The sequence below is a fragment of the Coturnix japonica genome, chromosome 12 (genome assembly GCF_054131305.1).
Source record: "Coturnix japonica strain WE chromosome 12, WE-NBRP24, whole genome shotgun sequence".
Taxonomy (NCBI): domain Eukaryota; kingdom Metazoa; phylum Chordata; class Aves; order Galliformes; family Phasianidae; genus Coturnix; species Coturnix japonica.
In genome coordinates this window covers 2,704,040-2,776,128 of record NC_140674.1, presented here as the reverse complement: position 1 = coordinate 2,776,128, position 72,089 = coordinate 2,704,040, and the positions used below count along the sequence as shown (strand labels likewise).

Here is a 72,089-nt window from a genome sequence, read left to right as displayed (position 1 = left end):
TTTCTTCGTTTATAAATAATGAGCAATGATCAGGTTTGATAATTCCAAAATTTAATAGGGAATGAGGAGGGGGAAAAAAGAAAAGGGACATGCCAGTAAACTTAACTGCGCTTTAGTGTATGAATGGATTTGAGTTGTTTTCAAAAGTACACGTTTGTGTATCTTGCCAACACCTCTCTTGAGAATTCAATAGTGAATCGGTTCTGAAGAGATCCAACTTGCTTTCTTGTCTCTGTCCTAGAACCCACCTCAGCCTTGAACAGGTCCTGGTTTCTTCATATTCACGTTGCTTTCCTATAGAAAGAATAATTACGTATTATGATAAACTGATTTTTTCCATCTCCTAAAGTACAAAACCTTGGAGAGACAGACTTGTTCACTGTACATTCGTAAGGCATTTACTGCTGTGCACTCCCTGAGTTCTGCCTTGAATTAAATCTTGGAAATTGCAATTGTAGACTTCAGGCAAAAACTTCAGACTTTTGTTTCCAGGAAAGCAATGCTTTGGAAAAGAGCATTCAGGTGAGGAAAAAATACCTCCCTGGGTTAATAATAAAAAGGTATATATGCAGCTTCACTGAAATCTTCGTTTTAATCACTACCATTTGCACAGTGGATTTTTTCCATCATTGTTTTTGGAGGGACCTGACTATCAAGCCTTTCTTTCATCCCCCGGCTCCTCTACTGCACTTCCTGCTGTGGTTTGTATTGCCAGCGAGGTAGAAGATACATTGAATCAATAGGAGCTGAGGTTGCAATGAGGAAAAGATGTTCAGCTGAAATGATGTAGTAAGACAGTACTTTAATGTTGTTTATCTTGTGGCTTAAATGAAGATTTACTGTTGATAGAGAGTTCATCTCCAATATTTCTTGAAGAGGTATTGCTTGGAGAGCAAATTGAGGCTGACTTCTGCCTTGGCTTCATGCAATTCTCCCATCAAACCTGGAAGGAAGTAATCAGATTCCTGAAGGTCAGCTGATGATGTTTGTTGTGTTGTCGCCCAGCTGGCTTGGACTTATAATGGTCTCTTACTGTGTGAGGAGAATTGTGTTCCCTAGTTGAGGAGGAGGATGTGAGCAAACTAATACTTCCTAATACAGTTTATAATGAGAAATTTTAAATGTGCTTCAATTTCATTGGGAGGATGAAGATTGATGCATCCCTCTAATATGTTCATAAACAATAATCTGCATAGCTCTGTTACATACCATTAAGTGACACAAATCAAATCTGGGTTTATTTTAATATGTTAAAAAGAAACTTGATAATTAACTTAAATTGTACATTGTTTTATCATTTTGAAGTGCTTCTTTTTAAACAGCGTTCTTCTCACAATTAATTCTGGAATATATGAAGAACAATGTATTTTTTATTTAGAGATGCAAAGACTTTCATTGGCAGAACAACAAAACTGAGCAGAATATCTTAGTGGTATTACACTTGGGTAAGACAACTCGAATTGATCTAAAATTGATGTTAGTCAAACCTGAGTCTTCCCAGATTTTTATTTACACTATTCTTACTTAGTACCATCTGTTTAAGATGGAGCTGGTAATGAAAAAGCCAACACTGCAAGAATGTGACTGTGTTTTATTATTTAGCATTTAGATAAGCATAGCGATGTATTTCTAAGGCAGCCTGTTCTCAGAAATGGGTGTATTGAAGAACCAAAAGATCACTTTAGCTGTCAGTTTTCAAGTCTTTTAAGCAAAGTCTTGCTACCACATCTGCCTAATCGTACAAAGGCTTGATTTGGTTGAGACGCAGCACCAGTTCAGCAGAACTGTCTGTCCAAAGCAGAATTGAAGGTGATAAGATTAAGTCAATAAGCTACCCTGCTTCCAGGGCAATCAAGTCAGTAATTATAAGTTCAATAATTTCTGGTCTTTAACATAGCTCCTCTGTGTTAGAATTAATTTGGTATTCAGCTTGCCAGTTTGTGGATTATGTTTAGATTATCACTCAGATGTGTGCCAGCTGGATTTCATTGCACCTGAAGGCCTTTAATTTGAGGATTATTTGGAACCTTGATCATAATTCACTGACCTTCCGTTATCTCTGGTCTTCAGAAAGTGTTTCTTTAATAGTACAGTTGCAGTGAGGAGCATAGGAAGCAGTCATCCACAGTATTTCTGTGAGCTCTGCTAATGAGTTAGTGCCTACCTTTCAATTACATTTTACTAATCTAGAAACTTGCAGCTGTTAGGGCTCCTGTGTGCTTTTGTACCAATCTGATATTTCTGCTCTGTATCTAAATGAAGAAATGTGGAATGGTTTTGATGGTGAGTTAGAAGAGCTTTAGTGACACTGATGTTGCCTACCTGATTAAACCAGTCTGAGCCTTCAGTGTAACTGGCTTTGGAAATCAGGCAGGCTGGGAACTGACTGAGGATAGATATGCTCTGAAGCAGTGTATGAGCAGAAAACATAAATCTTTCAAGAAAATAAACTGAGCTGCTTAGTGGTTTTAGGTCCTTATCCTTGTTCTAATGTTTGGTTATAGCCCCCATTTTGTTGAATGGGTTTAAGATGAAAAGCTTGTTCAAATTCTTCAGATAGTTCCATAAGTAAATGCAATCTTCTAATAAGGTATACGCCAAACCATTATAAATCTATTAAATGACAAGTCTTAGAAATACTACTTAAAGTACTGTCACCTTGTAAACTTAATCTCACATATTACATCAAATTTATATAAAAATGAATATCAAAACAATTTAACCCATATAAGAGTATTCTGGAAGAAACAGGTACCAGAGAGACTGGGCTTAATTCAATTAGTTACACCTCTTCTAAACTCTACTTTTGTTTCTCCACCAGTATAAACAAAATTCAGATTACAAGCTGTTGACATTATCATCACAGTTTTCTGTTCAATGCAACATGATAGAAACTGTGAAATAAAAATCAGTCTTGTGTGGGATTATTGGCAAGAAATGCTTTCATAAGAGCTTCCATTATTGTCCTTCCTTGTGTGTTTTCGAGGCTGTTTTGAACCACAGTATATGAGACTGTCCCTTTAACTATTGTGGCCATATTGTTTACTGCTGCTTTTTGAGATATCATTCATGGAATTAATTTGCAACAGACAGATATTAGGTTTCAGTTCAGAATCAAGATGAAATGTCATTCATATCCAGAATTCTCCAGTGCTTTAGATTCTGCAGAGGATGGAAGCAAGAAGGGGAGAAATATGGAGACCATGGTCCAAGCAGCTAAGGAACAGGTTAGGAAACCTAAAGGTGTGATTGAATTAAATGTGAGCAGGGATGTTAGCAGTGCAACAAGGAAAGCTTCATTGGTTCATGGGTGCTAAAAAGAAAGTGTAGGGGGGAAAATGTGAATCCTCTCTAGAAGGAAGCAGGAGGCTTAATTACCTGGCATATGGAGAAGGTTGAGGTATTTAGCAACTCAGGTTTCACCAGTAAGTGTTCCAGTCACGTGCTCACATCACAGAAGCCAAAAGCTGGGACTAAGAGCATTTAGAACTGCCTGCTGTGGGAGAGGATCAGGGTTGATCCCATCTAAGGAACCTAAAAGCATGCATATCCATAGAACCTGATGAGATGCCTCCATAGAACCTGAAGGAACAGATGTATGAAATTGCTAAGCTATGATATATTGTATTTGAGAAATCATGGTAGTCTGGTAAAGTTCCTGTTAGCTGGATAATGGGAAATATAGCCCCACTCTTTAAAAAGAGGATATAAGGAAAATCTAGGGAACTGTAAGCCAGTCAGTCTCACTATTTGCCAGCCAACATCATGAAGCAGATTCTCGTGGAAACTTTACTAAGGCATTTGGAAAATGACAAGGTGAGTGGTGTCAACCAGCATGGCTTCATTAAGGGCAAATTGTGCCTGACAACTTTGGCCTTCTGTGATGAGGTTACAGTGCTGGTGGATAAGGGAAGAGCATCTGACATAGTCTATCTGCCTGCCCAGAGAAGTTGTGGATACCCCAACCCTGGCAATTCTCAAGGCTAGCCTGGATGGGGTCCTGACATTGTTTCTGTGTAGCACTTCAACCTCCTTAAAATCTTAGTGTTACTCATAGACGCTGGTGGAAAATACCTGACCAGTCCCTCCCCTGCCTCATCTTGTACCAGCAGTAGTGATTGACAGGTTCCAGTTCTGTTTATCACTTTGCTTGTAAGCAGCCCTGAAACTGGTAGATACTCATTTCTAGTTAAGTCAGAATGTTCTGATACTAAAGAACTAAAGAAGTTGGCTTTAATGAAACCATTTCCTCCTTTTTCCTTAAGGTATAAAGTTTGGGGAGAAGGTCCAAAGTGTTTTATTTGGAAAATAAAAGTCTTAAACTACTGAACTGTATTTTTCCTCCAGCTGTCTGTGTTCAGTCCAAATATATGAATAATTTATGTCAAGTTATGGATTTTTATAAAGGAATAGTAATAAGGAGAAATCTTTGCAAGCTCTGCTTCTCTTGTTTTCCTTTGAGCATAGGAGAGAAAATCTGCACAGAGAGTGAGATGCATTTGTTTTAGCTCTTCCAGCACATCCTGCCTCTTGACACTCCCAGGCTGCACACAGAAATGCCCTATGCAGCTTAACGTGGAGTTCTGTGATAATCTTGCAGGGTTTCCCCCTGCTACATAAATCTTAGTTGAAAGAGTTATGCCTTAAGAATGTCAGGAATGAGTTCCTTTGCAACTGGGTTGCTGTGTGCTGGATGCGAGACTGAGAATGAAACCCACCCAGCAGCAGACCTGGGCCTCTGCCTGCTCCCTGTGGTGAAGCTGAGCATCTCATGCAGCTCGGCGCTGAGACATGGTTTATTTGCTCAGAGAGAGGATCCTCTGGCAACTCTGAAATAACTCCTAGCTATGAAACTTGGTAGCATCCTTTCAGGCTGTTAGAAACTAATTCAAGGCACCTCCAGGCGTGTGACAGGGAGGATGAAGCCTTTCTAAACAAATATTCCCTTTTTGTATCTGCAGTACCTCTGTGTTAAAGGTAGTCAACAGGTAAATGCTTTTGACTGTATCTCCTCTGCTCCTCTTACCTGACCTAAAAACTGGCCTATCCAAGTCCTTTTTGGAAGTCAGTGATTGACTTGATTGTGGTGTAGTGGGGAAATATTACTGGTGGATGGACGGTTGGACTGGATGATTTCAGAGGTCTTTTCCAAACTTGGTGGTTCTGTGACTGTACAAGTGGGATTTCTGTCGCAGGAATCTCTCTTCAGCAAAAAGCTGCTTTAAAAAGAGTAATTGCTTTTCAGCAGGAGAAGAGGGGGTATGTGTGAGGTAAAGGGAGGTGATAACTGTGATCACTAACAAATAACATAACACAGGTTTGAAGGGTTTCAGTGCACATCCAAGTGAGCATTGTTGTCTGTGCAGTGAGGTGTCTCAGAGCTTTGTACCATATGACTTTCCATTGGGAGGAGTTCAGACTTCTGTCACCGTATGGAGAAAAATTTGTTGGCATATTTAACAGTTGGACCAGTTAAGTCCCATGGAGCACCTTTGAGATATAGGATCATGTGTCATTAATGTAAAACACTGAAGAATGTAATAGTGTCTGTCTGGTGTATCAGGCCAGAGAGTAGGAGAGTTGTCTGATTTATTGCTTAACTCCAATGCTATTTTCTGTATCTTCAATTTAAGGCTGATTACCTGCACTGTGAAAAATGTGTATTTTCTATAAGAAACGTTTGCTTTATAATGTTGAGAACTGATCCTTTCAGACAGACAGATCTTGGAAGCTTCCTGTATGGTTCTTATGCTTTCTTACCCGGCACCCTGTTGGTTTTTCCTTCCAGTCCTTTGGAAGCTTATTCTCTTGGGGAGAACTCCTACTGCTTTGAGGATGTCAAGTTCCAGGCATCTGAACTTCTCAAAAACAAATTTGTTTTCTCATTCAAAGCAGCCCTTTGGAGCTGGGGCCCACTGTTTTTAAAGGGATATTGCCAATTAAAATTGGCTACCAAGGGTAGATAGATCAACAGACCTCTACATTTTTAGGGAAGTATTTCTTAAGAAAATAAATATTCCCTTTGCAGTATTTAAAACCTAAACATTTTAGCATCAAAAAATCTTGTGGTAAGTTCAATAAAACAGCCAATTTCCGTCTCCTTCCCAAGTACCCTTCATTCTGAGGTGCCAGCAAGTGGCTATATGCAGAGGTTTGCTTAATCTAGCTTTTGCTTCATTTCTAATATTCAGTCCAAAAATTAAATGAGCCATTAAAGGAAACCACACTAATGAGATGTGCTACAAAGCAAAACATGCCTTGGGCAAAAAGCAGGATTCTAATTTGTTCAAATTAAATCTGTAACATCTGGCTGAGATGGATGATGTCACTAAGCACATTTAGAACATCAAAAATAGACTTTTGTAATTGGTGCCTCCTCTGTGCCTTTCTCCATTTGTTTTTGGCTGGTGGTTTTTTTGCATGTAGTAATACAGGAGAAGAGCTGAAGGGTTAAAGACTCCAACTTGGATGTGGACCATTGGGCCTGGTCAGCAGCTTCTTGTCTGCGTGGCCTGTGCCATGGATGAGCCATGGCAACTCCAGCTGCCCTTAGCAGTGGGTTGTGTGGCTGTTATGGATGCGCAGGAGCATCCTTCAGCACAGCAGTGTCAAGGTCAGGAGACCTCAAGTAGCTGCAAGTCAGATCAGATTTGTGCAGCTTTATAGTGGCTTTCCTTGTGAAGAATGCTAAGCTTTATTTTGTTGCAACACTTTCTCTTCTCTGCTTGAGGTTGCATTGGCTTATTCTGTGGCCCTGAGAAAGACCTCCATCAGTAGTCGGTGTGTGCAGGATTGGATTTGTACTTGATGTTAAGTAGCCTGACTCCACTTGCTTAAATCTTTGGGGGTTATTTCTTCTGTACATGAGTGGAACATGGCAATTATTCTGTCTCACAGAAATGCAGATTATTTGTCTTACTGAGCCTTAGATTTTTAAGGATCCTTTAAAAAAAGTGTAGCCAACTCTTTAGACTGTTTTAAAAATAGGTGCTTGTCAGATTTGGCAACTTCTGTTCTGCACATCTTTCATGCTTTGTCCTTTGAACTCATTACTGATCTGGCCTAGCTCTCTGCTTTGGATGTATTTTAAATCCTATCTGTGCTGTCAAGTTTTTGCTCATTTGCCAAATCTAACAAATGTCATTCCACCATTTCACTTTGCTTGGAGACTCTTTTATATTATTTTCAATGAAAAGTAGAGCTGCACATAGAATCTTCCCTTTGGTGGATAAGACTTGCTGATGGGCAGGCGGAGGGTAGCTGGGAAACAAAGCATAGCTTTTTTCTGGCTGTGCAGAACTGGGCCACAAACATGAATAGCCTGCACTGTGTGAAATACTCCTTTTACAGGTTATCTCTGATTCAAGAGCACTCTGCCAAGCAGTGTTCCACCTTTGCTGATGTGTGCCTGTGTTCCAAGTAATGTGATTGCTCAGTTTCCCTTCTTGAGTCCAGAAAAGAACAAGAATTTTGAGCATCTTTCTGGTCCTTACCATTCGAGGTAGAATGATATTAACTGATATTAATGGCTGTTTATGAGGGCGGATAGTGATAGGATAAAGGGGAATGGTTTCGAACTGAGACGGGGGAGGTTTAGGTTGGATCTTAGGAGGAAGTTTTTCACCCAGAGGTGGTGACGCACTGGAACAGGTTGCCCAAGGAGGCTGTGGATGCCCCATCCCTGCAGGCATTCAAGGCCAGGCTGGATGTGGCTCTGGGCAGCCTGGGCTGCTGGTTGGTGACCCTGCACACAGCAGGGGGTTGGGACTGGATGAGCACTGTGGGCCTTTGCAACCCAGGCCATTCTATGATACTGGAAACTTCTGGAATCAGCTGAATGAGAGGTTAGTTTTAGTTTGAGGCTGGGAAGTGTTAATGGTAAGATCTGTGTTCAAGGAGCAGTGGGAGGCCCTGACATATCTTTTTCATTAGAGTATCTAATCCATCTCTCTTAGGAGGTTCACAGAAGACATAATCAGATTGTCTAGTCTGGTCCCCTTGGTGTCACAGGTCACTGAATTTCATGCACTTTGCTTTGTACTGAGTCTTATCCTGACATTCTTAAGCATTGACAGCATCCAAGGGTCACAGAGCTGTGGCAGTGGAGACAAGACCATGGAAAACTTTCCTCTTGAGTAGTTCTGGCTTCTGCATTGCCTTAATTCATGTATATAATTTGACCTCAGTTTCATTGCAGTACTTAAGTGTGCAACTCCATCAATTTCAATAGTAGCTATTCTTCTAAATACGTTCTGACATCCAGGTTTTAGAGTATGCAGCTGGAGTTTTAGCTTACACAGTGTGACAACTGCATGGATGTTTTTTGCAAATGTAATACATGGTGGTGAAGTGAGCTGTAGAATGAGCCTGGAGATGCGAATCGTAATGTGAAGAGAAGAGTAAGCAATCTCTTGTTCTTATTCCAAACAGGCCTTTCTCCTCCCAAAGCATTTAGAAACATGTCCAGTACTTAAGTCTGTTCTTGTACAGTTAACATATTTGCAGGAAAAATAACCTGAAATCTATTTTCAACAGCAGGAAGGAGAAGGGAAACTGAAACCATTAGTGTTAAAAGAGCTGGATGCACTGGTGATGGATTTTTAATATGAGAAGGCAACATGGCAGTTCTTTGAGGTTTTCGCTTGCTTGAAAGAATAGTGCTGCAAAATAGGAAGAACTCGTACCTCTTAGAGGCATAGAAGGGATGATGTTCTGGACTATGTTCCTGTATTGCAGGTCTATGTAAATGTAATGGGGAAGCTGAGAAATTCAAGAACTTGTGTTATCATTTGGATGGCCTTTGGTTTTTGAGTACTCAGAGATGACTGAGGTGCTGTGTGCTATTGTAGGCAAGTGATATATATTCTTTATAGAAGTGCTGGATATCTTATTTTAGAATGTGATATGCCTGGAAAAGTCAGATTGTTGGGTCAAAATTTTCTGGCTCTCAGGGAGATCTGCAAAGGAATCAAAATCACTTTATAAGGCACTGTCTGTTTTTTCATTAGTTGATTTATTGTCACTAAGGAGAGGACGAGAGCTCATTCCAAGTGCATGTGAGAAGCCCCGGGTCAGTGCAGCACACACGCTTGCAGCTCGGGCTGTTTTTGAGCTGCATAAAGTTAAGAGCCATCAGAGGTACGTGTGCTGCAGAGCTCCTGTCTGACAGACCTGGAGCTTTGGTGATCCCTCTGCTGCAACCCACCAGAACTCAAGTTTCTCTTCAGGCAGAAGCGCTAAAGATAGCAAACACCACACTCTGACTCAGTGAATAGAGGACAGGACTTGTGAAACCCAACCATATGGCAGAAAGCCAGCTGAAGTGCATCGGCCCCAGCTCTCAGTCTGCAAATGAGGGAAAGCTTCTTGCCAGCTGGGTGTGGAAAAAAGTGAAATCACATACCCTGCAGGTAGCTCAGCTCAAGGGGATGCACAGGCTTAGTTACTGTATTGTACAATTACCAGCACAAAGTCTTAAGTTACGTCACATTGCCTAGATTAATTTTTATTGCTCTTAATCAGTCAGTCCCTCTGTTCAACTATTCACTAATTCTGCAGTGTTAATATTTTGTATGAGTCTTGGGTCCAGCTGATTCTTGCACCATTTATTTCAAGTAGTAAGAAACCTTAAGATGTCTCGAGGCAAAAAAAATTGGAGGAGAGTTAGTTTTGGCAGGTGTGATAGTTGCAAAATAGGAAGTGAGGGGGGACAAAAGCATTCTGCTGAGTCTAATATTCAGTTTAGTCATGTTTGGAAAAGGTGTTGTGAAGCTATAACGCTTGTGTGCAGTTAAATTTGCTGAAGTATATTTACTTGGTAAGGAATATGGGATATCTGAGATCAACCAAGATATTTTTTCCATCCAAAGACAGAGATCATTTATTTGCTCTTTTGGACTTTCTTAGCACTGGATCTCTGTCAGCCGTCTGTATGTTTATGCAGCATTTTTTGGGCACATCTGAAAGCTGGTGTATTTCCAGTTGTGAAAACAAAAGGTTCTAAGGACATCTAATCCCCAGTTGGGAACCAGATTTGATAGGCTTGGGAGCCAAATTTGATAGGCTGCGCTTACTCTTCTGCTGAATACTGTGACATTGACAACACAGTGGAAAAAATAATCCAGTATTACTCTGTAGTAAGACTAAAAGAACATGGGTCGCTCTGAAAGTAATGCCTCCTGTTAATTTCCATGGAAATAGACCTACTAAGAGCACAATAACACTTTTTGGTAGACAATATTCTTATCTACAAAACACTGTTTTTCAGAGTAGTTAACAACACTGTCTATTCATTTTTGCTGGTGATGAACAAGAGCCTGCATGCTGTGCTCCTAAACACCTGTGAGAGTGGAGGTGACTGTATATATCCCACAACTCCACATTATTTAGCAGGCTTGACATTCACACCCAAATTTGCTTCTGAAGATCCATTTACCAATGATGCATTTCTACAGACTAATGAAAATGTGCAGTATTGGCTGCTTGCTGTTGGCTGATAGGCAAGTAATGGGAATATGTCATGGTTTGCCTTTATCTACCCGGAAGAGACAATTTTATGATGTGAAGGTAATTTTACATCCAGAATAGATGGTGTCTGTATATGCTTCTCTTGTTCAGTTTTACCAGTGAAGTGCATGTGTTCAGAGCTTTGTTCCTGAAGTTACACGAGATGGCACAGGAAGGCATGTTATCAGCACACAGAGCTGCTCAGTGACGCACGTTGATTTCTGGCAGGATGTTGTGTCTCAGAGTTGCGGTGGACCTGTTGATTTCTTGAGCTGAAATGAATCAACTCTCTGCACTTTAACTATATTTAAATGTATTCAGATGTTATTCTGATTCCCACGGCTTAATTTAATGATTAGTTACAACATGGAGGTTTTTTTTCCACTTATCCAAATATGTCTGTGTTTCCTTTGGATGATTAGGTAATGGTTTTTCAAAATCTGGCTGCTAGATTATGTGCTCTTCCATACAGAATCTAAAATACTGCTCCTTTTTTGGTCTGTTTTCAATACGTAGCAAATGGGAGACCTCAAATGTGCACAGTCTGGGAGCACGCACCTTGTGTTGCTCACCCTTCGAACAGGTTGTTGGTGCCCATGTGCTGCCTGAATGTTGTGATGGTGAAAGACCTCAGGTTATTTGAGGTTAGAATTCTGGTCTTGCTTTAGCTGATAGATGGCAATGAAGGGCTGCTGGGGTGGGTGGGTTTTCAGAGTAGACAGGAAGCAGCAAAAGGAAAGTCCTTTGCTTCACGCTGTGACCTGGCCACTCACTTAACAACGGGAGTTAACGAGTCAGTGTTCTGGTTCTGTTTACTGCCTTCTGTGGGCTCAGTGCTGATAACTCAGATGATGGTCACCAGCTTCATTCCTGTGGTGCTCCTGTCTCACTATACCAGCACCAGCTGGGTGCAATCCACGAGGCGTAAATCTCTCCTTGACTATCTCCTCTGTGTTGTGGTGGGTCTCTGCTGCTCTCGTGTTTTAGCTGTGATTTCCGCCTTCTCGTACAGTCTAGTGCAACTGAGTCAGGATGCAAATCCTATGGAGATCACATGAAAAGCTTTTATCTTCCTCTAAGGAACTGATCACCATATAACTCAACCCGCTCCTTATCTTCAGTCTAATTTTGCAGGGTGCTTGCTGTACTGCATTAGATTACTGGGGGTAATACTTAATGACAGGTATGATGTAAAGCAGCACAGTTGAGTAGTACCTTGGATTTAAGACCCTGTTTTATTTTGGGTTTATAAAGGAGTGCGTCAGAAGTTATTTTGTGATAACCGTGAATCTTATCGGACACGAAAATATGCAGAATTATCCCAAAACATTACAGAACCACAAATGTTGGGTAAAGAATGGAGAGGCTACCTTAGGGGACAAGGAAGAAGTAAAATGGGCTACCCTGAGTTTGCTATCTGCAAAACAAATGTAAAGTAATAGGGATTCTGTTGCAGGAGAAAGATACTCTGAGTGCATAGTAGATGCTATATCAGACATCTGCCCCATTTTTTTTTTTTGGCATGCTTTGGTAAAGTCATAAGCAGTTGAATTTCCAAATGAGACCATCGGTTTTATTCATTTGCATGCACAGTTCTAGAGGCCACAGTTCTGGAAACTTTGTGCCTGACATTTTAGAAGCCATTTTCTTGCAATCATAGAATCCTCGAGGTTGAAAGACCTCCGGGATCATCCAGTCTGACTGTCCCACTACCACCGATATTGCCCGCTAAACCATGTCCCTTAACTCAATGTCTACACATTTCTTGAGCACCTTCAGGGATGGAGATTCCACCAGCTCCCTGCGCAGCCTGTTCCAATTCCTCACTGCTCTTTCTGAGAGGAATTTTTTCCTGCTGTCCAACTTGAACGTCCCCCAGTGCAATAATTTTGCATCTGTCTTATAGAAGGAAGCATAAGTTCTTGCAAAGCTCTCATGCACTGTCAGGTTCTGAATTCAGAAGACTGATTTTGAAATAGCTTTTTAAAATCCTTTTGCTTCCCTATTACTCAGGAGGGGAAACATCCAAGTTCACAGGAATAATGTAGGCCTTAATTTATTAAAGGTTGTAAAGCAATCTCTGATCTTCAGCAAATTGAGTATGAAGGTGTAAGTATCTTACAAGATATTTTGGGGTTTGTTTTATGTTCGTTTGAAGTCAGTAGCAAATTTCCCAGTGATTAGTGTGGCATGAGACTCCTGGGGCAGAAGTCGCAGATCCATGGGGTATATCTGAGGCTTTTTTTGGACTTCTGTTTGCACCAAGAGTTGAATAAGTGCAGACCTCTCATGAGTCAGAGGAGACAATTCTCTAGTCGATATCATTATGTATGTCTTGCCTCAAATCTTCTTCATCTTCAGCTGATAATTAGAGCTAAGGGGGAGCAGGGAATGGTGATGGCAGAAGCAGTGCAATTCCTCATCTCCAAAAAATTGAAGTCCTGTGCTGAAATTACAGACTTTTAAAGTAGGTGGGAAATGATCTGTTAGACTTGTTTCTTTTCCATTGAGAACAGCAACTGTTCAGTTCTACAGGTAAGACTGTGATGGCTGTGTTAAAACTGAATAATCCGTGCTGTGGAAAACTACGTGGTTCACTGAATAATAGTATCATAGAATCATTAAGGTAGGAAAAGACAACCAGGATCATCTAGTCCAACCTCAGCCCATCCCCACCATGTCCCTCATTGCCGCATTTCTTCAGTTCAGGAGCACCTCCAGGGATAGTGACACACCCCCCCCCCCCCCCCCCCCGTTTGTCTGTCAGTTTGTTTTCTATGTAGCATAAAAGCTTTTATGTTCTGGACTTAAGGTGTTCCCTATTTATTTCCTTTACTATAGTAGTTAACAGCTTTCTTACCTCTTTGCTGGACTTATCCTGTCTAATGGTCAGGAAGATGTGTGCCTCTGGAATGGGTTTAAGAGAAACTTTATGGATAAGTATTTTAAATAGAGAGAGAACTCTCCTGCTATCCTGTGCCTTGACACTATATCTAGTAGAGCCAGTTTCCTATCGATGCAGTCTTTGCCTTTACAGCCTACAAACTGAGCCTGAAAACCTGTTGTCATGAAGCATCTGCTTTACACTGGGGTGTTGGCTTTTCAGGGATCTTTCAAGCTGAGTTGTGAAGAGGTCAAGTGATGTGCCAAGTCCTACAAAATGCCATCTGAAATTAGGATCCAGTGTGTGTCTGGCTCTGTTTGCTCAAGCCAGTAGAGCACAGTGCTGCCCAGCCAGGGCAGGAGCACTCACAGCTGTGAGTTTGTGCAATTGGAAATGCTTGGGAATTCACTTCTGGTTCTGAATCCCCACAGTTTGTTCTGTGAGGGCTGGAAAGATGTTTCTTGTTCTCAATAAACAGTCCTCATAATGTGCTAATGAAATGATAAGCATAATAGGCAGACTGCTAATTGCCTATTGCATTTCTTATTATCTACGAATGGCTTTAATTACCAAGCAGTTGCTAGCGAAACCTGTGAAGATGAGGGAAGGAGAGGCTGCAGCGATCCCAGTGGGCTGCATGGGGCTGCCCCCCATTACAGGGTGCCCCAGAGCAGGGCTGTGGGCCTGGGTTGGTTTGGGAGCTGCTGGAAAGCTGCTTCAGGAGAAGGAAGATGCTGTCAGGGAGCAAGTCATGGGCATGAAACCTGCAGTGATTTGCAGCAGGAAACAGATGCGTTAGCCTTGCTGATACTTGCCATTAAGGGAGAAGGGTAAGCAGAGTTAAAATATTGCCCTCCTCTGTTTTAACATGCCACTATACCTGGAATATTGCCATAGCTTTTCTCTGGAAATTGGCCAGTGAACCTTGTGAAGGTTTTATGGAGGCTTATTACTGCCTAATTCACCTTTAGAATGCAAGTGTGATTTTTCATTTGCTTTCCAGAAGTTTGTCCTTGCTTGCTTCATTCAATGGGCCAAAGTTCAGGCCAAATATTATAGTGCCTTAAACAGTTAAGCTTTCCTGATGTGTCATTGAGTTTTATATTTAATCTTTAAATAGATAGTAATTTGGCTGTATAGAAAAAAGAAAAGAGCTGCTTTAGGAATGTGATCTGTAGATAGCGTGCACAAATGCTGAAAAATCTTCCTTTATTTCTTATTTCTAATTTAGAAATGTTGTCCTTTATCGACATGTAGTTGAATGTGCTGTCAAATGTGTCCAGACGGTGCCTTAAGTTCTATGCGGTAATAAAAATACCAATTAAATGTCAAGGGATTATATATATATATTATATATATATATATATATATTTATCTTTTAAGCCGCTTTTAGTATTTGCGCTCCTTTTCATTCTTTCATGTACATGAAATAGTATCAGTATTTTAATCCTTTTGGAGAAACTCTTTTAATGTGCTCTGAGATTTCGCAAGTTGTTCCATTACCCCCAAGGTAAACTGTTTTGCTGTGCTACAACTGAACTGCCATTAGCATTAGTAGGTCCTGGGTTGGCATCCTTGGAGTAACCAATAATGGTCCAAATTCATGGCTGAGTTGCTAGTAATGTCCTCTGAAAGACTAGATCTGTAACAAATATTATGGCTTTCAAAGAAACCAATGTGTTGTGCCTGCAGGGGTGGGTCGAAGGAAGCGACAGACAACTTGCTTTCCAACTTATCTACGGCCTCATTTGTTGTTCAGCTGAGGGGACGTCACATGGAATTTACCAATGGCTACATGAGTTTACATAGTGGTGCTTTCGTACAAATGAGTCACCATGCATTATTAAACTTGGCAGTGTCTAATTTGATTACTTCTTCATTTTCTCCGTTTCACAGACAGGATCAGACCAAAGCATTCAAGCTTCCTTTAATTTTGGGCGCTTGATTTTAAATTCCAGGCAGTGGTTGTGTAAGCCATGTAATTGCTCTTGGTTGTGAAGCAGGGTGGAAAAAATGGGGAAGAAATTATTCAGGTTTAAAACAAATAAGTTTATTCCAGCCCTAAACTCAAGTGATCTATGAGCTCCCAACAAAACAAGGGGTAATAGATCCCGTGGAACAGATGTTCGTTATGCTGTATGATCATCTTCAAGCATCTGAGACCAAATCACTGTTTAATAATGATGCTAAAAATTGTGAAAACCCAGGGCTGTAATAAACACTGTAAGTGGGGGTTAGTTTTGTGACTGCTACACGAATCCATCATACAGCCATAAGTTATTCTATTCCATTGAGCTCCTGTGCTGTTCTGGACTGTTTCAGGTGTTCAGATTTCAGAGAGCCTTAAGCTGCAGAAAAGCAAGACAGAGTTTCCAACCTCAACAACGTGAAATTAAAATATTCATTTTTAACCTACTAACAACCACTTCTCTTAAAGCTGCCCTATTGCTCATTAGCTGCTTGGCTGTGCTGCCCTATCTTCTAGTTGCATGACTTTGAGTAAGTGCCTCTATAGGTACAATGCTGCAGTGTCCTCAATACATCTCTCATTTGTTTCAGCGTAAATGTGGAAATAATTCTCTTCTTTACTTGCATGGTAAAAATAATCATAAAAAACCCCAATTCCTTTCAGACATTTCAAATTTCAGAGTCACCTGTGTTACGTTAACTCAAAAAGATGGTGCTATAGATATCTAAGTGGCAAAAACTGGCCTGTTTTGCACCTGATGCAGATGCCTTGTGTTCCTTGTGTCCTCAGGTATGCAGAGGTGGTCAGCAAGACAAAGAGCGGCGATTTTGGTTTAACTCTGACAGTAGCAATGTCAGCTGCATCAGCTCTGAGTGTTTTCCATGGTACTTCTATGTGATTTGTTCTACTTTATGGCTTGGGACAGTGCAGTTCCAGGGTGACATTCTTGTTATTCATCATTGTGCTGCTGAACTCATCAGTTTGTCACTTGATCAAAAAACTTCAGCATATTCCCATTTCTTACATCAATAATCAGTGCACCAACTCATCCCTCACCTCTCCACAGGAGCTGGAGCGTGCTGAACTTGTGACTCATTTATCACCACGCTGTGATGTGTTTCCTTTATGTCTGTGAAGAATTTCCTGCTTAAGAGATCAAACTGAAATTTTGATAATTATGAGAAGCTGCCAGACTTCTAGAATTTGGTAACCAACCAACATTTTCCAGCATACTTGCAAATAGTGGATAGTAATGACCTTGCTAAATGCAGCAGCGTGGACATGCTATGTTTAATTGTAGAGTTGTCTGTGCATCACTTAAGCGAGTGATGCCCAGGCAGTTTTTATTCTTTGATTAATTTAGGAGATATTAACCTTGATCCCTGTTTGATAGTAGCCAGATGGAATGGTATAGGTAGGGAGGAAGCTGCTGTGCATACTTTAAGTGTGTGGTCAGTTTTATATGAAGATTTTTGGGGAAAATGCTGCTTGTGCACAGACATTCCATTCCGCAGTTGTGTTAGTGAGTGAGTGGTTTTGTTTCTCAAGCTCTCTGCTCGGATTGATTGCAGTTTGCTGGTGTTTGGCCATATCTGGACCAATAGGGCCTTTCATGGCTGCCCTACCTGCTGACGGTCACTTAGCTCATTCACCACTTCGGGTATGGTGCATTACTTAGGTGTTTGTGCTCCAGCTGCTGCATTTCCTTGCTGGAGGAGAGAGCACTGAACATTGTTTCTGGCACAGGTCCTTTACCTTAGCAATGCTGCAGTAGCCAGAGGCTGAGTGCAAAGCTACTGCATGGCTGCCCACTGAATTACTGCCTTCATCCACAAGCTTACTTACAGGCTTCCCCACACGTCCCTCTGCCTGGCCGCCTCATGCCTGGCATTTAGGTGTGAACGTTTGAAACAATCTCCTGTAGTAGCTGCTTGGGGTGAAATGGAGCTATCTGTCAATTTGAAAAGGTCACTGCCTGTGTCAGAATGACAGTGATTCCAAATTATCCATTAATCTCCCAATTTAAAATTGTCATCCTTCTTATTACAGCCAGCCACACAGGCTAAAATTCTCTTACACCCATGACCAAGCAGCTTTTTTATTAGCTGGCAGATAAAATTGGCCGCGCACTCCGACATTAAATATTCATTGACTGCTCTCTGAAAAGAGATGGCTGCTAACAGGTTGAGAATATGTGAGAAAACAGCCAACAAAATTACAATTGATTTTCTTGTCTTATCTGCTAAGGTTTGGGCTATATGATTAGTGCAATACACTTAGCATATTCTTATATTGGGCTGAGTCAAATGGTAAAAAATGCAGGATCCTCCTTGCCCCATTGAGCTTCTGCATTGCCATTGTATTGTTGACCCGCATGACGTGTGAAATGAAGGACAAATTAGCATATAGAAACTGCAATTTTCTATAGAAAACAGGACCTAATAACTTCTGTATTGTTGAAGGAATGGCTCTGGATGAGGAAAGTCTTGGATAAGGAGTTGAGGCCTAGAAAGTGTTTGGTTTCCCTTACGCAGTACAGAGCTGTAGTGTGAGGGGCAGATTCAGAAAGTTCCTCAGTGTTTCTCTCAAACTATTTTTAAGCATTCTTTTAAAATAGGTATTAATAATTCTTTATATTATGTATACTAATGTAACAAAACAAGATACGTGCTGAATATTAATAGATGATCATAAGCTGCTGCATTCTAAAGAGGCTTCAGTACAGATTCTCTGTGTGTATGCTCTCAGGGTTTCCAGCAGTTTGAGAAGATATTGCATGTACTTTCTGACTCTTGTGAGAGTGCAGCCATTTATAAGTCTGTGCTAAGGCCACTCCTTGGGGGCAGCCCATGTGGACCTGGATTTAGGACCCTGGGGTGTCAAAAGTAGTAGGGACCTTTAAAGGCCATGTAGCCCAACTCCCCTGCAATGCACAGGGACACCACAGCTGGAGCAGGTTGCCCAGGGCCTGATCAGCCTGGCCTTGAAAGTCTCTGGGGATGGAGCATCCACATCTCCGAGCAGCCTGTGCCAGTGCCTCACCACCCTCACTGAAATACTTTTTCCATATAGCCAACCTAAATCTCTCCTCTATGAGATTGAAATCATTCCTTAGGAATGAGATTTTCTAATCCTCATGCTTGGTCCTTCAGTGCTGCATACGTAGTATAATGTGGTATCTGTTTGTAAGGAAAGAAATTCAAGGCCGGAAGATTCTGGGAGCTGAAACTACAGAAGTGTAGGTTGCAGTTGACGACAGATTTACTAGCTCTATGGAAGTTCTCATTTATAGAAAACATTTCCATAAAGAAATGATTCCAATCTTTCAGTTCTCTAAGATACTTGGAGAAAAAAAAAAAGGGTGCTCTTGGACAAGTCCTTTTCTGTATTTAGTCTGTGTCCTAACTGCCCCTGTTCTCAAGTAGTGTACTGCTGTACAGTGTGTATTTATCCAATACTATTCCTATTCAGCATCTCTAATGGCAATGTGAGTCCGTGCTCAGTGAAATGAAAATGCTTGTTATGTTGTAGCCAGGGAAGGGTACCAGTGCCCATCTTGAATCAAGTTACTCTGCCATTGAGAAATAATGCTTTTTTCCACCTAGGAGTATTTCTTCAGAGCAGTTACTGAAGGCATCACGCTGAGATTTCCAGAGTGCGTTGATCGTTTATTGCTTGAACGTTCCAGTTTGTTGCAGGTTTGCCTTTTGAGCGTGTCCAAAGCAGAACATTGATCACAGGTGGACTATGAATTTGATTGTTTTACTTCCCTGCAATGGCCAAATTGAGTCGTGTTTGTGGTAGTCAACAGGGAAAGTGTTTCCTGCCTACAAAGATCTATTGTACACCAAGGAAGCGATCGATAACTTCCCGTTCAGATAAATAAAATAAAGCATTAGCTTAATTTCTAGCCAGCCAGGGAAGCATAAGCTATATGGACTGATGGCAGCTCTAGCAGTTAAACTTCTTTTTTCAAGTGAGCAGATTGTGTGCAGGGCCCAGCTTTGCAGAGCTGTCCTCTACTAAAATAGTGTGCTTTGGGGGGGGGGGGGGGGGGGATATTGTGGAAAGCAGGAGATGAGAGGCAAGCAGGCTGCATGGGGCATTTTGCCTTTTTCCAGGTCATCTCAGAGAGGTCACGCTTTTGGGTGACCGTAGGTGTTTCTTACCCTTTGCCTTTTGCCATTTTAATAGCTTATTAGAAGGCACAGAGAACCATTCACCAGCACGACGTTCTGATGAAACACCTAATGACTTTCAGCTTTTGATTTATGGGCGCAGCTTAAGTTACACAGGGACTTATGTCAGAATAGGCCAGAGATAAGCTTACATTTATCTATGGAAGTTAAGAGATAATTATGTAAAAGTATTACATTTTAAAGGAAACAAAGACAGACCTGTGGGAAGTGCATTTTCACAGCATGTATTAGCAAAGCCCAATCAACCTCCTTGTGGGAAGACAATTAACAGAATTAAAAGTTGGAATTTTAATTATCATACAAATTAGAGGGAAATTAATCAGCTCGTATTTGGTGACTTGACTTGGCTTTGAGCATTGCCGCTTGAATTTTATGGCAAACTTTGATTAATTGAGACACTGCATGAAAGCATAAAATCCTGACTTAGGTAGCATTCTAATGCCTGCCTTGCTCTCTGTCTGCTATCACCAGCATGGGAAGTGGCAAAAAGGAGATGCTGCAAAGCAAAGTGTTTGTTCAGCCCAGCTGGAGCCTCCAAGTCCTGCCCCGTGATTCCTCTGCATAAGCTGGAAATTGCTTTTTCCTCACTTCACTCAAACACAGCAGTTTGGATTTTGTTTCCAGATGCTCACAAGAGGCCCCAAATCTCGAGTGCTCCTTTGTCAGAACACAGGAGAGAGATTCATATTGTCCTACCTAGAGTAAGGTACTTGCACTTTGTTGGTCTACATTTGTCTTCCCTCTTCTTCCCTCCTCCGTCTCAACCTGCAGGTTCTATTTCCTTTTCCCCAGTTTCTCCCCAGTCCCAACTGGGAAGAGGTGAGTGAGCGAACCACTGTGCGGTGCTGAGCTACCTGCTGGGTTAAACCACAACACGTGTCCTTGAGTTGGAAGGCACAGACAGATTGCTGCGATAAGCTAGACTGAGATTTTGTACGGTCTCATTTTAAGAGCGGGAACTTTAATTGTGATGCCTGAATTCAGTTCGGAGCTCGTGTAACAATGGTAGGAAGCCGGAGAGCTGTGCTAGAAATAAATGTGTGCTAATGAGGAGCCTAGTAGCAGCTTTCTGTGCTAGTTAATTTGCAATCTATGTGGAGATCTGTTGGCAAGCCTACAAAATGAGATTCTGTGAAAGTAATCACCACTTCAGAGTGTAGAGATAGAGCCAGAGGAGGCAGAAACGTGTTGTCTGTTGTATTTCCATTCTGAAGGTTGTTTAGGAAGCTGATGCTGTTACAGTTGTAACTGGTTTACTGTGTCTTCTGCACAGACTGTGGTTGTAAAGCTCACCCAGAGGATGTGAATGAGGTCCTTCAAGGTCTGAGTACGACCACGCTGAAGGCTGGTGGAGGTGACGCAGGTGGTGCTGCACTGAGAACCACAACTTATTCCAAACAAACGAGTACCGGGGGTGAGGCTGTCAGCTCCACCTGAGGAGCACTAGAGAAGTTGATGGAAGGGCCCCACCAGCATTTGAAACAAGAAGCCACAAGCACCCATGCTTGTTGAGCAGGAAAGGCAGCACCAAACTCTTGGCTGCCAGCACTGTGCGGTTGCACCTCAACACTGAAACTCATGGGGTATTGGAGCATCTCTAAGGCTGCAACTCAACATTTGGGCCCTGGCACCCCCTGGTCATTTGAACTTCCTTCTGGGGCATGCAGTGCCTTGCAGCTTCCTTCCCACTGTGCTCTGAAGATGCAAATCTGGGAATGAGATGCTTACGGCATTTGTAATTCCCAATGCTGCAGTAAGTAATTGGTCCTTTTGATTTATACACACTCATAATGTTGTGTGTGCAGGGTCATTTGACTTGGACTCTGAGAACTAGGGGGAATCTGACTCCTGTGACTTGATTTAACCCAGCTGGCCAGCTCGGCTCCAGAGCTGGGCCTCTGTGAAGAAACAGATGCTGCATTTGAACACGAGTGCTGTGTGGTAAATGGAAGTGCTTTTTTAATACATATTTTTAAGTACAATTTGACTTTGGAAGGATCTGGAGTTTGCTGGAGTCAAGACAGATGTGTACCTAAATGTCACAGTTTTTAAACACACTCAGAAAACAGAATAAGAAATGCTAACATAAATGAGAAGTGTTGCATTTTACCCAGGCTGGGACTTGATTCTAATTTTCAGGGTAACTATAATGAGAGTTTCCAAAACAAAGTATCTATATGATGACTATACATCCAGGCATGTGTTTCCCATTAAAGTAATCTGCCCCATTCTATGTGCTGCATAATGAAGTCTGTGTTTCCAGTGATGATGAAAGTGGTAATTTTCTTATCTTGGGACATGTGTCAAAGGGACAAGAATTCTGTTCTGGGTAACTACTTATTATCATTAATTCATTAAGAACAGACTTTTCTTCTCGGTATCATTTCACATTATTTCACAGATGCAACCCACTTTGGGGTTTTGCATTTTTAGAAGTGGATGTAGTGAAGTGCCTGGTCCTGTCCATTCTTGGAATATTAAATAGACCCTAATTTTACTCAGAATCTCAGGATTTCTGTTCCTTGGCTGTTAATCATCACACATAGCTATGCTCTAAGGTTGTGCTTTCATGCTTGTTGAGTAGCATTGTGTTAGTTTGCCAGGTTTTGAGATCTGAAACCCAGTTTCAAGTTGTTACTAAAATGGGTTTTGATCTCCAGGAGTGTTTAATGGGATGTTCACCCAGAGCAGGCAGCGGCGGGGATGTGTGAACTTATGATCAGAGGCAGTCAGAGCCCTGGCTGAGGGGGGTGGCAAAGGCTTTTACAGTGTTGGAGTTCTGGCAAGCTCTTGCTGTAACTGCCAAATTAACTTGTTTTCCATAGCTTTACTTAAAGCCCTGTGGAGCTCAGGCTGATGTAGGGCAACTTACAGCTGTCGTGAAAAGGAGGCCGTAACCTGATTTGTGACCAGTCTGGATATGGAGATTAGGTTTGAAATACTCTGCTTTCCCCATGTTTGATTCAGATGTGCATCAGTAGATGCCTTCCTCCATGATACTTTTAAAGAGAAATCACTGTACATCATGATGGAATGGTGGAATCTGTGGTTAGAAGCATGCAAGAAAGCTGGACCAAAGGATGAAATCTTTTCATCTCAGGTGTGAGGAGCTGCGAGTGAGGGGCTGTTTCTGCTGCAAGTGATTGAGATGTTCGTGGTAACAGACAACAGCCAGGGCTCTGCTCTCACTTCAGAGCACCATCATACAGTTGAGACCAATGCTCAGCTGACAATTTGTTGATCCTTGTATTTGTATTCTGATTCCTTGTGTTTATCCATGCACTGGGCTTTGCTGGAGGCAAACGAGTCCTTATCAGTACTCTCATTCTGGCTGCCTGATGGGGCACAAGGCTTTAGTTCAGAAGTTATGCTTTAGGAGATCTCTGGATGGTTTTAGCTCAATGAGAGCTTCTGTTGAAATCTGCTGTTTTGTCAGTATGTCATTTCATTGGGAGTTGGGCAGGCCCGTCAGTAACTGAAAAATGCATCTGTTAGGCTTGCAGTCATTTCATCTTTGTCAGATCCATATAACTGTGTCCAAGATTGTTTAATCTCAGGCAAGATCAAACTATTGCACTCACGCTGTCATCTGTTTGTATTCCTTGGATGGGATTCCCTGGCTTGTATTGAATAGTGGAGGTGCACTGCCATAGAGAACTGTGGCAGAAGAGCACGAGACTTGGCCCTAAAGACATAAAGACACAATTTTGTCTTGTCTAAGCTGGTGGGATGAAGATTTTTAATACTTTGAAAACATGTGTTCTGTTTGTACAACTTGGAGTAAATCAGATCCTGAGATCTATACCCTGTCTGTTTGGTCACGTTGCTCCCTCTACACCATTTGGGAACTTCTGCTGTCTTTTCCCCTGAATATTATGGTGTACTGTAGTGTCCAAAGCTTTCTTTTTGAAAGGAGTGTTTGGAAGTCAGATCTAAAGGCAAAACAGAATGGCAGGGTATGCTTTATTTAATGGTATTTGAAGCTATATCTGAAATCCGTATGCTGCGTCAGTTAGCAGCTTTATATAGGGCCCTGATTCTACTGTGATTGTGATAGATGACTGCAGTGGCTGCAAGCATGTTTCTCCATCACAGTTGGCCATGGCCATGAAAATCAGTGACTTGGAACCCTGACAAGATACAAGTCGACTCCACATTCTTTTCCAAGACTTCTTATGCAGGAGGATGCAACTGTGTTCCCTTCCAGATAATCTGCTGCCTCCTGACCTATAGATGGAAGTTGTTTGCATTGTGTATTTTTTCCCCTCCAAGAGAGCAAATAGTGCACGAGGACATATGTGGCTTGCCTTGACCTCAAAGAAGGATCTTGCTTCTCTGGTAGATATTGATAAGAGTCTTCATAACTTCACTGTAAATTGGAGTGACACTAATTTGTTTTCAGATATATGCTTCTGTCTTAAAGGTTTAGGTCAGTTTGTGCTGCTTCTGGCACGCAACGTGACTTTCTAAATCCAGTGCTGCTTCTTTATCATCGCACTCTGGAATGTGGTGTTTTCTGAAGTCCTCCAAAGTCAAACAACTTGTTAATGGGAGCACTATTGATTTAAGTTGTATCTCTTTTGCCCAGGGCTGTAAACATGAGGAGCAACTGGATATGATTTGCGATTTCTCTTCTGTTCTCTATCATTAAATTCACTCGTGGTTGCTGTGATGGGAATCTGACAACTCTCCTTACTCTTGTCTGCATTGCCTTAAGATATATATATTTCCTATTCTTCATTCTTCAGAGGTGTAAAGCTTTCAGTGAGTTGTCTGAGTGCTGAAGAGCAGTTACTTGCATTGCCTATGTACTAAAGTAAGCAGCAGACAGATGCACAGTTTCTGATGCAGTGAAATATTGTATTGTTTTAATGTTGAAAGGAAGCAGAGGGCTCCACCTTTTGCAACTTGTACTTGAGTTCCAGCAGGTTTTGTGGGTTTTTTTTTTTTAGTCAGCCTCAGAACAAGGTGGGAAGGCTTCAGTATCACTGTGCTGATTGTAAACTTGTGTCAGCATTCCATTAAAGCCTAGTGAGAATGAATACCAAGCCCAAGAACTCCTCATACAACCATAATCCTGTCCTATTCACATCTACACAAGGAGACTAGACTGCAGAGTAGTGTTTTGGTTATAAATACTGTTCAGAAATCCAGTAGTTTTTCTGCTGGTTGCACAGATGAATCTGATTACTTCTGCCCAACTGAAAAATAGGCGTGGATGGAGAAGAGGGTAAGTATCCTGAATCAGATAGAAAGAGGACCCGGGGGACATGTAAGTCACAGTTCAAGCTTCTCATCCCTGAGCCACAAAGCCTCTCTGAGTTCTCTCACTGGAACGAGAAAGAATAACTTATTCATTATGGAATTAGAGGATTTGAAATAAAGGTATGAATTATCTTTCTCCTCCAGTGAGAGGTCATACACAGTAATTTATAGCATTGAAAGAGAGGTGAAAAATACAGACATGTTAACTGTTGGTTAATTGTTGGTATGTTGGCTGCCTGTGACACCTGCCTTGGTCTGTTATGCATATCTCCTTTCTGAATGCCCCATCCTGTGGTGAAAGTTGAGAGTTCTGCTCCCTGTTCAATACAAGGCAAATATTTTTGGTGCAGGCTTCATGTACTTTTACAGAGATTTGTATAATCTCATGCTGAGTTTTCAGGTGGACATCCCATGGCGTCCGTATATATCTTGTTTTTAGTCAGTCACATTTTGTGCATCTTATCCTAACTTTTAAATAAACAACGTTTGTTTCTGTCCCTCTGTTAAATACCCCAATCATAAAACATTGAACCAAGTAAGGTGACAAGGGAAAAAGCGTTCTTAAATTCATAAACATAAGCATATCTCCATCTATGATTGTATTGATGCTTTGATCAGCGTGGATGAACCGCCTGTGCCAAGAGCTGGCGGGGTTTCTCCTTTAGTTTGGGAGTGTGCATCTCAGTATTTTTAGCATGATGATTACAAATAGTCTCTGTCAATAGCCAGAAGTTGTCTAACGATATGCTTTCCATCTCTGCATAGAAGCTAAAGTATTCCTTTCTCGACTGCCTGTCTTAAGGGTTATGTTTGTATGATAAACAGAACATTGTCGTAATTGTCAATTTTGCTCGCACTGCAATGCATGGAAAATGGCTGTATTTTCAATATGGCTGGGAATTGAAATATTTAACTGAGGAAGCCAAGCGTAGCCTTTTCATGATTATGTTATAAGAGCCAGAGAGAGAAGATTAGCAGCAGTGAGAGTGATGTTTATATTGGAAGTGTGAGGGGCTACATATACTGGATTGCTCCCCACTTCTGAGCAGCTGACTCAAGGACAAAAAGTGTGCATGTCCCATATGTACTGGTTACACACTTAAACTGTGCTGTATTCATTACTTGGCAGTGTTTTATGTTGGGCTTATTGACAAGAAATTAGTTGGAGAACACTGTTGTAAACTTAAGGCAAGCACTGAACTATTGGAAAAAGCAGCGTTGTTCATCAGTCTGGTTGGCGTGGCTCCTGCAGCATCAGGCTTTGTGCTGTAAATGGGATCCTTTGTACTTGTATGAAATCCAGTTTAGGAATTTTTGAGTTTTTAACAGGAAAGCATAATGCAGATGGTGTATCTTGTGCATTTCAATGTATTTAGGTAAGTACAAGAGATGAGAATCAATGTCTCCATCTCCTCTCTGGGTATAGCAGGGTATTCTGAACAGTTCTTTGCAATGCAAGGTCTGAGAGAACAGCCATATGAGATGATGACACCTGCCTCCTTTGATGCTTGTTTCAGTGCACTGCAAATGGGTCCTGGGGAAGTCCAGAGCACAACTGGCTCCAGCAGCAGCTGCCTTTGAAGCAGCCAAAGCCAGAAATACCTTCAGGTGCTCATTCAGGTTAACATGAAATAAATTAGTAAGATTTTGATCTATGAGTCCTCCTGGAGGATTTCAGGAGAATTCTCTGTGGAGGACACTGGTGTCAGAAGAGCCAAAGTCAACACCAGGTTCAGGCACCTTCCAAGCATGGGTTAATTACTTGTCTCAGTGTTCTTTCTACTCTAAGCTATGAAATTTATACCCTGAAGCAGTCTGAAGAAAGTGGGTTCCAACAGAGTATGACTTGCAGCTGATGTGCAGAAGAGAAGGGGAAAAGTATGATGAAGTGATCTGATGTTTTTTCACAGGAGCATCCAGGAATCAGTCTGACATCTGTTAAATAGTGGTTTCAGTTCTTTTCCTCCTTAATTTCACTGTTTGTCAGGCAATCTCCTAACTTGCATTTGTCCTTCAGGTGATGTATCCCTTCCTTTGGAGCTCATAGGTGGTTTGAGAGCTATGATTTTGGTTTGCTTTGGTATTTCTAGCACATTGCCTCTGTTCTTGGTTTGATCTACTCTCTCTCCACCTTGTCAGTGATTTCTCTGAGTCTGATGGCCAAGATTCTCCAAGATGCATCTCCTCAGTGCTTGTCTTGCCTCCTCCCTCAGTGTCTACATCTGATTAGCAGAAAAGGATGGATAACTGACTACTGAATACTAGTTAGCAAAGGCCAAGGTAGTTGCTTCCTGGCCTACCCTGTACTTGTCAAACAACTCTATTATTACAGGCTGTATTCAAGCCTATGATCAGCTGAGTTGTGCTGAGATGGAACCTTCTGCTTCACTGAACATGTTTTCTGCTGCAGTGCAGCCAGGCTTTGTCCACCTTGACAGTACAGATGAAATATCCACTGATTCTATATTCTGAAGCCATCATATTTTTAGTTCTGAATCTCATTTTAGGAACTGGTTAAAAACAAAATGTTGAAGATAATTGTGTCTTGATAGCCAATGCTCCTAGTGAGTAGGTCTAGAGAGTATGGCCTAGTCCTTTGTCTGACAACTAAGGTATCTGAAGTCTTATAGTGAATTACAGCCAATGTTGACCTATTTCTTCAGCATCTGTGAATATATATCAGTTAATGAGCACAGCGTTGCTAAGGGCTTGTTTTGTCCTTATCTACACCTTGGTCTAACTACAGAAGGCAATGATGGCACTTTTTTTGTGAAGGCATATGGCGTGTACGTAATAGCAGCACTGAAGACTTAATACAGAGGAGCAGATGATTCGGTAGGATAAGCAACTGGGTCATCTTCAGTCTTTCAGTTCTTGGCTGTAACAGAGAATGTTCTAGATAACAAATGTTCTGCTGTTTCTTCATACCATGCCATTGGAGGAGCGCAGTAATAGATGGACTGAGTTAGAAAATAAGCTACTAAATTATCTAATCCAAATTACTGGAATGGATGAGAATTTGGGTGAGGTTGTATGAAGCCTGTGTGTCTTTGTGGTTGTCCTACTGATTCACAGAAGAGATTTCTTTCTCTGACTCAAAAGTGCAATTTTCTTTTTGCAAGAGATCATTGTTAAAGCTTGGTGCTAATGAGATTTCTAAGAGCTGGAGGTGATCAGTGTGGAGGAAGTACTTAGTGCTGCTCTTGCTGACACAAGCTGCTTTTGTGCAGCAATTCTTGCAACTGGAATTTTTGGTCTGTGAGTCCATCTTCTCACCAATTTCTTGACTATTTTGCAGGCCAGCTGTTTCTTCCTTAGCCTAAAAGTATCTTCTAACAGAGCTGCTTTTTTCTTCAGGAAAAGCATATTCTTGACCTTCCCCCTGAGGCCTGCTGCTCTTGGATTCCAGAGCCAGCATCTCACAGCAATGCATGGTGGTTCCCTGTGCCTGCACTGACTGTTTCTTGCAACTTTCAGACTCATCAGACAGAGTAAATTGCATATTGAAGTTTGCTAATTTGCTGAAGCTGTATTTCAGTAAAGCAGCGTGGGGGATTGGGAATCCAAACTCTTGAAACATAGCATTGCTCTCTAAGGAGATCAGAGCCTTTGTGTAGAAATGCTCATGAAAGAGGAGAAGCTGCAATGTTATGGCTCTGTTTCTGTCCCCTAATATGAGAACTCAGGTCTCATGCATCGCTTTGGAGCTACTTTATAGTAGAATGTTTCTGCCATAGAACAACTTGTAAAATAGTCTCTGAGCGATGCATGCAGCTTCTACATGTAGGGTGGGCTCTAGGGCTGCAGCCTCTCATGGGAAGGAAAGTAAAATATAATCCCTGCCTTGAGGTTGAAGGGAACAGCAGTCTCTGCAGAGAAGAACTAGAGCATCAGTTCAAGGCTGAAATTCCTTGAAGGAGCCTTTTTTACCCTCTTCTGTTTCAGGGCTGTCGTATTTGGAAATGAAATAGCTGTTGAAAATAAACCAGGTTCTACAGCAGGCTCTTCCTTCATTAGACTTCTGTCACAAGTTATGCGAGTGAGCTGCCTACCTTTAAGCTATTGCCAAATCATTTTGATTTACTCAATAGAATGTGAAGCAAAAGTCTCTGTTCTCTTTCTCCTCTCATGAATAAGCTGCTTCCATCCCAAACTGACACCTGATGTTATAGAATATGCTTTCTGAATGCTTTTTCTTGATAGAAAATGAGTGCAGATTGAAGGAGAGGCTCTGGTCTCCTTCTTGCAAGCAGAGTATAGATGGAGGAATGAACAGTCTTTTCAGAGCCTATGGTAAATTCTGTGCAACATTTTATGGCACATTTAGCAAAGGAAGAACCTGGCTTGAAGACTGAGAAACATTACTGGATGCTTTGAACTCTTTGAACTCCGGCACAGTGGAGTTAGAGCAGTGGAAATGGCATTGGTAATTCAGTACATGAAAGTGCATTGCCTTTCCTGTGCAGACATTGTTCCTGCTCCCTGCGAGAGATTTCAGCGTCTCTGCACTGTCAGTGGATTCACTTATTCATGCTCTGGGAGGAGCGGAGGAGGAAGGGAGGGAGTTAAAGCAGTTCAATGTATACAGAAATCAATAGAAAGACTCCCATTAACTTCAATGGATTTTGAATTTGGAACTTAAACTCCTGCTATACAGACTCTTCTATAAAAGACCTTCTGTTTTTCCACTTAAATGAGAGTCCTTGATGACTGAACTGAACTTCTCCCTAAAGGTGCCCGTGCTGTGGATTTATTACAGTTGTGATGGAAGCAGCCAGTTTGGTGCTTTTGATACGTTAACAGGCTGCCAGTTGAATGAGGTTGTATGTTTGGGTAGAAGAGAAATCCAGAGATGTGCTATAGACAGTGCTTGGAATGGTAATTAGAATGGCTGTTCATTAGGATTAGCAATGCAAAAAAGGTTCCAGTTAATGAACAGTGAAAACATTTTGGCAGCTTCAGGGTTGATATAGCAAGGATGCTCCTGCTGCTGTAATTTAAGCAGCTAACGTGACTGTCCATTATCAGCTCAGATTTTGAAAGGTTTCTTATTCTATCAAAACACAAGTTCTATACTGAGAGCTGGAATGGAAGACGGGTGAGTAAGTTGTGTTATATGTACAATGTATATATTTAATGGGGATGGACTTGAAAGAAGCCACTAGCCAAGATTCTTCAGTTTCAAATGAAAAATTGTGCTCTTTTGTCTCAACTTAAAGGTTTTGAGAGAGACTTTGGCCATGATCAGATGCTGCTTCTGGAAATGGTCCTGTTCAGCTTATCTGCAAGCACAGCTCTGGCTGGTCAGCATCTTCCCAGAGGGCTCTGTGATGCTCATGAGTAATCCACCAGCTGTGCTGAAACAGGACTCTGACAGGTTTTGCTTTTAGTGGTAGAAGAGTTGTAGGTGTTAAAGCCATAGAAGGGAACAGGGAAGAGCATTTGATGGCTGCCGTTTGACTTCTCCGCTGTTGCCATGGAAGACACCTTTGCCTCTGGCATTCATGGAAGTAGTGTTAGCACTGGGCTGACCTCCATAGGAATGGAGCAGAGGATAACAGGGTGGGTGGGATGATGGCTGCTGACCTGCAAGGCCTTCTCCACGATAGTGAAAAGCAAGGTTTGAGTCTGGCTCTGAGTCAAGGACTCAGACTGTTTGTTTTCTTTGGGCTTCTTGCTAACTGTTGAAAGAACTTGGTTTTAATCTAATGTGAAAACAAAAATACTTCTGATTTTTCAATTGTTTTTAGTCAAAATTGTCTTCTTAGTTTGGCAATCGCTAGCACAGGAAAACGAAACAAGCACTCCAAAGTAATGTTTTGTTAAGGAAAATCAGGGTTTGTTCTGTGGAACTGCAATATCTTGAGTTTGGAGTGAAGACTTCTCGCCTCTTATTTCCCATTCTGACTTATTTTTCATGGGTTGCTTCCTTCTGTCTTTATGTGCTCTGTCTAACGGAGCTTTGAACCAGCAGTCCTGTGTGCCTTCCTCCTCTCTGCAGCAGATGGTGTGAGCAACCTGGCCCCATTTCCACCATCAGTGAGCAGCTTACAATGGTGCCAGATTGTTGGCTGCTGTAGATGCCTGGTGGTGGTAACTGTTTAGCTGTAGAGGGTGATGCTCCCTGACAATTAAGCAGCACAGTTGGTATTGAGCATATGCGAATATTTTCATCCAGAAAATGGTGGGGGGGTTTCATCAGTGTGGCTTTCTTGCTGTGAAATTGTCTGTGAAAATGGCAGCTTGACCTGATGCTTTGGCAAATCTTACACGTTATTCCCCTGGATGGTTAATTCCAGTCAAAGGACCAACTTTCCCCCTGATGTCAAAGGGGTTTACTTTATCCCTTATCAGTTGTCTTTCCATATTAATTACTATGGAGGTGATTGTTTTATAACCACATTTTGGATTAGATTTGACCCGAAGATGGAAACTTGTTCTTTTTAGTAGCACAGTCACTAGGTGTCAGGTTTGATTTGGTTGTGCAGTGTTACCAAAGAAGGAGTTGGTCCTGGGCTGGGTTCCTTCACACACTGATATTATAAGTAGCTCGGTCTCCCAGTTCAGCACTCAGTGTACCAGGTACTGTGCCTGCCAGTTGCATGTTGTTATTCTAACATCCAGCAGCTGATGCAATACAGTGAGCTTTAAATTGCTGCCACATCTCTGAGTTACGTGTTACCCAGTCGTGCCTCCTGACCTGGCCAAACTCCAGTTTAACTTTATTCAATTAATGGTCCTGCACAACCACTGGAGATCTGTGTGTCATGCTCATAATAGACATTTTCTCAGCCTTATTGAGATGTGCATAATGTGCAGTTCAGTTTTGATGTATGGATTTAGCTTACAATGTTGTATACAATATGGCTGTCAGCTTTATCAGGTCTCTGTTCAGTGATCAATGCAGAGGGCTCAGACTGTGTATCCAGCTAGTGGTGGAGGCCTGGAGCACCTCCAGCTCCTTCAGCAAGGGCTACCAAATTGTGCACCGTGACCTGGGTATAGGGGATGAGGACAAAGAACTAAAGAGAGTGTGGGAGTGGCAATCCTACAGTGTAGGAATAGGATTTTTGTGGGTATCTGGGGTTGTCTTTCTACTTGAGAACTGTTTCTGACCTGACCACCCTTGTTTTTCCCAGGGGTCTCTCATAAGTTGGTATGAAAAGGTTCTCCTTTCAGACTGGACTGCTACTGTAATGCTTTCAGAAATGAAGAATTTGTTGCTTTAATGGCTGTTGGCCTCCAGAAAACCTGATCCCAGAGATGCCCCTGAAGTGTCCCATAGGGGCAGCCTTTAACAAGCCATTTGGCTGAGCTCTGTCATGGAGCTTCCACTCGTGCTCTCACCCGACTCCCCTTCTGCTCTCATTCTGTTGGGAGCAGCACAAGGTTGTTCTCTTTGTCAGGTTTCTGTTCATGCTGGACACTGCAAGCTTACAGCTGCAGGGACAACACTGTGGCTCTTCTAAGCTCTGGCTGCGGTTTATACCATTCTTTTGAGTTCATGTTATGTTGCCAAAGGCAAATGCAGTAAGATAAAGGATGCTTGCCGAGGAAAAAATGGCATTTAGTAGATATGCTAATTAATGTCTAACAGCTATTCTCTTTAATGAAATTAAGCGCAGAAACATCTTAGCTATTTGAATGTGCTTAATCAAGTCACACCTCCATTTCTTTTGCAAATTATATTAGAGATAATAGTCAACGTGCCAAGCAGATTTTCTGCTATGGAATATGCTGAAATTTAATGAAAATATAACAACTGTTCTATTGAAACTAATTTAGTAGCTTATTTCAGACACTTCATTTAATGTGTTAGCAAAATAAATTGTATGCAATTGTAAACAGCAGCCTCACAGTGTGCCTTACTGATTTAACAATAGGATTTAGAAAACATAGGAAGTTAAAAGGATAAAAAGCTGACTTGAAACCTTTCAAATTGAAATGGTTCCTGCTAACCCTGTTGTTCAATGGGATTCCCTTTCCCATTGTAGCTTTTGATTCTTCTTGTAGCTTTTGATTCTTCCCTGTATTTTTCCTTTTCCTTTTTTTCCTTTGCTATGACAGTCTCTACAAACCGGCCATCAGTAAACTAAAAGCTGAGGTCTCCCATCATTGTTTTGATTCCTGGTTTTACAGGAAAATCTGTAAATCAGATCCTCCTTTTCTGGGCTGTAAGAGCTGTATGTGACTGTGGTCACCTACATGCAGGTTGCATGGAGGGACAACACACCTTTGTCGTGGTGTCAGGGCAGCCCAGAGATGCTGCTGTACATCCCTCGGTTACTTTTTCTCTCAGCTGGGTTATTAAACTGCTGTGGTACCCTGGGTGATTCCTTCAGTATCTATGTGACAGAAATGTATTACAGAAGGAGATATTGATCTCGTTTCTGGAGTTTTGTGCAGTCTTGAGAAGAGCAAAAATGGGTTCCCCAGCTTATTCATGTTAAAAAGTGAATGTGCTGGAACCCTTCACAGACATGCTCTGGACAGAGACAGTTTTTAGACTTGCTTCCTTTTGTCTTGTGTGTGTTTCTTCTAAAGCTGCACTCATTCTCAGATTACATGAACCAGCGTTAAAACTCCTACTGCTTTTCTGGAGAGATCTTATATCAGCAGAGCACTCTGCAGATCATTCAGAACATGATGCACATCGTAAGATCACATTATGGCTACTTACCTCATGTCAGAGTGCTACTAGTAGGGATAATGCTCCTGCAACAAGTGAGCTGAGCTAAAGGTTACTTGGTACACTGGGGACAGAGGGAAGAGTGAACCATGTAGACCTACTTTACATCACCTTCACATGACCCCCATGCTCAGGACAGAATAGCTTCTGACAGGCAGTTGTTTGACCCCACACGTAAGCTGGAAGTCCCAGTTTTATGTCCATAGAATCACAGAATGACCCAGGTTGGAAGGGACCTCAAGGATCATGTAGTTCCAACCCCCCTGCCTAGCAGGGCCACCAAACATACACCTTTACTAGATCAGATGTATGTGAAAAACATGAAAAACATGTCCAGTTTTTCATTAAGCTTCTCAGTGATCTGAGTCACTTCACCTCCTTATGGATTTTTTTCTCCTTTTGGCTATTTGTGGCATTTTACTTAAATCAGGATCCTTCCAACTCTTCCTTATAGAAGGCTGCTGTGAGGGCTGAGTGGATTGGAAAGGGCTGTGAAGATCAGGTTATATGAGTGCTAGGGGCTTTGAAAGCTCTCTTAAAAAACAACATATGGAAGAATTTTCATCTTGTTGGACTGAAACTTTCGTAAGGATTGCACAGGCTTACTTCTGTGGGGGCAGCTGCTTTGTGAGGGAGATGCAGAGATAGAGAAATGTAGTGGTTTCTTATGTGCTGTAGTGGTTTCTTATGTGCCGTAGGCACTTCTGTGCTCCTGGGGTTCCCTCTGTGAAGGGAATGCAGCTCTGCATTAAGAAGTGTTGTACTTGCCAGCTGTATTCTCACCTCTTCTGGCAATCCTGTCATGTTGTATTGGCTCAGGAGTCTGCTCCACCAATACCTCGGGGAAAGAATGGAGAAGAATGTGGAAGCCATTAACCTTTTAGGGCACGCAGGGATGGAGGAGCCCAGAGGGCATAGAAGCTGTTCTAAAAGCAGAGAGCTCAGTGTGCACGGAGCCCAGGTGCTGCTTCTACCAACCCCGCTCCAGCATGCTTGCTTAGATTTTTACTGCAGTGTTTGTGCAGTGATTCCTGCTAATTGCTTTTACGGTAGCTGCTGCAGTCTAGGAAAGGGAGTGCTGCTGAGACATCGGTGTGTATTGCACAGTCATAACTAGAGGTTTGTGTTATCGATGGGATTAGTACTTACATTTACACTCAGATGTATTGGATGTAGTTCTATAACCTCCTGTGGCTGGAAAAGAAAATCTCCTATTGAATCTTTACTAATTGGGGAAATAGTTCAATGCATCTGTACAACACCATAAAACACCCTTCAAAAATACCTACCCAAAGAATCCAATTGTAATTTCCCTGCTATGCGGAGTAATACCATACCTTAGTAGCAGCCCAATTGATTCCACAGGAACTGCTCATACAATAATGCTTGATGCATTAAAAGTGGCATTCATCTCTGAAATCATTTCAGCTTTGATGGCGATCTTCTCCTTATATATTTTAAAGGCAAAATAAATAATTGCTATCACAAGAGTTCAACAGAACAGCTCAGTTTACTGAGTCGTGTATTAATAGAAAGTAAATTCCAGTTTGTATTTAAGCCTCTCTGAAAATCTGACTATGGAGAAATGTGATGTGTGGAGTTGGAGTAACCACTGTCTGGTCAAAATCAGGTTGATCTCTGGAGCAGCTGCTGCTTTCAGTTGCCCATGCAGGGAGGGCAGGTGCTGAGCACCCAGTTCTTCAAGGCTGGTACCCCAGGCTAGGCCATGTGTGTTAGCTCTGTCTACCACGCATGCATGATAGAGATAATCTTTGCACTGAAAAGATTATTGTAATATAGCATCAACGGGAATAGACAAACAACAATTTAGAAGAGCCTTTGAGGTACTCAAGTTACTTAATGGTTCCAGATTGGTCCCTTAAAATCTGCTTGATCCAGGAACTGAGTTCCCCAGTGTGTGAGGATTGAGCCTACCTGAACCCCACACAATGCTTACACATTCAAAGCCATCCTTTAAGTTGGCAATATATGATATATCCATGGGTAGCACTGCCAGCTTTGGGAATAGCTCACAGGTTTTATATACATCTGTTATGTTTTTATAATGCATATGCAAAAATGAAAGCAGCCAGCTTTCTCCTGGTAACAGGAGAAATGGATCAGGAAATTCCAGATCTAAAGTGTGTTATAGAGAGAACATAAAACACATTCATCAGGCTTTGACCTTGTGGGTACATGGGAGACAGGTCTTGCGCTACTTGATTCTATTTGAAATGATATGAATCCGAACTGAATTATGATGTACTGATAAAGTACAGTGCAGCGTGTGGACTGGCAGAAACTATATCAAGTTTGCAATTGGAAGCAACAGTGTGTTGGGCAAAGCCACCCAGTGATGTGCTCAGCATGATATATTCCACTGCAGTTAGTCAGGAATTTAGCAAAGCGGCTTGTATGACTCCTCTGTGGGCTTCAGTGAAACCAGCACCGTTCCTGGAGGCTGAAAAATGAATCATTTTCCATGGTTCCTATTTTATGGTCCTACAGAGTCCTTCCTTAGTTGCAAAGGAGTGTTTTATATAGGAGTCCTTTACAGTTCATTAGGTGGTTGAGGTGGAATTAGCCAATTTGTAACGTTTAAAACCAGCACGGGGTTCAGAGGGAGCAGAAAGAGGCAGTTTTGATATGAACTCAGTAAGGAGCTTTAATGAAATTAGTAAAGACAACACGGTATTGAATCAGGCTGTGGAACTCGTTGCCACAGGGAGCTGTTGAAGCCGGGAGCTCTGGAGATCAGCTGTTGATATGTATTTCCGAATGTATTCACTGTTGTGCTGTTAATTTTCTTAGAGGGCTATAAAACCACATCCTATGATTTTAATGGTTATCATGCGAGCCGGTGGATATTTATGGAGAAAAAGAAAGACCCCTTATCTTAACAGTTGAAATTTCTTAAGTTCTCTTCAGAGGCTTCCGACAGGGCCCTCTGAGACCTTTAGATCCAGCCTAGTTTGGCAGTGCTGTATTGAACATACATGTCGCATTTCACGCTTGTCCTGTGAAAAGCTCTTGATTTTATAGGAAATCTTAAAAGTTTCTGCAATTTCAGCTTTATTGAATGTGTGCCAGCCTGCTGTAGCTTCACCAGTGCCATGACCCAGACTGACAGTAAAATATGATTTTCCCAGTGTCCCTAAGTATCAGTTCTGGTACCTGAGAAGAATGTGCAAAGCAGCAGTTAGTTCCAGCCTTTTACTATATTAAGATATATAAATTAGTGCATTTTTTCCTGCTAGTAGGATCAGTGGAGCTTGAGTGATGGAGTAATGAGAAGCTAAATATTGCCAAGTGTTTGGGTTTGTCAGCTACGCGTGCTACTGCCATATGGCTCTAACCTAAGACCATGTTGGATGGATCTTAGTAGTGAGGTTTTGTGGGTTTTCTTTCAAGACCTTGATTTCCATTTCTGGTCCAAAAGAATGCAGGAGGGCTTTGAAGAGCTTGCTGTGCTTTTATGAATGCAGCTGTACTCACCATGGAGTATGTCAGATAAAGATGTGCTCATGATATTCAACAAAGTCAAGTGCAAGGTCTGTACCTGGGTCATAAATATACAGGTATGTACTTCACAGAAAACATTGCTGGGATCTTCAGCATGGAAGCTCTGTCTTTGCTATTTATTTCCCTTACAACTACTTGTATGTTGTACTCTGAGGTGGCACTGAAACCACTAATTTTGGGACCAGTTACAGAGCAGAGAACCATCAGACCATTTAGTGTTTCAAAAATTCATCTTTCTATCAAGCTATGGCTGACCCTTGCCATATCTGTCCTGAAATACAGATAAGCACTGCTTTGTGTTGAATGTGTGTTCCAGTCTGCTGCGTGCAGCACTGCAGGCCAACATGAGAGCAGTCTCATCACTGTGGACTTGATAGTGGTTTGTCATATTCCACATTAGCATCTCTGTTTATTTCATGGAATCACAGCATGGCTGAGGTTAGAAGTGGCCTCTGGGTCAGTCTGGTCCCATCCTGTCCCTCCTCCAGTTGGCTTTAGGAGAAAGCTGAGGAGACCCCACAGCTTCTCTAGGTTATTCTCTCAAGATTTCTTCTGATTGTTCTCTGTGGGTTAATTATTGATTTCTTTAGGTCTGATTCAATATTTATGGAGTTGTTTGGCAGCTTCCACATACAGTTTGCCTTAAAGCAGGAGCTTTGGTTTCTCCCTTTCTCTGCCCTATGTACTGTGAACAGTTAGCCTAGAGTTGCCCTGGGTTGCAAACTGGAGCTCTCATCTTCCTTAAAGTCGTCTTCTAATCACTAGCAGAGCCTGGGGATATTTCAGCAACACAGCAAGAGGAGGTTCTCTATGGGGAGTAGTTTGCCCAGTTTGTATTGTTAAAACTTAATTAGTTAATGCAATTGACTCTGTTGCAATTATTTCTTAGTGATGTATAACAAGTAGCTGTTCTTACAGGCTTATAAAATGTTCCAGAGCTCCATTAATTTGCCCTTCATTAGCTATGTAATTTTGCTAATGATCCAGGATATTTAGAGGCGTTATGTCCTATGAGAATTATGAGTTTGACTGTGAGGCCTTACGGAAGAGTTGTGCGCATTGCTACATCCCGTATTAGTCCCAGAAATTCGTTCTGCCCTGCTGCATCTAATTGTATTTTTTCCTTCTGTACTGAAGTAGAGTCATCTATTGATAAATGAATAATTATTTCGTATGTGAAATTACACATTTAATAGAAGTTTGAAGTGTTGGTGTTAAATGATTAGATTTGTTAATTGTGTAATATTGCTGGGCATAATGATGCATTTAACCATTAACATCTTTCCAGTGCGCTGCCTTTTAAATTCTCATGTGGAGTATTGCATGTTCGCGTTGCCTTTTTATCAAGTGTTAGTAATTGTAGAAAATAAAGATTAGAGTCTAGAATTGGAAATATCCCAGCAGCAATAACAGGAGGAAGAATGCTGTGTGTCCCTGCAGACCTCAGTTGCTAGGTCAGGGTCTGAGATGTAAGTAGTACATAGGCCTCTCTGAAAGTAATGCTTCCTATTTATTTCCATGGAAATTGCAACAGACACAGAGGGCACAGTAACACTGTTTGACAAAGCAAACTTTCAGCTACAAAGCACTCTTTTTCAGCATAATTACCAGCATTGGCGACGTATTTTTGCCAGTGATGAGCAAGAGTCTGTGTGCTGTACTCCTAAACACCTGCACTTGTGCTACATCCACTACTTGGTCTCCATAACGTTCAGCAAGTGTAGATGGATGTCATTTGGTGCCATTTTTTTCTGAGAGTAGGGAATTTGGTTACACAGCTTTGCTCCATAGACACAGACTGCCCCTGTACTGCCACCTGTCACACAGCAACAGTACGTAACGGGCTATTGGTGGTAAGGTTCAACCTCTTCTGCCATCCCACCAAACATCTACCTGTGATGATGTGGGCCAGCCTCTGCTTGGAGAAAGGAGTTGCTTAAATGTGCCACACAACCACTCCTTAGCATTTTCATTTTCACAGTGTATTACAGCAGAAACTGCAAAGAGTGAGGCACACCAGGGCTGTAACTCCTGCTTCAGTCTATCTGCAGTCTCTTCCCTGCAGGTGAGCTGTAGGTGAGCAGGGAGGTGCTGAGAGTGGGCAGCAGGACTGAAGTACCACATTTATGTCTGCAGCATCAGCTCAGCCTCCAGATCTACCCATGTTTGCAGCTCACACCTGTAGAAAGCCGATTGGCCTCTGTGTTTTAGGTACAAAACGGTCTCCAGAAGGATTATCTCTACAGATACTGCGGTAAATCACCTTTCATAGATCAAGCAGATCAGGCAGCATCACATCACCGTTAGACCAGAGTTGAAACAATCCTTAGAAAAGCCTGAAAAGCCTCAGAAACTGCCTGAAACATTATCTTTGAAAGGAAAGCCATTTTGCTTCAAGATTATCATCACAATTTAGATGCTGTACATTGTAGTAGGATAAAGAGGGAATTTGACAGATGAGCTTTTGCCTCTGGAGCCCCCAGATGACTGGAACAAGCTTCCCTTTCAGCTTAAATCAGCAAACAGCATAATCTTCTTTAAGCCTGCGGTTTAAACGGCTGTTTGAAGGAGGATTGTGTAAAATCTATTTCCAGTAATATGGTTACTGGAGCTAAAGCGTACGTGTTGTTTTCATGAGATTTTAGGTGACCCTGTGGTGTGTATTTTCATCTTTTGGTATGACTAATATCAGCGAGAGAGCTGCTGATCTCACTGAGTCAATGGCAGCAGCCTTTCCTCTATCAACAAGAGTGAAACAGCCATGGACTGAAAAGGAAGGTGCTGGGGGGGACAGGAAATGTTGAAGGCTAATTGAGGAGTGGCCAACCCCCCATTGGGCTGCTTTGTTCCTCTGTTAGCCATAGGAACATTAGTATTGCCCCTCTCTTGTTGCCTCTTCTTTGTGGCAAATAAATGGCAGTGGTGCTTTTAAACTGCATTAAGTGAAACTTGAGGAGGCTTAGAGTCTTTCTAAAAGAGGAAGCGCTTCACTGAGAGTTGTTGTAAGTGGTATTCTGCACAGGTGGCAGGCAAGAGGTTGATTTTCTGTTTGAATTAAGGTTTTTTCTTGGTTCTTCTGCCTTGTGTAAAGAGTTATCAGCCATCTGGGCAACTGGCTGACTGGGGATAAATAGTCACTTTGCACATGGATGACTCCAGTGCGTGCTGTCTGGGTGCCTGCAGCAATAAGAAATCCATGTTATTGGAGTCTGCCTGCCTGATCGCTCAGAGAAGACTGTCATGTGAAGCCCCAGGGATGGAAAAAGGGAAATCTCAGTCCTGTTTTTAAGGAATGGAGAAAGGAAGATCTGGGAAATCGCTGGCCGGTGATCCTCATGTCTGTGCCTCGGCGGATCTTACTAAGATCCCTCTGGAAGTTATGTTAAGGCACATGTGAGACAAGGATGTGATCTGAGACAGCCAGAACAGCTTCACCAACGGTAGATGGTGCCTGACCAAGCTAGCAGCTTTCTACAATGGCAGTATGGTATATCAGTGGACTAAAGGAAAGGCAATAGATCATATACCTGAGCTTGAGCAAGGCCTTTGTTGAAGTCCCACATCACGTTCTTATCTCTAAGTTAGAAATATACTGACTTGAAGGAGGATCTATTCGGTGGATGAGGAGCTGATTCCTTGCAGCCAGGGGGCTGTGTGCTTTCTGACGTCACCAGAGAGTCACTGTCACCCCATGACCTCACAACCAGGGTCCAGCCTGTGTCGCCGTTCCTGCTGGTGGCTCTTGAGTCCTCAAAGCCCTTCTCTGGGATCACAATACTCTAAGAATTTGCCAGCAGCACAGAAGACACCAGGATGCTGTGAGTGGATTTTGAGGCTTAGCGATCTAGCTTGTAGAACTATGAATGTCAGAGGTCCTGTCAGTGGCCCTTGGGGTGTCTCCCACTGGCAACATCACACAAGAAGTGCTGAGGACTGGGGTCTGCTAATTGCTCTGCAAGAGGCAGCCTCCTGTAAGCCATCCAAGTGCCTCCATTCCAGGGGATCTGTGGACATGAGCCAGGAGGTGCAGGTCCGCAGTCCAAGAGAGACCTGGACAAGAGAGAACCCAGGAATGGCAGCCAAGCTGCTGTGGGGACCAGAGCATCTCCCCTATGAAAAGAGAGCTGGTAGTGCTCCTCCTGCCAGGGAGAAGACACGGGGGAATCTTGTCACTGTCATGGGGCAATCCTGCAATTGATGGTAGAACAGCCGCTTCTGTTTCCTTTTGAGAGAGAAAATATAAACCCGATCTTAGATCCCACTGTAAAGAAAGGACAGAGAGCATGGAAAAATGTATTGAAGAAGGCTGCTGTGTGGCTTGCTGAGCCAGAAGCTGTTCTGCTTTCAGGAGCATCTCTGGCTGGGACCAGGTTGCTTCCTGAGGCATCTGGTTGGCTTGGAGCTAGCTGCAGCATTGTACAGAATCACAGCATGATTACTCTGTCCTTAGCAACGTGTGTTGTGTCGCCCAGTCTGCAGTGAGAACTCAGTCCTTTGAGCAGTGTATTTGGGTGTAGTGTTTTTGAAAGAAAATACCTATTTGTTATAGTGCTGCCTTGATGAGGGATTAACCGCGCTTGAATATTTAATAAGACTGCCAGCAACAAACTTCCCTTCAAAGCTGCAGGCAATGCTCTAAAATATCTGAGCTAAATTACAGGTTTTTGCAAATAAAATGCTGTGTTCTCAGCCTCTATTAGAGCCACTGACAGTGGTTCTGCCATGAAATGCACACGGCAAACATATTTCTCCTTAGATTTTTGCATCTTTATTGCTTTTGTTAGCAGTGCAACTTGTGGACTGTTCGTCCTTGTGTTCAAGGCCAGGCTGGATGGGGCCCTGGGCAACTTGGTCTGGTACTAAATGTGGAGGTTGATGGCCCTGCCTGTGGCAGCTGGGTTGGAGAGTCATGATCCTTGTGGTCACTTCCAACCCAGTCCATTGTGTGTGTGAGAGAGAGAGAGATCAGTGCAAGGCTTTGAACAAGCTGCCCTTGCTGTGCCAAGGGAACACATAGCAAACAGTGTATGGTGGCAAACCTCCACGGGAAGAAGGTCATTCTAATTTAGAGTGTATACTTGTTTAGTCTCACTCTCACAAGTGCCAAGTATCATGAGGCTGAGGTGGCTATCCAGCATTTAGGCACCTCAGCTTGTTTCCCAACATGGACCCTGTAGACAAGGTAGAGAACGAGGTACACTGGCTGTAAGGTCATGGTGATACATATGTCCTGTGTGCTTCCAAGGCTGGCTGAGTGTGTACATGCTAGTTTTGAATATGCCAGTTGAATGCTTCACGATGATGCACAATGATAGCCGTCTATTTTTCTATCTGTTGTTTGATTTCTGTCTGTCATTAGGGTTTAGTTATGAGTGCCTTCTTGACTCTTCCCTTGTTCTGTGTCTTCCCACCATCATCTCTTAATTCTGCATTTCACTGTCCTTTCTTTTGTATGGGATTTCCTGAGAAGTTGACTGTAGGTTTAGTGGATCGTGGCCTTCTGTCAACACCTGCCACTCTTGCATTCCTTCTGCAGCTCTTGTTCTTCCACAACGACACCTTCCCATGTATTCACTATTTGTACCACTCTCAACATTTCTGCTTTTATACAGAGTGACCACTTGAGTTCTTGTGCTGATCTTGTTTGCTGATGACTTTGTTCCGTTGCAGCATGTTGGGAATATGGCAAGTTGCACAAGCGCTTGATTTATTTATCGCTCCCTATTTTAAATATTCTAGCGGATTGCTGGTACTGCACAGATAATATCTGTAGATGTTAACAGCTGATCATGTATGGTTATGGTAATCTGGAGAAAATGCAAATTAGCTACGGAAACTTGCTTCCTCTATAAATAAAGCCATTTAGCTTCAAAGCAGTATTGCCATGGAAATTCTTCACTGATGAAGTGGGTGTGAGGTTTTTTTTGCATTTAGATTTCCGGAGCCTTTTTATTTTATGTTGACAAGATGCCATAAGGAAAAAAAAAAAAGCCATAAACTGGGATATTGCATATTTAAGCAATGTTATTTTATTTCATCTTCTCAATTGCAAATCTTTCTATTTACAATATGCGGCCATGAATGAAAATTTATAGATGAGAAAAAAGGGTTAGGAAGTGTTATTGTTGACAAGGATGAGCTAAATCCAGCGCTTTGCTGAGAGCCCATGGCTTTGTTTCCAGTTGTCTTCAGTCCTATATGTTAAAATATTCTTCTAATCAGCATTTGTTAAATGAATTTGGAAATCTTAGTTTGAATAACTCTTGGACAATGGAAATAAAGAGTTCTTGAGAGAAAACATGGCTAACAGATCTGAGTGAGTGGTGTGCCATAGGGTCAATTGCCACCACTGGTATTTACTTCTTATTTGGGCTCTGTGCTGCACAGAGCTCTGTGCTGCATCAATGTTGCGCTGATGGAGCTTGGAGGATCCAGCTGGAAGCTAATAGAGGCATTGCTTTAGTTCTATCATGTCCTTAGATTTCTCCATGCGTTTTGCCTAGTAATCCATACACAAGCAAGTTAGTCATCAGTACAGTTATTTTGCTTTACCGAAATTGTAATTCTGCTATTATTTCTATGCTTGTTGTGATACCACTTCACTCAATAACACAGACTTTGCCTAGAGGAGGTGTGTTTTTACTGTATTTTTTAAATGGGATTATTTGTGGCAGACAATATCATTTCTTCTGATGAAGTTTATGTTAAAACTGTTAAATATGCTGTGTTAAATATGCTGGATTGGATTTAAAGTTGGCATAAAGTTACTCTTGAAAGACTTTATTTTTTAGGGTGAATTAGTTGAACTGAGTCCTTTGCAACCATTATGCTTTTGGATTTAATTGCAGTATCTCTAACTACATTTACCCTCTCCTAGAGTGACTCTCTGATTTTGCAGGCTCTAAGTCCTATCAGACTTTGCATTCTGAATCAAATTTAGAGATTACTGGATTAGGCTTTAAGTAGGAACTTCTGTGGTCACACAGTCTTCCAAAGGATCTAGAAGTATGTTGGTGCAGCAGTATGAATGAAACCATCCAGCCATTTATTTGAAGGTATGGAGGAAGAGCTTTGTTCAATATCTATTTTTCCAGCATGCATTACCTACAGTCGGGCTAATTAGCCTATGCTGTTGAAGACCGGTGTCCTTATGAATGAATGATCCAGAGGTTAAGATAAAAACTTCTCTTTATTGATCATTACTGTTGCATTCAATTAAACTGAGAATTAGTTCCATGAAATCATGCTCAGCCTAGTGGTGGTGATCAAGCACACTGTGCACACTGTTAATGTCACCCAAAGGATAACGTCAGCCTGGTACTTCACACCTTGCACCTCCCCACCCAGCAGCAGGAGCTGGCTGAGTGCCCCCTGCTACCCGATGCACAGATTTCTGTGCTCAGAGGAGTGGTCTTTGTGTAGGGGGTTGTATTTTCCTACAGTAAGGAGGCCTCGTTATCTGCTTTGACTGAATAAAGTGCATCGCTGTCACATTGTGAACCCCTCTCTTGCGAGCAGCAGGAGCTCTTGTTTTTGGCATTGCTAAAAGTAGAAAAGCAGTGTGGATCCCCATGGCTCCTTAGTAGAACTGAAGAGCCGATTTGCAGTCCAAAGTGCAGAGTCCCCCGAGGAGTTAATATCTGACAGATGAGAAGCGAAAGCTTTGTTGATAAGACAGCAGATTTTGAAAGTATTGAAGCATTCAAAAAGGACCATTCAGCTTAAAACACAAAGCAGAAAGTAAATGTGCTTTCAGCCCCTCTGTGGCCCTGGGAGTTGTGGTTGCTTTCAGCACACCCCTTTGGCTGAATTTGCCTCCCCTCTGCAAATGATGTTCCATGTTCTTTAGGCAAGTCTCCCTCAGAAATATGACAGCCTTCCTGTGTTACTGGAGAGATACAAGGTTGTTTCCCTCTCCCAATGCTTGATGTCTCTTTTCTCCCTTGCAGAAACCTAAGTATTCCCACACCTATCACTGCACAATTACTCCTCAGAACAGTTTGTTTCCTCATCAAATGGAAATCTGCAGGTTCATCTCCCTTTGAGGATTACACGAGTGATCACCAGTTCTGTGCCAGAAGTACAGCCAGCCTTGGTTTCTGTGCTCTGCTGAACTGAGCTGCAGTGAATTAGAAGACCACTGTCCTTTGTGGGGGGCTGCTGATGTGTCCCAAATGCTGATTGCCCATGCACAGGAAGATCATGCAAGCTGCTTCGTTCTCTTTTCCTCTTTCCTAAACAGATAAATTTCAGTGGTGAATTGTCCTCTTTAATGTTTTTCCATATATGAAAGTGTGCACAGCACTTGTGGACATTATCTTGACTAAATCAAGTGTAATTGCACTGACCTCACTGCATGCATGAAATGATCCCTGCTGTGACTGAAGGTCAAACAGTGTAAGGAAAAGGTTCTTTCAGTGTCTTTGGAAAAGAAAATGTGCAAACAAAGTATTTCTTCAGCCTCTGAAAGTAGTTATTTTCCCCTAGTAATATTTAGCCTCCATACAAATTGGATGCTTACAGGCATATTCCTGACTAATTTGCTGAGGTTTATTTTTTTCACAAGGAACTGATTGAATGAAGGCTACTTCAGGAGTAATGCCTCCTATTTATGATGTTGGCTCACTGTCAGGTATGGATGTTGGTGGGATGGCAGCAGAGGTTGAGCCTTCCCACCAGTATCCCCATTACATGAATGTAGCTATGTGACAGACGGCAGCAGAGGGGCAGCCACAAATGGTAGCTGATGTGGAAGTGCAGATGGAGCTAAGGGGTGGGATTGAATTGTCTTTTGGGATAGGAAAGGAGTGGTCCTTCTGAATTTCCCGGAACCCAGACAAACCATCGACTCTGACTGCTGCGTTGCATTGCTGAGCTGAAGACTCAGATTTTCCCTCAGGCCAGGGAAGACAACAATCTTTCTCTTGTAACATGATGATGCCAGTTATCAATTGAAGTTTGTACACTACGGAGCAAACTGCCAGTCCTCACAGGGCTGTCCTACCATGCTCACTGTATAGTGCATATTTGGTGCCTTCTGACTTTCATCCATTCAGGCTAATGAAAGATGGACTGTGTGGGTGATATTTTCCTAGCAGCACTGCCAACATAGCAGCTGTGAAACAGTGGGTCAGCTCTGATGGGGTGGATTTTTACAAGTATGGCTCTTGTTGTTTAGCATAGCTAAAGGTGGTGACTATGAGGAAAAATAGCAATTTGTAGCAGAGAATTTACCCTAATGAACAGTGCTATTGTGACCTCTGTATCTGTTGTGGTTTCCATGGAAAGAAATGTGAGGCATTACTTTTGGAGCTACCTACGTACTTATATGCTGGTGCAGAGTTCTGTATTGTCCAATGAATGCTGTCAGAAGCAGTTCACGTTTTATGATCCTTTGATTAATGCGTAAGAATTGCAAGAGTGAAGACTGATAGTTTTGCATATTTCTAATCACACAATCACAGGTGGTTTTGTTTTGTTTTTTTTTACTTTGTTTAATCTTCTAAGTTCAAAGCTTGACAAGCACACATTCTTAGAAAACAGAAGCTTTAAGGCTTTAGGAAATTACATAGGGACGGCTGCTTTCCTTTTTAAAACGCTACTAGTTTTTGGTTGTGGAAAATCTGATATATACATACATAAGCCTTCTGTCTTGGAGGCTAAAAGGTAGAAAAGAAATACAGTGAGAGCTATAAACTGGACTATTTAAAATAGAATAATAAAAAAAAAACTGAGCAAAGCTTTTCCTGCTTAAATAGAAGCAGTATTAATTTATCTGCTGAAAACTCACTGAACGTTGATTTTATAACGTAGGAGCTCTTCTGACAGCTAAAGCCGCCTATAAAATTTTTATGTCATCATTATGACTGAATCATTTTTTGAAGTGTACGTTACATATGGCTATTTTTTTAACCACTAAATTACTTTCAGTCAATTTTCTGACAACCAGTGAGTTCTCCTTTTTTTGCCCCCCACCAGATGAGTTGTGGATGCTGCTGAATACTCATTCTGGGGCAGGAACTAACTTGAAGAAAGTACTTTCTTCTGTAGCTTTTCTTGCTTCCTCTACCAGAAGGGTATATGAAAACTTTATAAGGATAGAAAGGATGCTTCCATCTGACACCTGTACAGGAACAGCAAAGTGCAGAAAGAGGAAGCCTGCTGTGGGAATCAAGCAGAAGAACCTGTAGGACATGGTGAAAGTGTTTGCAGTTGTTTGAGAAGCTGTTTTCTTTAAAACCTTAAAGCAACTTGAAAAACAAATGCAACTTAGGAGAGTCCAGAGAATCTTCTTTGTTTTTGGGCTAACTCATTAGCTTGTCAATTAATTTCATACATATTTATAGCAGGTGGCATTGCCCTGTGCTGGCAGCTTCTAGACTTGGATGGAATTAAGAGTGTGGGGTAAAAGCAGATTGAAGTGTTCAGCCAGACCAAGCTCAAACTGATGTCAGGTGTTGCATGCAAGAAGAGGAGAGAACTTCAGCATTCTCAGTGTGGTAGAACTTTATCCTGTATTTTATGGAGTTTTCAGTGAAGCCCTTAAATTTGTTGTCTCAAGTAGAAAACATTGGTATATCCTAAATGCAGCTTATACCAGTGTGGCAGCTGAGGATGAAATGTCCTGGAAGGCATAGCCCCCTCCTCTTTAACTGTTGGGCTATGGAATGATTTTGAAACTGTGTCTTAGATGCTGAATTCCCTGTTAGGTTGGGCACCTACATGTCTTGGGACAGCTTTGAAGGGCTGACTGGCTTGTGTGGCTGTAACCCTTGTGTAGATCAGAGAAGTTCTACAGGGGCTAAGAGTGAAAAGAAGCAGCAGGATGTGTAAGGCCACACTTTTATTGTCTTGGTTTTAAGTTCAGGTAATTTGGGCTCCTTATGTCTGTAGTTAGATAGGAAAGTATCAGCTTGTTGTTAAACCAGTAACTATAATTTGAATGGCTTATTGGGAGGATTTGGATGTCTGACTCACAGAGAGATGTGTGTTAAAACTCAATGGATGATTGAATCTGTTGCTTCAAATCTATCTTGTAGTGCACATTGTGCAAAACATGTTAAAGTGATTTATATCCTGAATAGTCTGAGACTTGTTATGGGCCCCTAAGAAAGTGAGATTCCCAGTTCAGATCTGTCCAGCTCCACATTCTGTGATGATTCCTCCTAACAACTTGCTGTTGCTGAGAGGAGCCTCTTGTTAGAATCAGCTGTAAGTGAATTAGTTGAATTGAATTGACTTCTTCCATAAATGCTGCTTTGCACTTAGTACTCTGGATTTACTTAGAATAAGAAGCAAGAATATTCAAGACTGGATAGTCTGACTTCTACTGTTGTAGACCAAATTCTACTTCACTTCTACTTCACTTTTACTATTCACTTAAATTCCAAATTAGAGCATTCACTTGCAAGGTCTGGACTTTGAATTGGTTGCTTTCATCCATTTTCAATACTTCTGGGTAGACAAATCCATAGGTATTTAGAGATGTTTCTTTTCTATTGTGAGAGCAGTCAGTGGTATTTTGTCACCAGATACCCACTGCAGCCTTCAGCTGAGGGAATTAATTTACCTGGTATCCAACTACTTTAGAGTACATTACAAATAGTCTTTAACGGTGTTGGTGACTTTTTTGGGGAAAAATTAATAATCTTGAGGAAAGATGAGATTATCTTCCTTCTACTCTAAGAAACAAGGTGTTGCTAAACCTTGATGGAGATAATGAGGAGTGGAAGAACACATCATTTAAGGCAGTTTCTGAGAAGCTAAAGGATATTCTACTCCTTTCCTCCTATTCAAGATAAGCTGCTTGGTGCTGGGAGCCAGGTGCAGAAGAATGACTAGAGGGAATTGTGCACATCAGTCCACTTAAGCCATCCTCCTTGCCTTCATGTAGATAACAGACCTGGGCAATGTGTATGGACACTGTGTGAAGTGTTTTGCAAGTAGCTGTGGAAGAGCATTGATGTACACTTGTGCTAAACAAACCATTCAAGCATTACAGAAATCAGCTGCTCCTTTCTGAAAATACTCATGCGAAAACTTGTTAAAAGTTCAGGAGAGTGTTATTTACCTGGTGTGCACGGCTGCTTCTTTTGTATTCATTCTATGCTGGATCTTCAAGGGTTAATCTTTTATAAGTGTGTGGTTTCTTTGCGACATGCTTGGCCAAATCTGATGTAGACTTCAATTTGAAGTGAGCAGCGTGTTGAAAAATGAAATGTTTTTGAAAGTTAAATTGCAGTCATTTATATGAAAATGCCTCAGGTAGTTCATTTCTGTCCCCCCCAAAAATATACTCATTTCATAGCACATCAATAATTCATGTGCATATGAGTTGCAGGCATAAAGCACAAAAATGTACGTATTTCATAAAGAGTAGGTTTTTGTGAAACAAACAAGAATGGCTACTATCAGAATGATCGTAATGCCTGATTAGCTCCCATACTATTTAATTCTTTGATGGATGTTCATGATTGTTCATCAGCACAAGAAAAGAAAAAAGATCCTCCACAGTGGTTTGTGTGAAGTCTCCAGGAATGCGTCTCTCACAATATCAGTGTTCTAAGCAGAGCGAGTCACTGTGAGGCAGAAAACTTAAGACTGTCAGTTTGTTGCATTCATGGCAAGTGATTGCAACTCTGTCTTGCTAATGCAGGAAGAAGATACTGATTGTGCAGGATAACCCCAATAAACACTGTCTCTGCACCAGATCTCCAAGGAGTGTTTGTTATTTGGTGGAGCGATTAAGGCTTTCTTCTCTGGATTCAATGAGGGTTATATCCCCAGTCATCTCTGTGTCCACTTTTCAAAACAAGAACTTGACCACCCAGGACTCTTTGGCACACAGCTATGATAAAGGTGCCCCAGTCCTGGTGCTGCCTCATGCTAGTTCATGACACTTCTTTATTGAGCAAGCATCATTGTGCCATTAAAGGATAAATGATTCTTAATCAGGAGATCAGCCATAGATGCCTGTTGTACTTACTAGTTGCTATGCACTACTTACATATGGATAAATTTTGGTGGTGTGAAATAGATAAGCAGTCCCCATAAAGGTAATGTCTTAAAGAGCAGAGTCTTTCTCCTGCTTAGAAAGTACAGCATCTTTTCATCTGAGCACAGGTGTTACCCTGTACCTGGGAGCAGAGCATGGTGTGGGCTGTGTCTCCAAAGCCTGAACACTCAGGAGGATGCTGCTTGGGAAGCCACTAAAGTCTGTCATGATCTGGTGTCTCCATGGGTTTCTGATCGGTGTCAATGCAATCCGGCAGGATGTATTTGACCTGTTTAGTCAAAGAGCAAGCCTAAGTGAGGGCTGCTACCTGCACGTGCCCTTTCTTCAGCTTATTATTTGGCAGATGCATTGACCTGAAGAAGCTTGAATTAGTTCTGACTTGGTAGAGAGAGTCTGTCCAAAGTCTGTTCCAGAATTCATTTATTCTGTGGCTTCGAGGAAGCCTGGGTGTATTGACTTGCAGGGCATGCCATACAACATAATCTGTCTGAGCGCTGCCAGGAGGGAAAGATTAAGAGTTTTAGGGCTGTGGACAGAGAGGTATTAATTCTAAATTTGTACTTGAGGCTCTGAAGGATTCTTGCCTTTAAAGAAAATGGCCATGGGAATTTGGGGCTAACATGGCTGTTTTTTATATGTGTTATTTCATGGATTTGATTTTTAATGTCTTATAGTGCTGTGGGTTAAGTCACTTTTAAATATAGGCGCTTTTAAAATAGAATAGTGATGATGGTAAATAATTGTAAGTACTGGGAGACACGTTTTGGAGGAGAGGACTGCAGTTACATCTTAAAAGAGCAAAAAACCAATTCTCTGTAATTCTATGCTGCGTTTTTACTCCTGTGGTCTTTTAGTGAGGTGAGTTAGGTTTTGAGTATGCCTTTGAGGACTGTTGCCCAGTAAGAAAGTATAATCAAATCACTTAAGGGATTGATATGGCTTTTTTCTGTGGATTATCTGGCTGTGGCTGTAATAACAGTGTTTCTTTCCTTTGGCACATCAGTGCTGTACACTGCCACGAAATGCCTGCACACTTAAACTTTATTGCAAATTTAAATTACTTACATTATTTTGTTGGACAGTAATTCCCTGAAGCATTATAAACCAAATCATTAATTACTGTTTCTAATGTGCACGATCCATTGGAAAACATTAAACAATGCTCACGGTTCCCTTTATTGTTATTGCTCTTCCAGTCCCCCAAGGCAGCAGATCAGATGGGAACTCCTGGGCAATCTCATACTGACATTCTGTGCTTCTGACATAGATGGCTGTGGGCTGCAGATGTTCACAGGAACATATGGTATCTGCATATTGTCTTCTGGAGTTATGAAATATACTGTTTTAGAGGGGAAAGAAGCCGGATCATAAATATTAATCGGCGCAGCTGTAGTTTGAATGACTGTGGAAGTGTTGTAATGGAATTCCATACTTTTCTTGTTTTCATTCACCGATGTATTTCTTTCCCCCATTCTACTTTGCAAGTTCAGATCTGTTTTTCAAATAGCTCTTTGGTAAGCTTACGTATTGTCTGAAAATGAGACATTTTTTCCTGACACAAACATTGGAATTAAGATTCACTGTACAAACAAAATGTGGTTTTTATCAAAAGATTTAAACCAGTGTCTTGCCTCGCAAAGACCTGCTGTCCTGGTTTTCTCCAGAATGTTGGAAATCACATGACTGTAGAGCTGAAAATTCTGCATCTCTTCTCTCTGAGGTTCAGTAACACTGGGGCATTGCTGAGAACCCTAAAATGATGTCACTGTTAAGAGTAGGTTGGAAGCTGTTTAATGAATCTCTGTGGTTGTCTCTGTTTTTCTCCTGATAATTAATGTCTCAAGTAAGCATATTTCCAAGATCTCAGGAAGGTTTGTTTGAATGAAGGTATCTGTTACTAGACCTCTTAGAAAGGCTTTGTAAAGCCAGCTTCTTTGTAGCTTTCTGCTTAAGGTCTTTGATGTCAAATATGAGCATCGGCAGACGCGGTTATGTGCTTCATGCACCACTTCATAGTAACTTCTATTTGGCTTGGTGATAGCGAGCTTCTGGTTAATATCCAGTTTCCACAAGCCCCTTTTTTGTGTTCATGAGCACAAGAAAACTGACACCGAGTGTCCATAGTGGTCATTGTACCTTCAGTAGAGATCAGTAGTCTGCATAGCTCATTTCTCCCATTGCTTTTGCTGGTGGAGATCTCCCTGGCTGCTGTTGGGTACCTTTTTTTTTTCCTTTCTCTTTAATTAAAGAAAAACAACAAACACATTTCTTTCTTGGGAGCACTTAACAAGGCTGGAGGGGGGAGCGTTATTTCCCTCAGAGCAGTTGCTCAAATGCTCAAAATATTCTTGTTTTGATTTTTGCTTTCAATTTGTGCCATTAATTTATGTCTCTGCATGCCAGTTTGTAGAGAATTGTCTGTGTGTTCTGTGCTGACAAAATAAACATTGGCTGTCGTGTTTTAATTATGATATAGGATTTGATTGCTGTCTTGTACTGCACTTACGAGGGCCTAAAGCTTTCTTGTATGTTTTTGGAAGCTGCCCTGAAGTATGTGAGGGTTTTTTGTTGCTTAAGGACAGCTTCTAAAAAGAAAAAAAAAGTAAGTTCTGATTTTTTTCTTGTGGCGTTTTTGTTAAAGAAGGGGTTGAGGATAAGGAAGCAGTGCCATCACTGTGGGCACGCTTGCTGTGAGGTGATTAGGAGAGATTTTAATGCTGTGTCCTTGAAGAACCTCCTTTCTTAACCTTTTCTTAACTCTGTTCTTAACTGCTTCCTCAGTCAGTGGGGCTCCCTTTGAATGAAATCGGTGGGTCTAGGCCTCAAAAAGGAGCTCAGCACCAAGTGGTAAGTAAGCCTCACACTGCCGGTCTGCTTGTTCTTTGTGATACACCCCTCTTTTGTTACTTATCTTCTTCGATTTTGGCCTCATCCTTTCTTTATAAATGCTGATAATTGGTGTAATCAGGACAATGTACTGGCCTTTGTCTTTACTGATGATTAGAAGAGATGAAGGGGATTGTGATTTGGTATGGATAATGCACAGTATTTTAAGTCTTTTAAATTTCTGCATTGTCTTACGTGATGATTTCTTCTTATTTATATGGAGAGTTGTAAAGGGTGAGGAATTAGATTCTCTACTGTAGTTGTGCTGGGAGACACTGTCAGAACATTGATAACATGCCTTTGTCACAGGGGGACCTTAGGGCACCAAAAAATTCTCGTATTTGGGCATCAAAATGTTCACTTACATAAAAAGTTAGCTGTCCCTTGGAGTTTTCTGATTTTCCATTTGGAGAATGGAAAACCCATGCAAACTCCTTCTCAGTACTTAATTTTAGCGATAAGAGTAAATTTCAAAGGTATATATTTTTCTGTTAATGAATTTATAAGAGCGGTAGAGTCTTGAAATGCTAAATATTTGAAGGATAAGAGGGTATGACAACTTCATTATTTGAATTCTAACTCTTAAATTTTAAAGGGCTCCCTCTGTGATCACTAAGGCTATGAGACTATTAGTTTGAGGATGATGCCGTTTGTTCAAGTGAGATAGCCTATGAATAAAAACTTTGCCTGTTGACTCCTCTTTTGTCTGGGGAATTTTATAGCAGTCTCTAAGCTGCTTAGTGGAAAGGAATTTATCAAAGCCTCTCAGGTGTAGTTTTAATTTCAAAGGTCTTGCACTGCCAGGAGTGCAGGTTTCTGTAAAGAAAACTCTGCAAACCTTGTCCCCACAGCAGTTCCAGGGAAGACTAATTATACCAACTCATCTGTTGGCCTCTGCTTTAAGACTTAGCAGACTGAGAAACAAAAACATAACTCTGATCCAAGCTGGAGCTGCCAGTTTACAACTGGTGTTCCCAAAAGTGTATTCTGAAGCAAATTAATTTTATTCATAACCAGTCATTTTTGGAGTTAGATGAGGGAGGAGAAAATGGAAAAAATACTGCTTTTTTTTTGTTTCTTTAATCCTCCAGGCTGATCCATGGTTAAAGATTCCTTGGAGGCCAATGCTGAAAATTGATGTCATAGGTACTAAAAAATGTTCTGATAAGTGGTGATGGAGCCCGTGGGGAACGTACACAAGGAAGATCAACAGCTGGATATACTTCTCTAAAGCCTTATATGTTCCTCACAGTGTAATGTCTTGATTAACTTGTAACTTTTGTTACTGCAAAAGCACATTGGGATGCCTTAGGAATGGAGAAACAGAACCTAGTATCTTAACAAAGTTAGCTACTAGACTCTATTTTTCCTGACACTCTTGGATCCCATTCTTAGACATTTTTGTTTTATTGAGAATACTGAATAGAAGTATTGTCAGAAACTTGGTGTTTACTGTATTTGGCTTTTCAGCAAAAATCGGGCTGCAATGCCATAAACGGAGTAATTTGATTTTTCTCAGTAGGTAACTCAAAAATAATTCGTATTTCCATTGGAAAAGGATACAGTTGTAGTGGGAGGACAAAGGCAGGGATCGCAGAGCAAACCAAGCAGTGAATTTCAGGCTGGTAGAGGATGTCTCAGCAATGTGTGGAAATCCTTTGTACCATTCTGGTCTCACAAAACTTACAGCATGGAGTTACATTTGAAGAAAGGATTTGAGCTTATATTCAACTCGTTGCAAATTTTGTTGAGGGTGGGAAAGGGAAGGAGGTACCAAGATTGTATAATATCTGGTTATTCCTTGAATTTTAGCTTGTCACAGAATGGAGTAAGCTGAAGGACTGGAGAGGTAAATGGGTCCATCGCATTTGCAAATGAAATCCAACACAGAGTAACTCTATAGGGGAACTCAGGCCATCTCCCTGTGAGGGGCAGTAACTGTAAAGGCAACTTGCTCATTGTGTCTTATTGTAGTGGTCATTAAGAATGATAATAGTAGTTCAGATGGATAGGACCAATGTAACTTCTACACTCGCATTGTATTCAGCCCTTCCTATAGTTTGAGATTAGACAGGCACACAAACACTTGTAAAGGGGGAAAAATGGGATTTTTGTCTGTGACCAAATAGTTGGCTTAAGAGAAAAACTGATAGTGTTGAAATAGCAAGGTAAGATCCTATTGTGAGAGGAGTGATGCATGTTGTATGTATCACTCAACATCTCTCCTACTGATAGAATTGTGTCTGAAAAAGACTGAACACAAGCCAGTACTATTACTGGAGAGCCAAAGGACGTAAGAAAAATGCATTTTTCTTTTAGTCTATGACAGGTCGGAGTAATTGACCTAATAAAGTCATCCAAAAGTTATTTATATGCAGCTATTCTGGGATCAATTTCATTTATTTATGTACTGTAGAGACAAAGATAAGAGAGAAACCATATGCATTCTGATGGGTACCATATGATTCTGGTTTACATCCTCTGAATTCCTCCCATTCTCCTCGTGGTTTGTAGGAGCAAAAAAATAAGAACAGATGTCTCTTTTTTCCATAGTTTTAAATTTTGAGCTTTTGGTCCACTAATGTTCCATCTGGTTGCTACCACAAACTATGGGAGCAATGCAATTCCGTGGTGTTGTCTAGCACACTCTAAAAAGAGGGAACAGTTAGGAGAAGATAGTTGAGAAACATATATCACAAAGAGGGTGTACCTCCCCTCCAAATCCCAAGCTGAAGTCTGGATTCACCTGCATGCAAGCAGGGGAGGGCTTGACTGGCGTGCACAATGTTAATAAACAGTGTGTGCAGTGCTTTCCACAGGACATTGCTTGCTCTCTTATCTTTCTTATTATGTCTGGTGGAGGAGGAAGGATTGAAGTAAAAGAAACCAGGGAGAGTGTCATTATCTGATCTTCTCATACCAAAAGGATGGCATTGAGATATCCAGACTACTTTTTGGTATGGTTTTTGTTTTACGAGGTACTCAACCAATGCAGAATTAATCACAGATCTAAAAGATCTGATCAGAGGGAGTAATCCCAATTTCATCAAACTGTCTTCATCCTCTTTGGACCAAACTCCATACAGACATTCAGTGGAGGTAATATTAGAAAAATAATTATTATTTTAGGTGGCTACGAATTAAGTTCTCTTAAAACTGAACAACAGGTAACCAAAGGAGTTTTCTGGTTGCTTATAGGCTCTAAGAGCCAGCACGCACAGGCCTGTTTCATCGTGCTTAGGACTGTGCAAGGAGCTTGGGCTCTTGTAGCCAAGTGAATGTTGGCTGAGCACTTCTAGGCTTGTTGCCTGTTTTTGCTTTTCCTTTTGGGCTTGCTGAGAAAAGAGTTATTCCGTGATGAGCGGAAGTGCAGCAGTTTCACTGCATTCAGGATCTCATCCAGAGCCCAGGGAAATAATGAATAGCGGTGGACAAGCTCCTCTGGGACATTAACCTCCCTAGGAGTGGATTTCAGTGTTCAGCCTTTTCTCTGGCTGTCTTCCCAGTGACGTGAAAGGGAGTTTTGTCTGAATTAGGACTGGTGAGTGCCGGGGGATTTCTCTCTGCTCCAGCTCAAGAATGTTTTGTGGGCCCATTGGAATCACTCACTGTTGGCAGCCTAACATACATTCTGCATTCTTCCAAAACACTCATCCAGATCACGGAAGGGCTGCAGGGATATAAATCCAGAAGAACATTGGCAGCGCCACTGACATTTAACTACTCACCCTGTGGAGTTCCTTAGCTAATTTTTTCCTATCACTGACTTAATGCAAGAACAACAATGACAACAAAAGCAGATAACCATTCCTGTGTTGAGACAGATCCACAGACAGCAATGAATTAATGCCTAAAGCACAGAGCATCTGAATGAAGTGACCTGGTCAGGTATGGCCAGTAACAGTGTCAGCAGGTCAGTGTGGTGCAGCAGCTGTTCCTGCTGGCAGGTAAATCCCTGTGGAAGAGTTACCAAGAAACAGCAGTGTCCTGTGAGATCTGTGACTTCAGTGGGTTTTGATTTTCCTCCTTTTCACTGCAATGCTTTATGGTATCCAAAGTGGCAAATCAGCAGCACTGCTTTTAGCAAAGAGGAGCTGAATTTGTAAGGTGGGGACATTCACTGCAGGAAAGATTCTAGTTAAGTGGATGGCTGAGAAGCATTTGTTCTACTTGTGGGATGGTGGCAGCTGTTACTGTCCCATATCTTGATATTATATGGACACAGCTACTTTATTGGTCAAATGGCACACCCTCAAATATTTATGGAGATAGATATATGACCCACAGACAGCTTTGGAACATGGAAAATCCCTAGGATGCTTTCATTTGCCATGCTCTTCATTATGGAAGTCTTGGTCAAAGTGGTGAGCTGGTCAAGTGTGTTCATTACAATCTGAATTTTCAGTGGAAGTCAGAGGGGATTTAGGGTTGTGGCAATCTGAATCCCATAAGAACATAAATGAAAGTGTTTGAAATGCTGGCTTATCCTGAATTATTTGCTAGGTCTGATTTTAAAGATGAATGTTCCCTCCGGTCAATACCGCTTCCTGCCTGCCCGTCTTGTATGTTTTGGGTGTTACATCCCTGAACCATTTTGTTCAAAGCTGCTTCTTCAGCCTCCTTTTCTGAATTCAGTGAGTTGTGCCTGATTCTGTGGTAGCTGGCGTGAAAACCTCTGATCCTTTTGAATATATTAATGTATTACAAAGTACGATAAATGATAGAAATCTCACCTAAAGGAGCAGTTGAAGGATGAACCCATAAAGCCAGCCTCTTCATCTTCTACGCTGATTTTATTACAGCTGTAATAGGAGCAATTTCAGTTAAAAGGCTCTTGTCAGACAACAGTTACTGTAGATTACAGCCGCATAAGAAGTAGTCTTGGTCAAACACAAATCAGGAATTGCTCTCAAAAAATGATCATTTGCTTCAAGTTCCCTTCCACCAAAAGCGATCAGATTTTAGTCCAGTGAGCAATATTGAGAGTTAATTGTAACAGGTGGTATGAGTGTATTGGGTGATGTTTTTAAAAAGGGGAAAAGCTGTTCTACAGGGTTTGTACAAATGAATTTTATCGGCCACATTTTGGCATCAGGCATCTATTAAGAAGATATTGCCCTGCTTCCCTCCCATTCTCTCCAAAAAACGACCATTTTGTATTAAAAGTAGTTGTCCTGTGATTGCCTGTCGTTCAGTGGTCCAGCTGGAATGGTTCACTTGCATGAAGCATGGTGGGGATAATATAGAGCTCAGCGTGTGATGTAAGCTCAACCAGTGAATATTATTATACAAAATGGGAGCTATCTGGGAACATTCTCAACTGCATCCTGCTGTCTTCAGAGTGAAGGTTGGGCAACATAGCTTGCAGCTTGAACACTGACATTTCTCAGTAGAGTTATGGAACTCGTAAGCTTTTTGGCAAGACTGTTATGTGCCTCTCTGTCTTTATTGTTGCTCAGGACTCACATGAGTATTTCAGTGTGACCCTGTCATTCTCTTTCTCATTTAACCATTCTGCCCAATGGTAATGTTTCAGCTTTCTGCCTACAGCTTGTCCCATGCAACACAGGGTGACCAGCGCTCTGTTATGGAGCTACATGTCAAAAGTAAGAGTACAGTAAGAGTCTCCCTATTCATCCTTGGTCTCCTTTGCTCCAGTATTTCCTCACTCACAAATCCCTTGTTGGTCTTTGTATTTTTTCTGGCTGTATTTCCTGCTCTCTCACCGTCATTCGCAGTTACTCATTGAGCTCTGAGTACACATGGAGGAGGACAGAGCTGTGGAGTGTGTCACTGACAGAACGGTGTTTACTCATCCTAATAGATGCATGTGTGTGATTGATCAGAGGCTGGCCACCCAGCTGTAGACATTTTCATTCCACGGGGGTCCCTCACTTGAATTTTAAGCTCATAGCGTCACTGAGGTTGGAAAAGAGCTCTAAAGTCATCAAGTCAAACCACCAACCCATCTCTACCGTGCCCACTAAACTACGTCCCTCAGACTTCTCTCCATCTGTGCCCAGGCATGGTGAAGCTGGACACTTACAAGCTGTTTCTGAAGGTGGGATTTTCTTGCTGTCAAAATTTGGACATTTAGTTTGTTTTGACCTGGTACTCGTATAACTATAGCTGTTTATTTGTAGCAGATTGTTCAGGTTAAGAAAACACAATGATTTCAGGTCACGGAAGATCTACTCTTCACAGTGATGATGCTTATTTGAGTAGCTTAGGCTAAGGATTATGGAGGAGCTAAAAAGTTTGGCATCTTCTGAGAAATGCACTGAAATGAACCTCCATACTGAATTCCCTATGAAATTCTCTGCAATACAAAGCTGGGTTGAATGGTCATCTTCAGTATAACCCAAAACATAGAGATTTGTTCTAATGTTGAGAAGAAGCTGGAGGTGGGAAGGGGTTTAAGCACCATTGATAATGTGCTGTCAGTCTGAAGGCATGCCTTGAGAATGGGCATAATGCAGACCCTGGTCTTGTAGTCACATGGATGGTGACCACAGGCTTTAGGAAATTGTGTCTGAACACCATGTTCACCAGAATCCTTTTGCAGTGCTGGAACTCAAGTTATCCATCAGCAATGTAGTTGTATTTACCCGAACAGTCAAAAAGTGCTCTATAATAACTTTGAAAATGCATAAATATAATTTTCTGACATTTGGACTTAAGTAAGTGCTCCCTTGCATGACAAGGTTCATTCTGGAGTGAATTTTTACTGCTGAGTTATAAACCCCTGGAGTAGCGGTTTCTAATAAAAATGCTGACAGGCCCTTAATGGCAGCGGCACGAGGAGTGCAGCTGTAATAAAGAGAAAAAGGGGAATCATCCAGCTTGCTTTTTTACTTTCTTTTATTTTATTTTTTATATAGGAGGCCTTTGAGAGAGGAGCCAATGCTGACGATATTCATGGAGCGCCGCTCTGAGCCATAAAACTGTTGACAAATATACAGACTTCATCCAGAGCACCGAAACCCCAAATATTTTCATTTGGCAATTCAAGAGCTGCCAGTGACAAAGGGACCTGGTGAACATTAAGTCTTTAAATTATTTATCTTGAACACCACATCTCACAAGGAAAAAAAAGAAGGAGAGAGAAAAAAGAAGCATAAGCAATATTAGAAAGCATCTGACTGGAAAAACTGATTATTTTGTTATTCAGCGCCTGCATTGCTTGACATTTTTCACGTTGGTTATCTGCAGTGCTGCATGCTGTCGGGAGAAGCTATTTTTCCTGTGCTGAAAAGTCGTTTATATAGAGCAAGATACTGATCGTATGGAAATGAGGAGCAGCGGCATTCATCAGGCTGGGGCAGGTACACAGAGACACTTTGATCCCATGCAGAGTGCCCGGTTCCAGCCTGGGCAGGACCCAGTGGGCAGCACAGGGGCCTCGCTGGTTGCTGGCTGGAGTGCAAATGAGGGGGACTTTGGAGCTGGTGTTTCCAAGGGAATTTGTGTATAAGTCGTCCTTGAAAGTCCTCTCCGGCACTCAGAATAGATTCTGTGACATGTTTGTAAAGCCTGACAGTGAGTAGGGCTGTTAGACCTTGTATTGAAAGCTGAGAGAAGGCAGAAGGGCCGCTCAGCAGCTGAAGTGTTGTACTGCTTGGGAGAGCGCCTCTCACTCCTTCAAAATGAGATGTAGCTGTTTAGGGTTGCTATAAGATATCCCCGACTTCGTCTTAAATGAGGCCATAGTATCCTATAGGGTGCTCATTTTTAATGCTTCAAAATCAGCCTGAACTTAACTCTGAAAACCATTTGTTATTATTATCCATTTTACATTTGACATTTGTCCTGGGTACCCGGACAGCTGAAGTTATGCAATCCAACCTGTTTATTCTCAGCCTAGCTGGATGCGGGTATTTGAGCAACACCAGGCCGGGATGCCTCACCTATATTTAACAGGAGAATTTGTTGTCTTCTCTGATTACTCCCGATTTTAACAGACTTTCATCTTTTCTTAGGTATTTTCTGAACACAACAGCACTGTCCAGGCAATGCCCTATGTGATGCTGCAAACATCTAATAAACTCCTCGCATCTGATGCATACTCGTTTTAGAGACCCTGATCCTTATGTTATCTCTCATCTTTCTTCTGTCTCGCTGTGTACTGTGAGCTCCATGCATGCAGAGGTTGGGTGAGCACTGGTTCCCAGCCAGGCTGGTCACTGAAAGTCATTATTAATGTTCAGAGTAGATGGTTTCCTGCAATGAAAATAAAAAGCAGGTTTCTTAATGTGAAAAATCAACCTTATTTTAATTACAGCAGCCCTGGTTGCCACTGTGGTTTAAATATAATTAGTTTTAATATGCTCTCTGGGTATAGAAGGTCTGTTTCCTTCTCTGTCCTATTCCATTGCCTCTAATTTACCGCAAAACTTGTGGGACTTTGGATTCTAAAAGGAGTGAGCTGAGCTGGGAGCTGAACTCAGTTACTAGGAGTAATTTTCCACAGGAAGGAGTAAAAGAAAATAAGGCTTCAAAACCCAAGGTAAATATTTTACTTAAGTTCAGGATGCTATTTCCAAATACTCTTTTAGGTTTTCGTTTTCCCAGCCTCTCTAGACCTATTATGCACTTACATGAGCTATAGTAGTTTGTGTGGCTTTTTTTCCCTCTGTTATTTATTTTAATATTATTATTATTATTTAATGTAGCATACACTTATTTTGACGCTATCAGCTCAGCTAATAACTCAGTGACTCTACCCAAGTGCCCAGTATCCACACTGTGCCTATCAGGGTAACATAATCCTTTCAACTACCACTTTGACTTCTCCAGGGATTGCCTATATATATATATATGTATATATATATATTTAAATGTCCCAGAGCTCTATTTCTCTCTGGTGTGATTCTCAGGTGTTCTAATGTGGCAGCTCAGAGGCACAGAAAGCTTGTTTGATCTGCTGTGACCCAGTAACAAAGATTTAAAGCTAATGTAAGAAGAACTGAGCAGAAATGGTGGTGTTCCAAGAATGAAAAGGGCAAAAGTAGAGAAAAACAAAAAACTGATAAGAAATGACCTTACTATATTGAAGCCCACACCTGAGGTCCTTGCTGTGTGTTCTGTATCTCTCTCAGCAGCCAACTGCACTGCAGGTAGGCTGGATACAGAGGGTATTCTGGGCAGTATCACATGCTTGTAGCATGCCTTGTAGACAGTTCAGTCTACAGCAAAGCAGAAGTAGCAGAAACTAGGAAGAACAAGGTTAAAGATATTGTCTGCCGTGCCTCGTTATGTGAGCCTTGCATTGGAGCCTGTAACTGCATGAGTGCATGGTCAATCCCTGGAGTGGCAAAGCTGATACAATTTAAAATAAGCACTCTAAACGTGGCTTCATTCCTGAAATCTTGTGCTTCTGTTGCTCTATTACAACAATTACAGAGCTGTTAGGAAAAAAGCATCAAGTTTCCAGGAGAAGGCAACATCAAACACGTAACTGGTGCGCCCTGCTCCCGAGTGATCAGTCCTAGTCCTTTAAAGGACTTAGATCTAATGTAGCACGGAACTTCTTGCAGACCACCCTCAGAGGTAATGAGATGCAGAGCATTTCAAGTCGAGAACACACAAACGACCTCCAAAAAGTGAGAGAAACTAATTAAAACCAGAAATAGGCGCTCACCACGTGTTTGCAACTAAGACCACAAGTGGGGACAAATATTTCAAGGTCTTGTTCTGGTTGGGGATACAGAATGTGACTGTGAGAGCAGCAGTTGTGGAGCAGAGCAGGGAATTGCCCCTTGGTGGCCTGGAGAAGTTGCATGGACAATGGACCTACATACAGCTCACAGTGCAACTCTTTGCTCATGGCGGTGGTAGAATAATATATGCTGTGAAAATGGATTTGGCATGGATTTTGCATGAGTGTGGCCCTGAGCTAGTCAGCTCAGTTGTCTCAGTTCAGTTCTCAGTTCCCAAACTGGTAATTAAGGGGCAGGAAAGGACCACATCCATTACCATACTGTGCTGAAGACTGCTGTTGCCCAGTGTGTGGATTCAGCAGCAACTGGGAATCCAAGCAGCTTTTCCAGCAGAACACTGCCTTGTGAAAGATGGCAATCAGGGGAAGGTGGCAGCTCTGGCTTTGGGTTTTTTTCAGAGGCAGTTTATACCGGGGCTGAAGCAATGTGGATTCCAACCAGCATGGAGGCTGCAACCTGCATGTGGTCAATTCTGCATTCGTTGTACTGAATTTTGTAGCCAGTCAGTCTGCTTCTCAGTCTCTGCCTGAAGTTGTTCACAGCAAGCCCTATGAGCTAGAACAGTTAAAGTCCAGAACATCTATGAGGCTGTGAAGGACCTGGCTATCAATGTGAGTCCTTCGTGTTTCTAAGTGATCCCCATCCTAAAAAAAACAACAACAAAAAGAAAGACCATTTCCTACTCTATTTTTTTCCTCTCTATTTTGATCACTATTTCCCTGTGTGTACTCTGTGATGACTGCTTAGTATCCCCAGCAGCATCCCAGAGGAACCTGATTCTCCCTGTCTTACAGATTCATTCAGGGAATTTCAGTACACGTGGAGCTTGATTTCTCTTTATGAAGCTATCTTTATTTTTTTTCCCCCAACGTTCCATTTGTTCATTTATCACGAGTTGATTTCTTTACTGTAGTTTCTATTTATTTGCCTTGGGAAGCTGATGGGTTTATTGGTCTACAGTTCCCTGGGTTCTCTGGATATCACATTGCTGCTTCCAGCACCAGGGCAATCTTGATCAAGAGGCAGAATATCTCAGCTGGGGCTGAGCCATTTCATCCTTCGGTTCTTCCAGAACTCCTGCACTAATATCCTCTTGTCTGATGATTTGTTGGTGTTCCTTTCTCTGTCTGCCTTATGACCTCTCTTACTCACAATTCAATCTCAGAAAGATCCTGAGCCCCCCCTAAACACGGTTCTGGTCTGGAAACTCCTGGTGTTCGCAGCTGTTCCATCATATGTCTGCCATTGACAGGTAAGCAATCACGGCCCTGGTCAATACTTGCAGGTTTAATATTGGATGCTTCTGCTGTTCCCTGGGGAGAGGTGTGTGATGTAATGGAACTGACAATCATTTGAGTGAGCTGCTCCTCTCTGACCTAGATTTGGTCCCAGTCCGATACAGATGCTGCATTATGTAAACAGAGCACGCACACATCTCTCTCTGGGAATAAGAGATGCAAGAATAAAACCTTGTGTGAACAGATGCTGAGAATATACAATTCAGCCTTTGATAACCTCCTGTTCCTATTAACCTGTGGCAGCTGAGATCACATATTACTAAAACTTGGCCATAATTTTAAGTGACTCAAAAAAATAACCCCCAGTTAAATCCACTTCATGGAGCAGGTAGAGATTTGATTTACAGCTCTGCTGCTTTCATAATGGGTTATTCCGTGGGGGCAAGAAATGTATTGCATCTCCTTGAATTTTTAATGTGTGAATAGTTTGTAAATAATTGATAAAGCCCGTCCTTTATTGTTGATTTGTTGTCTTTTTCTTATTTCTTTCCCCCATTTAAGGAAGTAACATTAATCAGAAGTTGGAAGTTGAAGTCGTTGTCTCTTCCCAAGGCTCAGGGGAAATGAAAACGTACAGGCAGTTTCCTTTCAGGAGAGAAGGGATTCTCCACACTGTGACAGAACCAATTGCTGGACCTCAGCCCTATGGAGAAGGAGAACATTGCCCTGTTAGGAATCAAATTTGCTGTTGTGGCTACAGAAGACAACCTTGTTGGAATGCTTGTAGCCCAGGAGGTAAGGAGTACTGCTCAGCGGGGCTGCTGGTTGCTAGCAACAAAATGGTCCTTACCCTGCTCTGTGAGGGAATAGTGCATCCCAACAGGAAACTGTAGGTGCTAAAGAAGAGCATTCCACCATGAGTACTTATATCAGTGCTTCTCAGGACAAAACTAAACCATCTTCACAGGAAGGAAAAGACCCTGCACTGAACACCCTGCTCTTGGGAGCAGCTATGAGGTGTGTGGGCTTTGCTGCCCCGTGTCAAGCAGCCAGTTCCTGATCTGTCCAGAAGAAGCTGGACTGGGTAGAATCTGGTTAGATGTTCTAAGTGCAGCTGAATACAACTGCTAATGAGACTGGGAGTGTTTGTTAAAAGCTGTCTGGCTGATCTTGTCCTTGAAATAAAAAGACTTGGGTTATGCTTAGTCCAAGTGGTACTTGTTCTCAGATTCTTACACAGTGTGCTCTTGTATTGTGTTTTCATAGCACTCCAATGACCTTCTTTGTGTTAAGTTGTATGTTAGTGGTACTATGTTTTTGTTTGTTTTTAATAGATTAAACCTTAGTAGTTCTCTCTTGTCTCCAACAAGACACTTTGAAACCTTACAATTCTTGAGTCACAATACAGATTCTCCCTGGTCACCTATGAACAGCTTTTCTGCTAGTGGGGAATTTGATCCTGACTTTGAATTGCTTTATCCATATGTTGAATAATGTTGGACAGTTTGAATATGTGCACTTTCCAGTCCTGCCAGTTGATCTTGTTCCTGGCTAATTTTCATTTGGATGTGTACACCATCAGGCAGAAAGCAAAGATGGTAAGATTCATCTCTGCCGAAAGCTGGTTGTGGTCTGGGGCCAGACCCAGCCTTGCCATGGGCAGATGTAATTTCCTCAGACATCTCTGAATGTGGAGGCTAGTGATGTGTAACACGAAGTACATGGGAGACTGATACAATGCCTCCTGCCCATCGTTCAGTGCTTTGTAAGAGCAGTTTTGTCTTTGAAAGTGTTGCAATTAGCCAAAATAGCAAACGGCAAGTTGGCACTGTGAGCATGAAGTGCTTGACAGTGCAAGTAAGCAATTAAGGGTTAGCTGCATTGCAGATGAATCAGCCTTTCCTTTTTTCACTGTGCGTGGCTTTTATGAAATGAAATGCTTCCCTTGGGTGAGAGTGAGTGAAGGGCCTTAATACTTTTATCACTGAGGGATACATTACGTAGGGCAGTGGGCTGAGGGAAGTCAGAAAGCACCAGGAGTATCCGGAGTCTTACTCTGAGCAGACAGCACAACCAGAGGTTTGGTTTTATTGGCACAGTTGGTAAGCTTGGAGTCAAACCGGTGTTAATATGGTACGGTTTTCCTTATGACTGCTGTCATTTAATCCCATGTCTGCAGTTCTCTGTGGTTTTTTGATTCAGCTGATTTCATAATTATCTAAGCTGTATAAATTCTAAAGAAAGGCTTTTGGCTCTCCATTTTAAAGTATCTTTTTTCTTTTAAGAAGAAGTAGGAGGCGGGCTCTGATCCCAGCTTTAAATCCTCTTCTGCAGACATGCCAACTAAATGAAGTGCAGAGGGTTCTGTGATTCTCCACCTGAAGACAGCGTGAATGTATGTGTACAGCTCAGCCTGAGATGAGCAGTTCTCTTATGGCTGTTTTTTAGCTGAAGTTATCTTCAGCATTGATGCCCTACTACAGAATATGGTGACTCCCGGCTCAGTGGGACTTAGTGTTTCTAATGAAGCATATTGATTGTGTTACTCAGTTAACTGAAGCTGAGATCTTGTTATTTCATGTGCTTCCCATGGAGTAACTGTTGGACAGTGACAGGGGCAGCAGAAATAGGGCAGGGCTGGGGATAGTGGTGTTGTCCCTGTGGTCTGGGGTGACCTCTGGAGCAGGTAGGGGATGTTCTCACCATACAGGGGACACAAGAAATGAGCTGCCCCGATCCTGTGCCCATAGGCAACGAACAGGGCTAACTAGTGGAGATTTGAGAGCAGTAAGTTATTTGGTAATTGGTTGTTATTTGTATCCATCCCTTCATTCAGCCTCCTCTGTCCTAGGCTTGCCACCAGTCTACTTAGTGGTGTAGTGCAAATCACATCCCTCTGACCCCTGTTTCCCTTTGTGCCTTTTTATCCTCTCCCCAGAAAAACTGGAGCAGTGTGCCTCCAGGCAATGCTTGCTGATAAAAGGCAAACATTACTGTAACAAAATCTTGCAATCATCCTGCTGTTAGTATCATGGTACTCGCTCTGTTAGGTATTATAAAGGAGATTAAAGAAAGTGGCTGTCCTTTACAATTTAAATCCTGAACAAATCAGTGAGCAATATCTGCATTTTAAATGCTGGGCCAGAACACACATCAATCCACTAACAGTGAAAGAGGAGGAAACCCCCTATATCTAACAGGGGGGAAAAATGAGGTCCTGCTATACATCTGTCTGCTACCAGAATAGCATTGCCACTTCAATCTTATTCTAATGATGTTTTTAGCTCAAGGTATCATCTCCTCGCAGAGGCTGTAATCATTCTTATGGCCTCCTTGACCCCAGAAGCTAATAAAAAGGTCCGGGGAGGGATGTCTTCTGTCATTTGTTCCACTTAAAATGAGAAATTGGTAAGTTAAGGGTGACTTTGATGCAGTCCTATGTATTTATATAGGATTTACAAAGGCCTGTGTCCCTGAAGGCAGCAGGACACAAGAAAGCTCACTTAAAAGCTGTCATCTCTGGCTTTTCCTATGGCCATGCTGCTGATCCATGCTCTGTGTGTGTGCCTTTTTCTTTTCTCTTTTCAGTGCATTTTTTTTTCTCTTCCTATTTTTTGGTCATTTCTACTGATCAATGCCTTCCTTCTCCCCTGGAAGCGCTGCCTGACATCTTTGGAAATATCTCCATAGAAAAGTTGGTTCTTTTTGTTAGGAATAACAAGTCTCCTGGCTTTATATTGCTGCTTTTCTTTCTAGGCCATTGAATGCATTAGTGGGGTCTGTATCAGCCCAGAAGAGAAGTGTTTGTTTGCCCTGCGTTAGAATCAGAACCCCACAGGTGCCAGGACTTTACTGTGAGGAATTTAATACACAGAGCAGTGAGGGCCTCACGCTGAAATCTTACATAGGCATCAAGGAAGACAGAATTGGTTTTACCCAAAAATTGGAGAGATGTGGAACTGTGGTAGTTGTGGCTGTTCCTCCCAGGTGCTCAGGCATTTCCCCTGCAGGTCCAATGAACTGCAGTGTCCACACCCTGAGCTGGATGAGAAAAAGGGCTTCTGGTTGTGTGGCTTTGGAAGGAGACTGGTAGGTGCAGAGGGATGAGCGACCTCGTTGTGAATGCTTGCTCACTTACGTGCTGGGCTGAGCCATCCAGCTTTCCTTCTGAAGCACTGAGCTCCTTTACTTGGCTTTAAGAGTAGTTCTGGCTACAGAGGAAGAAGCCGGATGCTATCTCCTGAGGCCACGCAACAGTGCCTGGCATGATGTACAGCAGAGCAGCAACAGAGCACAGTGTCACTGCCGGCCGCAGTTCCCATCTGACCCAAGGATATCTCATTCAGACTCTGCGGTCAGGTGTGTGAGCTTCTTATTCTCATCATTCACAGTTCTAAGCCTGAGTGATGGCTCTGGACACACCCTGGTGTTTCCTTATATTGATATGTCTGAAATAGCTCTGCGACTGAAGATAAAAGGAAAACTGGATGTTGCACCAAAGCCTTATGTTTCTTCCATTGCTGTTTATTTTCAGGCATGTTGCTGAGCACAGGATACATCTCAGATCTAAGATAGCAAAGAACAGTTTTCCTTTGCTAGCAGAATAAGTTATTTTAGTGTGAAGTACAAGCTGGGAGCTGGGGCCTGCTTTGAGCTGAGCAAGGTCAGTGCAGCTAAACTACCCAATGTGAGCCAGCTCCTGAAAAGTTGAGGAAATCAGAAAATCTGCAGATTCTATTAATGTGAACTGCTCTGGATGCTTTTGGAATACAAAATCAGCAAGAACAAAAAAGTATTTTGGGGAATTGATGTGCTGGTGCAGTGCAAAATCACAAACAGCCAAGAACAAGCAAAGATTATTCAGATAATGGTCTCAACCGAGAATAGCTTATCGGGCCAATTAGCCATTATAATGTAGCTGCCTTATGACTAATTTGAGCTGCTTGTGGTAGGTGATGATTATCTTATGGCACTTGCGTGAGCAGAGCAGGCAAAGACATGGGCTGCAGTTTTGTAGAGGAGAAATGTCTTGCTGGAAACTTGTCTACAATGCTCAGCTTTCCAGATGGGGATGGCTGCATTAGACATTTCTGAGTGTTGTTTGTGTGGGGCCTGGGGGTCACTGGGGAGGGTTACAGAAGTTGCTTGCTATGAAGGACCCTTCAGAGGAGAGTAGGAGAAGATGGGAAGTGGGAATGCAGTGACTTCTGCAGTGCCTCTGGTGGGGATTTCTTCCCTGGTGGAAGCAATTGAAGTGACTGCATCCAGGTTTTGTCTGGGACTGGAACACTGAAGAGGGTATGTAGGGTCCTGCAGCCGAATCCTGATGAGGCCTGCTTTGAGTGTAATGTCGCTGAGTGCCAATCCAGGTCTGAGCAGGGCTGGAGCAAGGAGCCTGCCTGCTCCAATTCATCTGCTGAGTTACAGCCTCTTGAGATGAATTTGAGATTTTGGGTGTAGGAACTCCTTCCCAAAAGGATTATTTCTAGTGATAGACAACAGCAGAAGCTGAAAGAGGGAAGGGGCAGGAGGAAACATAAGCCCCTGGGATCAAAGGTGTGAAAGGAAGCTTTTAGGAGAAACTGAGTGCCAGGGAAAAATGAACTCCTGTGTTCCTGAGGGGCTTCCTGACACAGACAGTGACCTCAGCGCATCGGTCCTGGTTGCACATTGTGCACAATACAGACTTCCAAACACTGCCTGCCTGCAGCTTAGGAAGTCAAACGTCTTCCTTTTCCTATAGGAGTTGTCCTTTTCTCCATAGAAATTGTAAGCTGCAATTGAAGGGTTTGACAGTAAGAGGGTGTCTATAATTGTATTGAATATAATTGAGGAAAAGATGATCACCAAAAAATGAAGAGGAGGGTATTATGAGAGATGGCTGAAAACAATAGGGCATGTCCTACTGCTTATTCTTATTGCCATCTTTAATGTGTTGCTGCTTAATGAATGACAGAGGTGGGCAAAGTCCTGCTGCCCACGATGGGGAAAGCTAAGTTCATAATGATGGCATATGGCAGTAAGAACAACAATACAGGAGGCAGCCTGCAGGTGAAAAGTGCTCCTCAGGTTTCACATCCATAACTGTTTCTTCTGTTTGTGCATTAGTCTTTACAAAGAGCTGAGGAGTCCTCATACTTAAGCTTGGATCTGCTTGGTATCCTGTCTGCTTCTGTCTCTCTCTATCTGTTCATTGTTTAAATTGCCTAATTGCTCTGTTTTAGTTTATATAATCTAAGTTCCTGTTACAATACAGAGATGTGAATTCAGCATTAGAAGATTATTTAAAGATTGTTTTTATGTTTGTATTATTTTGGTGCTTTACAAAGTATTTCACAGCCCAAACCTTAAATATATCCACAGCTTCCAGCTGAAGCACATAAAGCAAGTTACGATCTGTTAATTAGAAAAGAGAAAGAAGTCGTTCAGCTGGTTAACACTTGCTGTGCTTGCTGTTGTGTGCTCTTTGCAGGACCTCTCTGCCTTCTTACAGCCTTGCTTGCAATGTCAGGCTGAAGGGATGCTCTGCTTTGCCCCAGTACCATTGACTGTTGCATGGAGTTTCTGACCCAAAATAACCATAAGAGGGAAGTTTTTGGTGATGGGGCACTTAGGAAGCACATCTGCCCACAGATCCTTCAGCATTTGGGATCTGCAGCTGAAGAACAGCTCTCTGGGAAGGCCCATGTTCTCCTTCAGTACCTGTGCTCCTGTGCCTGGAAAGCACTGACAACTGAATAATGTGTTCGTCAGTTCTTTTGGGGAGCAGTTTTATGACATGAATTTGCAGAAGTGTTTTCCTACCTGTGTTTCAGGTAAATTACTGTTTTCTATAAATTAGTACTTTCCTGCAGACATGGGTTTCGATTGTTTTTCTTGTGGATTACGAGCCTTGTGAATTGTTTCAGCGATGCTTTTAGGTTAATAAATAGATAAAACAGAAATAAGAACCGTTCGTGCCAAGACTTGATGGATGTTTGCTCGTTTCTGGAACAAGCAGCTGCTTGATAGTTCCCTTTTCTTTCCCTTTTTTCCCCTGTACTCTGCTGAGAGGCAGTCAGACAAATACTGTAGAGCTGAGATTTAGGTGCTGCATGTGGGCTTGAAGCACAAATACTGCAATTAAGACATACAGCACTTTGCTAAAGCTGGTGAAGTGAAGCAGAGCAGAGCGTTACATTGAGGTGCTGCAGCTCAGCATGGTTCAGCCCTGTGCTGTGTTTGTGCAGTGAGGCCCTGGCTGTCCTGACTCCCACATGAGTGCTGCTGCTCCCTTCTCAAGCTTTCTACTGCTTGCAAACAGACTGGGCCTTGCTGTACTGTTGGACCAGGTGCAAGGGGCCGTGTGGCTCAGATTGCCCTCTAGCTGTTAGGAAACATGTCAAAATATGAACTTCTGTAAGTATGGAAGTGCTAACCAAAAGTATGGTTCCTTTTGCCCTAAAAATACACTCTTATTTGTGGCTTATGACCACTTTAGCTCTGTTGAATTATGAGTGTGCTTTTAGGAGCTCCATGCAGGTGCCTGTTGCAGTGTTAAGTGTTCAGCTTCCAGCAACCCAATCCCTGCTGTGAATTTCTTCTCTGCTGTGTCCTAAATCATGTTCAGAAACCCTGTCCAATGGCTGCTCAGTTACTCCTTCAAGTGTGCAGTTGCTGAGGTTACTGTGAGGTGTTGTGGGATGGGGAATTAATCTGATTGGAATAGGAAGTGGTCAATTGCCTTGACCATTTGTGGGAGGGGAGCAGGAGTCTTATTGTGCCTGTATGATCTGCAGTGTGCAGTACAGCAGTTTTGATGCCTCTGGTTCACATCTGCGGAGCACAACCCCGAGCTTTTCTGTGAGATGTTCCAGGGTTCAGTAATGTCGCATCAAACAAGAGTTGTTGGTTTGTTTGATTTACGCTTAACAAACAGAACTCTTCACCACCACCTGAATCACTGTTAAATATCTTTGCTTTGCAGGAAACATTCAGTGCACCAACTGGAATGGAGCCAGTTAGGAAGGGACTTCAGCAGGAGGGGCCACACAGCTTCCCAAACCATCACAGGAGCAAAGCAGTCATGGACCTGAGGAGGTGATTAAGAATCAAGTGCCCGTGACAAATAGCCCTTCAGAGGAAGGTAGCTTTTGTGGGAGCAACTCCAGCTGACCCTGAGGTAGAGTAATTGCCCAGAAACTACATGAATCGCCCG

The 72,089-nt window shown here is 42.1% G+C and overlaps 1 long non-coding RNA gene across 1 annotated transcript; it reads left to right on the top strand.

Moving 5' to 3' along the window:
- The first annotated feature begins 40,753 nt into the window (after positions 1-40,753).
- LOC116653858 (uncharacterized) lies at positions 40,754-61,019 on the top strand. The gene is made up of 2 exons (XR_004308429.2): positions 40,754-40,852; positions 59,817-61,019. It is a non-coding gene; the product is annotated as an uncharacterized LOC116653858 (long non-coding RNA).
- Positions 61,020-72,089: the final 11,070 nt, after the last annotated feature.